The following is a 70,585-nucleotide window of genomic DNA, read 5'->3' on the forward strand; positions in this document are numbered from 1 at the left end:
ATGGTTTGATTGTATAGAGCACCCTGTGAATGGAGCTTGCAGTCTGGAAGTTGCTGTGGTGGGAGGGGGACCGTGAAGGCCGGGGACATTACTGTACAGCCCTATGGACCTTATAGACATTCCACACTTCAGCTACCTTTAGTTTATTAAACATTTCTTTAATAATAAATGAAACTTAGCTTACTGTAACTTATTTTTAATATTTATTTTTTGGTTGTAACTGGTCACAATATCTTTATTTTATTTATTTATTTTTATGTGGTGCTGAGGATCGAACCCAGGGCCTTTCACATGCTAGGTGAGCACTCTACTGCTGAGCCACAATCCCAGCCTCAGCTGACTGTAACTTTTAAAAATAACTTTTTAGTTTAAAAATTTTTTGAGCCCTTTATACTAATACTTCGCTTCAAACAGAAAACATTGTACAGACTTACATGTATTTTCTTTCTTTTCATCCTATTCTATACCATTTTTAAAATAAAATTTTTTTAAACTTTTACAACTTTGTTGTTGCTGTTGTTAAAAACCAAGACACAATCACACACATTAGCCCAGGCCTTCACAGGGTCAGGGTCACCGAGGCCACCCTCCTCCGCCTCTGCATCTTGCCCCATTGGAAGGTCTTTCAGGACAATAACCTACATGGAGCTGTCATCCTTTGCCTATGGATGATAATGCTTTCTTCTGGAATACTGAAGGACCTGCCTGAGGAAGGGGTTAGTGGACACAGTGGTACGTATTTGTGAATCTAAACATATTGGTCACTTTGGGGCATTCATCAGACAGTAAAGTTAGAATTAATTTTTAAAAAATAAGTAGAAGAAAGGGCTGAGGAGGTCACTCAGTGGTAGGGCTGAGGAGGTCACTCAGTGTTAGAGAACTGGACTGGTAGGTGCAAGGCCCCGAATTCAATCCCTGGAATCAAAAAAAAAAAAAAAAAAAAAAAAGAAGAGAGCACTCTAAAATAGCAATAAAAGCGGAGTGCAGTAAATACATAAGGCAGTAACAGTTGTTGGTTCTCATTATCAAGGATTAGGTACTGGACATAATTCCACGTGCTGTAACTTCTATACTCCGGCCTTGCGGCAGGTTTGTTCACGCCAGCATCACCCCACACGCGTGAATCATGCTTGTGCTCGCGACAATATCACTGCAAGAGGAACTTTCCAGCTTCACGATAACCTCACGGGACCACTTTAGTATAGATGGTCCATCTGGGACATGACTCTAGTTAACTCAAATGTATAAATGGCTCGAGGAGGCCCATCACCAGGACCCAGTGGTTTTCTAAATTTTTCACGTGCAAAAGAACACTTAACTGGAATGCTCTTTGTAGAGCATCCTGAAACTTCCCAAACTTCCCCACCCGGAGAAAAGTTCATGCAATTATATTACACGTACGTCTGACTCTGTTATAAAGGAAGAGATTGGGCTAAGCCTTTTTTTTCCCCCCCACTTTCTGTCTGAATTTCGGAAGCTACTTGTTTGTTTGGTCACTTTGGGGCATTCATCAGACAATAAGCAGATCTGCTGAGACTCTCAGCAGACAAATAGTAGGAAGTTCCTTAAACAGGTCTATGTGAGAAAAAGTTCTAACTGGCAAGCATTTGAGTGTCCTTCCTGGAGTGTTTGCATTTCTTTTGGCCTGGAAAGGGCAGCCCTGATAGTGAAACCTGAGTCAGTGTGACATGACCAGAGGGAAGGTCTAGGGGGGCAAGGACGCCTCTCAAGGCCACTCATGTCAGGCCAGGGAGACGGTGCTTTCCTGGATGTGGCAGAGATCTTGCCAAGGGTGGGCCTCTGTGCCCAAGGGTTCTTTAAGCTTCATCCTGAGATAAGACAGAGATAAGAGCCCCTGGGGCTCCCCTTGACGGAAACTGACCTTGAATCAGTTCTGCAGAGATGATTGCAGAAGGAACGTGACCCAGCGGCACTCCCCTCACTCGTGATCCTCTGGGTGGTGCAGCAGTGTTTCCAGGTGTGTGCAGGTTACCTTGACGACCAGCAGGTTGGAGTGCTCCTACCCTGCTGCTTGCAGAGAAACCCTCTCCTCTTCCTGGTGTCCTTTGCTCTGGGGCTTAGCTTCTCGGTCAGGACTTTGCGAGCATGGGGCTCCGGGAAGCTCTGTGCCCTCCCCACCCCCCATTCTTTCTCTTAAGATTTAGAAGCGCATCTCTCGGTGGGCGAGAAAGACAATGGAAGATCTCTGACTTGAAAGTACCTGCTACTTCCTAACTAAGTGGCCATGCCTTAACCTCCCAAGCCTGAGTTTCCTCATCTGAAAGTGAGAATAAAGACAGGATCCTGGGGGGGGGGGGGTTGTGGGAAGATTCAATGAAAGAGTGTGTGAATGTCTTTTTAGCACAGTGATGAATGCTCCCATGACAGGAGCTTGGGTCACTGTTCACTCCCTGAACATTTAGAATGTGCCATCCCTTTAGGGGGCAATCACTTGTCAATACTCAAGGACCCAGCATGCACCTGTCTCATACCACTGGCTCCCTGGAGGCCCGAAGTCTGCCTGTTTCTCAGAAGTGGCTTTCGCCATGTGTAAAGTCCCTCACTGCAGGAAGGAATTCAGGGTGGAAGGGGATGGTTGTTGATCTCTACCAATGACTCACCTTCTCGGGCTTGGAACTTGCCTTTGCAGAATGGACATAATAAAACATTTCCCTTTTCACTGCCCCACCCTTGGCTTCCAATTTATGAGACTGGCGGGGACACCAATGATAGGCTATAAACTGTTCTGGTCTCCCTTGGAGCTAAACATCAGATGGAGGCCGGAATGATGGTTGCTGTTTATAGAATTGAAAGTTTGTTTTCAGAGCAACCCCTCCCGATGCCTGGAACTAAAGACTGCTGTATTCAGACTTGGCAGGTGTAGGGTGAAAACAGCTTGGAGCTCAATCTTGGACAAGAGTCCCAGGATTGATACTTGGGTCTGAATCCATGTGGTAGAATAAATGATCCTCAGACCCTCAGCCACAGGGAACTTTTGTTTGAAACTTTGTTTTAAGAGGAATGCAGGTGCTGGAGTTGAGCTCAGGTTTGAACTCCATCTCCACTGTTGTGAGACCTTGAGCCAGTTTGCTGATCTCTCTGCTCCCCAGTTTCCTTATATGTAAAACAGAAGCACCTGTCTTATGGGACTGTTTTGAGGATGAGATGAGTTTTTAAAAAATGTAAATCATTAGAACAGAGCAACTGACATGGTATGGGTTTGAAAATTGTTAGCTTTTCTATTTGTATCTGTCCATCTATCTGTATCAGCATGATCTTGACTGAACGATGAAGTGTAGCAGAAAGAATCTGGAACCTCTGATTCCAATTCTGTCTTTAATACTCCAAAGTTTTGCAACAGCTGGGCCTTTGCAATACTATTCCTAAGTTTCCAAAGATATCTAAATAAGTGGTAGAAAACCCCAAAACAAAAGGAACAATTGCTATTGATTGAACCAGGGACACTGGCTCAGATTTTGGAAAAGATAGGATCTCAAAGAGGTGAACCCCACATTCAGGGTCACTTTTGTGCAGGAATATTTGATGATATTGAAAGACCAATCTGTACTTTTGGCAGTCTCTCAGACATAGAGATATGGGAGGAATCTAGAGTAGGACTTTAAATCTCGTGATGGTTAAGGATCCTGGTCAACCATTCCCATTTTAAGCTGAGATGTAGAAAAACTGACCCCTAGAAGAAAGGACGGAATGGAAGGAAACCAGCTTTAGCTAGGACAGCAGCTGGTCTTTGAGTTAATGACCTCATGTGTCTGACAAAAGCTAATGAAAATCCTCTTTGGGAAAACATAACATCATCCTAGGCTTCAATAAATATGCCTTAAAATACAATATAGAATAAGCAATGAAAGATAACAAGGCATACAAAAAGACAAGATACCATGAGCAAGAATCGATAGAGACAACTGACAATAAAACCAGACCCATTGATGCCAGTGTTGTTAGAATGATCAGAAATCAATAATGAAACAACTACACTTACCATCTCCAAGGAGATACAAACTAAGATAGGAGATTTTTTTCAGAAATAGGAAAGTGATAAAAAGTGACAGCAGATTTGAAAAGACTCAAATAGAAATTTTAGGACTGAAAAATATAAGAATTAAAACTAAGACCACAGTGGATGGTTTTTAAATTCGATACAACTAAGGAGAGAATTAATAGCAGTGATCAGTAAGACAGGTCAAAAGAAAATCTCTGGAATAAAGCCCAGGGAGTCAAAAAGACGGGAAATTCCGGAGAGGTAAGTGGTGTTTCATGCATACTTGTATGTTTTCTTCATTATTGCTATCTATCATCATCACACATTATGCACATATCTGTTTCCTTGCATATTGATTATCTCCTTGACTAGAAAATAAACTCTGTAAAAGCAGGACTTTGTCAATCCTGCCTACTTTGATATCCTACTGCCCCTACTCACAGAGCCTGGCACAGAATAAATCCTCAATAAACTTTTGTGTAAGAAATAAGCAGTTATATCTACTATTATATCATTATATTGTGTATTATATTATACTCATTATTATATTGTATTTGTTATATAAATGCTATTGGAGAAGATGCATCATTTACTTATTCTCACATTCATTCATTTACATATCAGTTATTCATTCATAGACTCTCAGATACCAGGGCCTGATCTTGGGATAGAGAAATGATAGTTGTTGGTTCAAGAGTAGCCTGTGAAACCTTGGAAGGCTTCCTGTAGGTGATGCTGTTAGAGCTGGAAGGAGTATTTAATTGTGAGTTGGGGATATTCAAAAGGAATATCAGATATTTCCACTTGACTGGTGCCCAAATACTTTGTTCTCACCAGCTTTGTAAACTAGATTGTTCTGCAGGGAAATCAGCCTAGCTACTATTTTATGACTGCAAGCCTCCTGTATAGTATGAACCATCTAAAGAGTAGAGAACAGATTCACAGTGGCACATCATGGGTTTATCCTTTGTCTCATTCAGAGGACAGCAAGGGCAGGTTCTGGATTCCTAGCAAAGTGACAGTAAGTTTCTTTAGCCTATAATTAAAGTGACCCAGAGAATCATGTGATGGCCAGCTCATCTCTAATTCCTAATGTCACAGCAGTACCAATGTCACAGCTATAAGTCTGACTGGAGTGTTCCCAAGGAGCAGTACTCAATGTTTTCCTTAAGAATTGAGTTCCTACTCTCCAATTTTCTTTTTGAGTAAGCCAAACCAGTGAGTAGGGCAGCTATGACAATCCCTGATCCCAGTGAGTAAGCCTAGAGAATGTCACCCGGGCCATAACTAACCTGAATTCCAGTTAGGGTCTGCTGCTGCAGCCTGGAATCTGTGAGTTCAGGTGCTGAGAGAAATGTAGGTAATGGGCTTAGAGCAAAGAACTGGGTGTTTCAAAGGTGGTTCATGTGTTTGGAATGCTTTTCTTATCCTTGTAATAAGTTTGCAATATCTAGAATTTAGAAAAACACAAACATGCAAAAATGCAAACCAAACAAAGAAAAATCCCCATCCCCCACTTCCTCAGAGGTAATCAACTTACCATTTTGATGTGATTTTTTTATTGTGTGTGCATGTGTGTGTGTGTGTGCGTGCGTGTGTGTCTTTTTACAGAAATGAGAGGCTTACCTCGTTGCAAACTTCTTTTCTTGTCCAATAACACATTGTATACATCATTCAGTTTCAGGTTTCATTTGGTCTTTTGTCTTCTATGAGATAATAGATGGTTACTGATTCTTCTATGGTAGGCAGCACCTTAGTTTTTTTCAGAACCTGCCCTTGCTGTCCTCGGAATGAGACATTAAGGATATATCCATTGGGGTCATTTTGACTCCAATTATTTTTTTTCTAACTACCCCCCCCAATCTACATTTGTTTTCTTTTTGTGGTGCTGGGGATTGAACCAAAAATCTACATTTGTATATCTCTTCTATTTATTCTTCTATCTACCTATCTATCTATCTATCTATCTAGATGTTTGCCGCTGGAGTAGTAGTTAGTGGAAACACCAGATTTTCCCTTTCAGGAAGCTTGTGAGTTTAGGATTTTGCATCTGCCAACTTCAGAGGGGACTCTCAGTTGCCTGAGGTCAACTATGATCCAAAAATATTAAATGGAAAATTCCAGAATTTATCAATTCCTAAGTTTCATGTTACGTGCCATTCTGAGTAGTGTGCTGAAATCTTGTGCCAGCTTGTTCCACTCTGCCAGGGTCCATGCCTGGCTTACTCATTCTGTGTGACACTAGCACACTAGCCACCCCTTAGTCACCTTGCAACCGTCTCCGTCATCAGATCAGCTGCCTCAGTGTCCCAGTGCTTGTGCCAAGTAACCCTAATTTTACTTAATAATGTCCCCAAGTACAAGAGTGGTAATGCAAAGAGGGCACCAGGGCATGAGAGATGTTGGAACAGGTTTTCTGTGGCACTAAGTGGCAGTCTGCAGGACGTACAGGAAATCCAGCTTCTCTAGGGCTTGTGCTGTCCACCATTCCAGTCCCCTCTGGGGACTGTGGAATGTGTCTTCTGCAGAGAAGGGGAGCCACTGGTTCCACCTGTCTGGGATGGGCTCTGGCCCCTCTGCACGCCTCCCCTGCTCCTCTGCTCTCCCCTGAAGGTCTGGATGGGGCATCCCAGCACCCTAATCTGGCTCTTGGAGGTGACATGATACAAAATGTCTGTCCCAGACACAGTGCCTTCCTGTTGTGCTGTCTGCCTGAGCTCCCAACAGACCAGTCTGGGCTCTTCTGGAACAGTGGTTTCAGCCTTTTGATACCTGCGTTTGCCATTCCATTCACCACCTGTTTATGGTGCCCCTTGAGCGCTGCAGGTAACTAAGATCCAGGGAGTCTTCACAACGGAGGAGGCCTGTCCTGGACAGAGGGGGAGAGCAAACGTGCGTATTTCATAGCAAAAGGTGGCCAATGAATGAATGAAAACTACATGTAACAACACGGGTAAGACAATAAAAGTCACAGAAGATACCTCCACTTTGGTCTCATTTACGTAAAGCTAAAAATGTTAAACAATTCTGTACTTTGTTTAGGGACACAAATTTATGCATGATAAACACCACATTTATGAGCACAGTTAACTCAAGGTGGTAGGGAGTGGGGTCTGGCTGAGAAGAGGGGTTTAGGGTGTTTCAATGTAATATGATACTCTATTTCTCAAGATGGGGTGTCAGCATTACTCTCTACCTGTATTTCTTTTCTTTTCTTTCTTTCTTTTGGTACTGGGAATGAAACCCAGGGGCATGTTACCACTGAGCTACATCCCCAGTCCTTTTTATTTTTTTATTTTGAGACAGGGTCTTGCTAAGTTGCACAGGCTAGCCTTGAACTTGTGTATTAGGTATTATCTGTATTGAATATTATCCTGCCTTGGGCTGGGGATGTGGCTCAAGCCGTAGTGCGCTGGCCTGGCATGCATGAGGCCTGGGTTCCATCTTTAGCACCACGTACAAATAAAAAGATGTGTCCACCGAAAACTAAAAAAAAATAAATAAATAAATATTAAAATTCTCTCTCTCTCTCTCTCTCTCTCTCTCTTAAAAAAATATTATCCTGCCTCAGCCTCCCAAGTTGCTGGGATTTACAGGCTTGCCACCCCCACCCCAACTGTATTTGTAATTGCTAATATTTCATTTTAAGAGTAGCCTTTAAAGATACATCAACACATAGTAACTGCTTTAGTTTTGTATTTTAAAAATGATTTTATGTTTGTCACGGAAAAAAGGTGGGGGGGAATATGAGGTTAAATCACACGAAATTGCAATTTTCGTCCGTTAAAAAAGCACAAATATCAACAATTTCATATGTTTTAACCTAAGATAATAAAATAGCAACAACCATGCTCTCCCAAAGTGGGGGTATGGGAGATTTTGTTTTCTTTTTTTTTTTTTAAATTCTTTAATGTCGTTTTCGATTTTCTATCATGGACACTTTTGGTTGTTCACATCAGAAAAATTGTGCACTGGGAGGAAAGCGAGCAAGCTGGGCTCTGGTTGGGGCTGGGTGGGCGCGGGGGGCTGTGCGCTGGTCAGTTCCTGCTCTAGTTAGCCTGCTCCCGTGACCCGCTGACCCGATCTAACCTCTCCTGTCCGCAGGCTCGCGGTCTACACTATAGCGGAGTTGAACTACGATCATTTCCAATCCCCTTTCCTGCTCTCTGAGTTTCGGATTCCTCTAGACTCGCAGGAAAGTCAGGTGGACCCTCGGATCACAAAACCCGTCTTTCTGCTGCCCCCTAGTGTCCGCTGCGGAGCAGCGCTGCAGGTCCCCCTCCCCCGCCAGGGTCGCTCCTCGGTGCCGCAGGGCGGGGCGGGCAGTGCTGATGCGGCAGTTGCAGGTAATTCATTTACGCACCGTGACTGTTACAACCGCCGCCGTGGACAATTAACATCTCTGGCACGGAGCCGCCAAACAAAGGAATTGCTATGGAGCTGTAAAGATAAGCCCTGCAGCTCAGGGTCAGCAAGTCCACGGGAAGAACGTGAGCCGTGGCAGCGTCCCTCCCCCGCCCCCACCATCTTTACTCATTAAGATCCCCAGAGATGAAGTGGAGAAATCAAGCGAGGATCCCCTACAAATAAAAAAAAAGATGTCTTCTATTCTTCTCCAGAGCCCTGTAAAATCTGTAAAATGTTCCATTTCTGTAGGCTTCTAGCAATTCTGTAGTTGCTAGAAAAAGTGATGATGAAGGATATTAAACTCTTCATTTTACACATATAAATAATTTAGTATATGGAATATATTTCAACTTTATAGCCGTTTAAAGGAACCGATGCGATGGAACAAAAAGAGAAGAAGGAGGTGGGAGGGAGACATTTGCGTTTATGGTGCCAGGCACATCCTGGGTCCTGATAGCAATATCTCAAACAACTCAGAGAAGAAGTGGAGACTGTTCTCTTTTTCCAGATGAGGAAATTGGAGCTTGAAATGATTAGGGGACATACAGCTGGTAAAGTGGCAGAAGTGTGAACTGGGCTCAGTGCCATCTGACCCTTGCAAAATGCTTTTCCTTTTGGTCCTAAGTAGGTCAGGCAAGAGGAGCGCTGGAAATCCAAAGAGGACCCAGTCCAAGAGGGAAAGTGGGACAGATAGGCGCAGAGGGACCAACACCACAAGAGCAGGAACCACCAACAGAGAAAGAGGCAAGGAGCCGTGAAGCTTAGCCGTGGGTAAGGTGCAACCCTCACCCCCCAAACACTACCACCATCACCATCATCACCAGCAGCATCACCATAACCATCATCACCGTAACCATCACCATGACCTCCAAAACAGAAACAGAGAGGGGAGGGGAGAAAGAGAGGAGGTGGAGGGACTTGCTGAATAACACTCTTCTTCCCTGTGGCCTATTGGGGACTATCACGAAGATAAGCACTCTTGCTGCATGCTCACATTAGGTAGAAACAATTAGAGACCACCTTGGTATGGAAGACTCCCGGAGATAGGGATTCAGGGGGGAGGGGGGAGGGGGAGAGAGAGAGAGAGAGAGATTGACAGATACTGAGTCTTAAAGGAAATGTCCATGAGCCTTTGAGATGCAGAAAGCACAGTTGTAAATCTTGAGCAGCCGGCCCTTGGCTTATGACCTCCTAAAATGAGCGAAATCCCCAAGTGCAGGGAAAACAGCACAAACCCTTGCTGCTGCATCCTGGCTCCACCTCCGGGTCCCACCCCTACTTAGAGCCCTTCTATTACATTGTACCCCCAGCCCAAGTCAGGGCTTCCCACTCTTGAGATAGCCTGCAGTCTCCATAGAATGTGCGCCTACTTCCTAAATAAACCCTTTTCTGACTTGGGCTGAAATCCTTTCTGTCATGTATGCCAAGAAATCTGGGGGTCCTGAATTGAATTACTTCTCTCCTCTGGGAACTCCTTGGACCTTTCTCTGGAGCCGTCTCTTCTCCTGTGACATCCCCTCCCTGAACTTGTCCTGAGAGACTGCCAGACAACCACCTGCATGCACAGAGCCAGGGCCGCTCGTGGGGTGGGTCCAGGTGGAGGCCGAAGCACCCTTCGTCTTAACTAATGATTAATGTCTACATATGTTCTCTGTGTTCGTCAGAGGGAGATATCCTTCACCTAAATTCTAGAAATACATAACCTGTGACCATTTGGACATGGCTGAGTTGATATTTAACTTGGCACGGAGAGCCCTGTCTGCACGGGAAGAACAAATTAACAATTAAATTGAGACTGATGGAAGCGTGATATGGCAAGAGAGGAGAGAACAAGGTGCCAAGACTTAAAGACGTGCCCTCTGCCAGGGAAAGCAATACGTTTATTAGGTCTGCTGATAAAATCGGTCTGTAGAAGAACCCCGTAGGGCTTCAATTGGAAGGAAAGAATAGATTTTACTGGCATAGGAGAAACACTATTATGAATTCTTATTAGACACTTGACACATGAACACATTGCCCTCTTGGAAAAAAAAATACATATGAAAAAGATTAGGTCACTTTTGCTCTTTCCTCTTTTCACCCTGTGTCCATTTGGTATGTATCTTTCTAGACCAGTTTCCACATCTTTAAGTATGCATGAACACTATAGCAATCAGAACTCTTCTGTGCGTGGTGTTTTTTGGTGGAGTTGTGTTTTACAAAATCGAAAACAACAGCCACAAAAGCAACAGGAAAGATCACTCTGCCATGCTTTTTCATTCAGCCTCATGTTTGGGGAGCTATCCCTGTGAGTTCAGTGAGACCTGCCTCATTTCCCTCCTGCCCCATTCTTTTAATCTGCTGCATAAAATTAATGGCTGTTCCATAATTCTAGAAGCCTTTTTCCTATTGGCAAATATTTAGGTTGTTTCTAATTATTTGCTTTAACATACCATTTTGTCTTAACCCCCCCTTGGACGCTCCTCCCAGTGTAAATGTACATGATTTGCTTTAGGGTAGGTCATACGATGTGGTCCAGGAGTGCCACTTTCTCCATGGTTTTGCATTCCGTGGCTCCAGTTATCTGCAGTTGACTGTGATCCAAATATATTATATGGAAAATTACAGAAAGGAACAATCCACAAGTTTAAATTGCCTGCCATTCTGAGTAGCATGATGAATTTCATGCTGTCTTGCTCCCTTCTACCTTCATTCCTTCATTCAGTGTTTCCGCACTGTATACACTACCCACCTGTTTGTCACTTAGGAGCCATTGGTTGTCAGCCTGATTGTCAATGTTTCATAGTGCTTGGGGTCCAATAACCCTTATTTTGCTTCATAATGGCCCCAAAGCCCAAGAGTATTGATACTACCAGTTTTATTACAGCATATTGATATAATTATTCTATTTCATTATTAGTTGTTGTTCATTTCTTACTGGGTTTAATTTTTAAATGAAACTTCATCATAGGTGTGTCTGTATAGAAAACACATAGTCTACATAGGGTTTGGTATTAGACAATGTTAGACAACCACTGGAGGTCTTGACATGTATTTCCTGTGGGGGAAGGGGACTACCGTGTTTCTATTTCTAGGGTAGATAATGAGATGTGGGTCCTGGGCATATAAAACATTAGTAGGTACAGCCCAGTTGCTCTCCAAAGTGGCTAGATTCATTCAGCTCCTAACAGCAGCGTGAGGAATCTCATTTCCCCACACCCTTGATGGTGTGTTCTGAAAGTCCTGAGCTAGATCGCTTCACTAAAATTCTATTAGTCACACTTTTTACTCAATGAGGTCTGATGATTCTTTTAATGGACTCCGAAGGCGGGCAGAGCATCCATTTCATTCACAAGCCCTCCTTCCCCTTGGCCTTTAAATGCATTTTCTGAGTGGCGTGGATTTGCGCTTACAGAGAGTCACTGTCTAGCCCAGGCCTCGTTCTCTGCGTGGGTTGAAAGGCTAAGGACTTAGGCAGGAAAAGACTCTTGCAAGAAGGGCTAGTGTTTGTGACCTGCATTTCCACATGTTCAGCGGTGACAGACCCTTTCCCCCTGGTTTCTGAAGTCTGGAATATCAGTCTTTGCCCCTGAGCCTGCGAGTTTTGCACCATCAAAAGAATGATTTAAAGAACTTTGCTAAGTTGGGGCTTGGGTGCTCAGGGCTTTATATTTTTTTATTCAATATTTGCAAATCTCCCTCCCTCCTATTTTCATGCAGTTATTTCATAGACTAGGAACCTGAGCTTCAAAGGGTAAATAACTTGCCTAAGGAGAGACTACATCCAGGCTCATAGGATTTGAAGTCCTATGATCTATTTTAAGGCAGAGAAATTAAATACAAAATTCAACAATAATGATATGAGACAACAGAGAGGGTAGAAAGACTGTTTCAGCAACAAATAACGTGAAGCATAAGAAAGTTAGCAATGAAATAAAATTCATGTGTTGTACAGGGTGGTTTGTCTTTTATGAGAAGTTGCATGTGGAGTATGACTGAGTAGATCAGAGGGCACTTTGGAGCCAGATGACCTGGCTGCACATCCTGGCTCTGCTATTCATGAGCTGTGTGCTTTGGGGCAAGTTACTTAACCTCTCTGTGCCTCAGTGCTCTCATCTACAACATGGAGATAAAAATAGTATATATTAACATACTGTAATGATTAAATAAGAGAGTATATGTCAAGCAACTAGAATGTGCCTGGCACATCCCAAACACCATAAAAGTTTGTCATTATCACATGTGGTGTTTACTGTCCTCATTCCCATTTTGCCAATGAGGAAAAGGAAGCTCGTGGAATCGAGCAACTAGCCCCAGACCATGGAGTCAGTCAGTGTCAGAATGTGGCCAAACCCAGGCCTCTGCCATTCTGTTTGGGGTTTTCCACACATAATGCCCCTCTCTTTGCTTTTCTCAATATAAACAGAGGGGTCCGGGCCAGCTTTGGGACATCTGTGCAGGACAGGGCGCGGCCAGGCGTCCTGTGAGAAAGGGAGGAGTCATAGAGGAGGAAATTCAGCAACGTGGAACACACAGGACAGTCACAACAATGGACTCGCAGGTGACATGTTTTTCCCGTTGACTTCTTCCATCCTAGCCCCAGATGCCACGGTGATGTCCCCTCCCTCTGGGCAGCGACCTGGCATGCCCCTGCAGCCCGTCTTGCCATAGCCAAAGTCATATCTCTAATCATGAACTGGATGGGCCAGGGCCCTGATAAAGCCCCCGGTGGCTCCCCATGACCCAAGGACTTGGGCTAAACCCCTTCGATGGCCTGTGACACCCTGGGATCGAGCCTCTCTTGGTCTGGTTTGTGTTGCCATAACAAGATAGTTGAGGCTTTGTAAGAACAGAGGTTTGTTTGGCTCGGGTTCTGGTGGCTGCAAGGTCCAAACAGCATGGTTGCCAGTGCTCTGTCACAGGCCCCGGGCTGTGTCACCACAGGGTGGAAAGGCAGAAAAGGGATTCAGTGCAGAAGCACGAAGGCCTGGGGCCTCTCTAACCACTGGCTCTGGAAAGACAGCTCCAACCCTTCTCAAGGGAGCAGCCCTGGTGACCTGTCACACGGATCAGGCCTCATCTCTGCAGCGCTACACCGCCACCCCGGAGACCAGGATGCCAGCACACGCATGTGGGGGGGGGGCGGGGGACGCGCCACATCCAAACCACAGCAAGACCCTTCCTTCTGTCACTGGAAGAGGGTCCTGAGGAGGTCCTGGTGGTGGAAGAAGGAAGCTGGGCTCAGGACAAGTGGGGTCCTTGGTGACATGATAGAGAGGAATTTGATTGTGTTCCAGAGTCACAGGTTTATTTAAGAAAGAAGATACACATGCACGGAGAACGTGGCTGTCTTCAGAGAGAGACACCTTTGGGGGCAAAGCAAGGGATACATTCAAGGGAGGACCCTGGGCCATCTTGAGAGTGGGAGACATGTTTGGGGGTCCTGGCTTCTCTTCTAAAGGAAACTTGGGGAGGGGTGGGCACGGGAGGGCAGGTAGGGATGACATAAACCGGTCCTTCTCAGGATCCTTCGGGAATCGTGGATTCTCTATGATCTGACTGATGGGTGATAGCGCTCAAAAGTGCCCTACATTATAGATTTCTCTCATACCTCTTAATCTATTTATCGGTGTGTTAATAACAATGCACAGGGTAATTTTCCTAAGTGGGTGAATTTATGGTAACTTTAAGATCTACGGATTTTCCAGAAATTTGGGAGCGACAGTCTCAGGAGAGAGACTGGATTAAAATGACATTCCCTTGTTCTTCCCTACGTGTCTCCTCTCTACTTATTTATTTTTTTTAAAATTTCTCCTATGCTACCTCACTTCCATTTCCTGCCTCATGGCTCCAACCCTACTTCCCTTCTGTTCCTTGAAATCCAGCATGGTGGTGGAGACCATCTTCTTTGCTCTGAACTTCCGTAATCTGGCCAAGACCTACTCATCCTTCACGCTTCAGTTTAGAAATTAACTGTCCTGGGAAGCCGGCTCTGCATCTTTCACTTTTTTCTCCTCAACATCTTGAACCTCCCTCTTGATCACATCTGCCATGTGGTATTTGTGATTGCCACACTGGACTGTGGGCTCCCTGAAGGCCATGACCGTGTCTAATTCCATGCCACCCCTGGCACCTGGCACGGGAAATGAGAGTTAATTTACATAGATAATTGGAAACAGAGATGCTAGTCCTAACCCAGGAAGTGGAGACTGTTGCCAAAGGTTATCTTAAAGGAGATGAGAAAATAAGATAAAAGGCAGAACCACAAGGAACCGTCCCAGGGATGGCAAGAGATTGGTTACAGAGTCCAAAGGAGAAGACAGTGGCATTATTGTGGGTAGGTAGAGGACTAAGAAACAGGGGCTGGGATGAAGAAGAAGAGGGAGGGACTTTGGAGCCAGGGCAAAGCCCCGCCTCTTAGTTCTGTGATCTCGCAATTATTTAAGATTCAGACCCTTGTAATTTGTGAATAAACAAACAAGAATGAGCCATCTGGAAGTGCCTATTGCAACTGTAGGCTGTTTTTTGTTTTTCTCTCTTTCTGGGGATAGAACACCAGGGCTTGGTGCACGTTAGGCAGGCGTCTGTCACTGAGCTACATCTCCAGCCGTCCCTTGTTTTCACTTTCCCTCTTTTCCTAACTTTTGCCGCTGCTCTCATCTCCCCTTATTCTACAAACATTGTCTTGTCCTGGATCTTTTAGGGCTCTGCTTAGGCCTGCTCCTCACTGAGTACCACCCACCACTAGGGGGCGGAGTAGAAAAAACCAAGGTGAGTGCCTCTCTAGCCCTCCAAGGGTCTCTCTATGGCGCCTGCCTGCCGAGCCCCAGAGAAGGGGGCGGGGATTCCCTCACGTGACCGGGGTGCCCGGCGCCCGCGCAGGCGTCGTGGGCTCGTCGCCGTCGCCGGGCTCGGTCGCCCGTGCCCCTTCTCTTAGGCGGCCGCCCGGCGGTCCTGCGGCTTTCCCACGCGCCGCTGCGGGCCGCGGGCCGCGGGCCGGGGTCATGTCCCGAAAGCAGGTGGCGAGAAGCCGGCCCGGCAGCGGCAGCCGGAAAGCCGAGGCCGAGCGCAAGCGGGACGAGCGAGCTGCGCGCCGGGCCCTGGCCAAGGAGCGGCGGAACCGGCCGGAGCCCGGCGGCGGCGGCGGCTGCGAGGAGGAGTTCGTCAGCTTCGCCAACCAGCTGCAGGCCCTGGGGCTGAAGCTGCGGGAGGTGCCGGGGGACGGGTGAGGCGGGCCGGGAGCGCGGGAGGCGGCGCCGGGGACGCGCCGGGCCGGGTCTGGCCGCCGTCGCCGCTCCCGTCCTTCCCTTCCTTCGGGCGTCCCGGGCGCCTCCCGCGAGCCAGCACCGGCGCGAGGGCGCGGGTCCGGTGGCAGCGAGGCGGCTCAGGCTCCCTCCCCGGGGCGCACGTGGCGACCCCAGGCTCCCAGGCGTGGCCCACGCTGCGAGGGAACTAGAAAGAGGGCCCCGCGCGAGAGCCCTGGAGCTGCCTCATGGCGGACTGGGGGCCGGGAAGGCCTTTCCGACAGGTGACGTCTAAGCCGAGACCTGAAGGAACGAGGTGGAGCGGTCACAATGAGAGGAGACAGACAGGAAGAGGCGTCAGCCCCTTGGTGTAGTGCTTTGCCTCCTGTGGCCTTTGCTGCTGGCGGTGGCCCCCGTCGGCACTTGGAACCTAATGTTCACCCAGCTGAAGGCAGATTCTGTATCTTAGTCCATGGGCCTCAGTTTCTCCTGTTAGCAGACGTGCTTACCCGAGCTTGCATGGGCTTGGACAGGAATCCAGGTTCAGGACTTTAAGGAACACAGGATAAAATTCTGGCCCGAGGGAGAGAATGGAGGAAGGGAGGGAAATAGGCATCTAGGAGCCTGGATGGAAGGGGGAAGATGATGATAGAGTGGGAGGAGAACAGCATCCCCATTGCAGGGGTAGAGAAAAGGAGGCCTGTTTGCTGAGGGTGTCACTGCAAGAGACAAAAACGGGGATAGCCTGGCTCCATTTTTTTCATCCCTTCAAATGAGCTGTCATTTTGGGCAGAGGGAAGAACAGGGTGAAGCTAGAGACCACGCAGAGTCTCCTTAGCTAGAAATTGTGAAAAAAAAAGGTGTTTTCATGATCTCATATTACATTGCAGCTTGTTGGTCAAATGCTGATAATAAAACTGTCCTTAATTTACCTTTCCCACCTTTCCTTCACTGCTTTGGGCAAATTGGATTTCTCTCTGTTCACAAAGAGTTGGCCACACCCTCTGGCCTTGGTGTTTTTGCTTAAGTCACAATTACAGCTTGATCACATTTATTCATCACACCTAGCACAGTGTCTGACACAGAAGGGATTCAGTACCTGTTTGCTGAGAGAATGAGAAAAGTTTAGAGGTTACACTAAAAGTTCATAGGGTACCCTAATAGACCCTGCATAAGCACACTGCTGTATAAACCAAAAGGCCAGTTGGATATGTTGGAATTGGTGTGGGGCCATTGCTTGCAAATGATTGGATTGTTTGTTATAGTGGGTATGGTATTCTCTACCTCAGGGTGCTGGAAACAAGTGCTTAACAAAGTTGCTCATGAATAGGAATCAGTACAGGGAGCTAGAAATCTTGAGGGGGCTTTCATATGGTTTTGGGGAAACTTTGAGGATACTACCTCTTCTGTGTCTCCCCCAGAGAGAGCATACATCCCCACTTACTCCAATGAGCATTGAGTAAGATACTGGTGACAGATTGATGACATGTATGATGATACATCAGTAGTTCATACCTAGTAAGGAGAAGCATACGGCACTGGGTCTTAGGACCTCTTTGTAGTCTTAAAAATTACAGGGGAACCCAAGAGCTGTTGTTTATTTGAGTTATAGCTGTCAGTATTTTCTATATTGGGAAGTAAAACAAATTCTTGAAACATAGGAATATACAATCACACATTCCACTAGTTATTCAGCATTCCATACCTAATGTGGGAGTGATCAACTCATATACTTGGTAGCCTCTGGAAAACTCCACTGTACACTTGTGAGACAGTGAAAATGAGGAAGGTAATTGATAACATGTTATGTTTTTTTAACTCACAGATATCTTGAAAGGGTCTCAGAAGACTTTCTCACTTCCCAGTCTCTTGGGCCACACTTTGAGAATAGGTGATACGATATAATTACAGTATACATATTTATGATTTTCCCAGTAGAGGCGTACGGTGGCCTGAATTCAGGACACTTGACCATTGAACCACATCCCCACCCCTATTTTGTATTTTTTTTAGAGACAGGGTCTCACTGAGTTGCTTAGTGCCTTGCTTTTGCTGAGGCTGGCTTTGAATTCAAAATCCTCCTGTCAGCCTCCTGAGTGACAGGATTACAGGCGTGCACCACCACGCTGGCCCTTGATATATTCTTAATAACAGTGACTGACAGTAGTGGTATTTTTGAGAAGGAAATGGCTAACACTACTTGAAGTGGTCAGGAAGGTCTTTTCGGTTTATTCAACAGATGTTCATAGGCTACACTACTAAAAGCCTCTCAAGAAGTCATCCTCTGACCTAATTGAATCATGAAGGACCCATAGGAATATCCCAGGAGAACATTCCAGGTTGAGTAGTATCTGCAAAGGCCCAGGAGCACATTGTTTTTGAGACATCTATAAGTTGTGTAGCACAGCAGGAGTATAGAATAAAAAGTTGGAAGTTAGGGCAGTGCGGGCACAGAGGCTAGCTTAACCAGAATGCTCAGGTCTTCCCTGTTCTTTGGTCATTATTGGTTAAAATGAGATTTATTCTTGTGTGGGCTCCATGAAGCTAAACCCCTCCGGTTCACCAGTTCTTCACTGGGGTAGCAGAGCTGAACTGGTTCAGCCCTCTTTGGGTTGTGGTCTGTTGATATGGTGATGTCAGTCTTTGTTGCAGTGGATAGTGTAGGGTTCTGTGTGTGTGATGGATGGAAAGTGTCAGATTTTTTTAAAAAAATGTACCCTTAGGATAAAATAAAACAAAGTTTGCTGCTCTAAGAAAATAGTTGAGGGTCTTCCCTTTTTTCTCCATTCTGGTCTGATCTCAGTGTGAGTAGCCTGAGGTGCTACATCTTACTGTAGGTGGGTTCCTTGTTGGCAGCTTGGTACTTGTGGTGTTCTGTAATTGGTTGTTTTGGGAATTCAGTGCAAGACCTTACTTGTATCCCTAAAGCACAATGGTTCTCAAGCAGGGATGATTTTACCTCCCAGGGGATATTTGGCAGTGTCTGGAGACATTTTTGGTTGCCATAACTGGTGGGGTGGGAGGTAGTGGTGTGCTAGAGGCCATAGATGTTCCCAGGTGTCCTATAATGCAAAGGACAGTCCTCACGACAAAGGACTCCCTAAATGTCCCTAGTGTGGAGACTGAGAAGCTCAGCTGTGGTGTGATTATGGGTGTGTGGACTCCGGAAGCAGCTGGATCTCCTAGAGGTCATTTGGGCACTGCTGCTGTCTTCTCAGCTTCTCAGGTGCTCTTGCTGGGTTCCCTGAGGGAGTCCAGGCCCTGTAGTGTTTGTCATGTTTCCTGTGTCACTGCTTTGTAACCCTGTCAGGAAAGCAAGTGGTTTTATTCTATCCTGACTTTTTTTTTTTTTTAATGTATTTATTTTTATGTGGTGCTAGGGATCAAACCCAGGGCCTCACATGTGCTAGGCGAGTGCTCTACCACTGAGCCCGAGCCCCAGCCCCAGCCCTCCTGACTTATTTTTACTGGGCTCAAAGAAAGTTTGGTAAATGAAAAGTAGATTAAATAAATTTAACAATCACTCCTATCTAGGAATGATGATGGGTAACTTTTTAGTGATGACCTTCAGGAGAGAGTGCAGACTGAAAGCAGAGTTGCCTGGGTTTGAGTCCTCGGTCTACCACCTACTAGTTTTGTGACCTTGGGCAATTTACCCTTGAGGGATAATAGTAGTAGCTATCTTTTAGAATTTGAGGACTAAGTACATTTAGTACAGGTCGAGTATTCACAACTGCCCTTGGCACATTATAAGAGTTATTTAGGTGGTGGCTTCAGTGTTTTTTCTTTGAGTACCTTTCTGCATGTGTTTCTATGTGTAGTGTTCAGATGATGGTGTTAGTGCTCATGCAATATGAACAGTTTTATACCTGCTGTCTGGGCTTATAAGGAGGACATTTGCCCATGTTAATAAAAGTTCTTAGTAAGCATGTTACTCTGTATAGAATATTGTGAATTTTGATGTATTAAACGTAAGTAATTGGGTGAGAGGGGCGGGGAAGGTGAAGAACTGAGGAATGAAGAAAGCATGCTGTGTGCATGTAGGAATATATTGCCATCTATTCCAATTTTATATATAACTATGATGCACCAATTGAAAAATAAATAGAAGGAAGATCAATAGAGCATAGGAAGGGGACCAGTGGGAGGGGAGGGGAGGGAGAAAGGAAGTACTGGGAACTGGGAATTGTAATGGAGAAAATGTATGTTGTATGCATTTAGGAATATGGCACAATTAACCCTACTATTATGTATAACTGTAATGCACTAATACATTAAAAACATATATATATATATATATATATATAATTTCATGTTAAGTAATACCTCTTAAACTAGATTCAGGGATAGACTAGTGGTGACAGATGCTAAAGGTTTAAGAAAAGCTTGAGAGAAAAGCTTGAAATGGAAAACATTTTATCCATTCGTCTCCTTTTTCCCAGTGGCTGAGAAAAGACTGCCATTGTTAGATTTTAGCAGTAGGCACCTCAGTCTAGTAGCTAGAACTGTATATCCCAATCTTTTTTAGAATCTTGTCCTAGATGGATATGTAACTTCTCGATTTCTAATTCATAGAATCACCCTTATTTAAATTCTATCTCCTCCTCTCCCCACCAAAAATATAAATATATTCCTTAAACGTTGAAGAGATTTCTGCCTTTTAACTTTCTATTGAAAACTTACTTTTCTGAGTTGAAAAACAAAGCCTTTCTCTCCTACACATGTAGGTCGGAAATTCTCTGAAAGTGGTGAGTTTGTGTTTTGGAACTAGAGTACCAGCGCCTTGTTTTGCTGGAAGAGCTCCTAGTTAGGCTGCCGCTGGGTAGCTGGCTGTAGAGTGTCTGTTTCATTCCTTTCAGGACACCAGCTGTGTTTGTCTTGTTTCAGTCTTTATGTTTCTGGGCTTCTGTGTTTGTGATACGTCTGGAATTTTAGGAGTCTTTGAAGGATTTGAACATATAGATAACTCTTAGAATTTCTTATGAGCATTTTGATTTTAGGAAAAAATGTGTTTTAAGTTTTCATTTGGCAGGAGTGACAGTGGCATGTTGCTCCCTGAGAGGTGAGGAGGCAAGGGGGGAAGTGTCTCCATAGTATAGCTGCTTGTCGTCCAAGTGCTTCCTTCTTGTAGCTTTCTCTACTTCTTAAAAGCGCTCCTATAGGGTACTGTGTTCAGTTAGTATTGGGGGTCTTAACAAATTGCTCTCTTTTGGGTACTTTTTATTAAATGAATGATGCCCTAGAGGGTAGCTGTAGTGAAACTTTGTTCAGAAAAGGCAGTAGATACGATCTTATTTGGAAGAGGGTCTGGGATTCCTAGCCCTTTGGCCTGGAATGGCCTATGAGGTCTTCACCCTGTATTCAGGTAGTCAGGGTATCCCCAGCTTCACTCATTAAAGCATCTGAGGCCCAGAGAAATTTAATGACTTCCCCAAGCCGGTCAGCTGCCAAGTGGGGACTAACATTCTTGTTTGTTGCTGCTTGAGGAGGTAATGTGTTTGAATCTGTGTCCTGGGGCTCTGTCCCTGGCATTTGGGAAGAATCCTGGCCTGTTAGATTGGAGGCTTTGCCTTATCTGTGTGTGAAAGGTTTCCAGGGGGTGCTGGGGGAGTAGCTCAGTGGTAGAGCACTTGTCTTGCACACGTGAGGCACTGGGTTCCATCCTCAGCACCGCATAAAAAAAATAAATAAAGGTATTGTGTCCATCTACAACTTAAAAAAATATTAAAAAAATAATGTCCTTAGAGAATAAAAATTAAAAAAAAAAAAAGATTTCCAGGGGTGGCCTGGCCTGAAGCAGCATTTGTTTTAAATGAACTAAGTTTATTTTTGAAAGGTCTTGACCATCATTTTTGTTTTGACAGCAATTGCCTATTCAGAGCCCTTGGTGATCAGTTGGAGGGACACTCACGAAATCATCTCAAGCACCGACAGGAGACTGTGGACTATATGATAAAGCAGCGGGAAGATTTTGAACCCTTTGTGGAAGATGACATTCCTTTCGAGAAGCATGGTAGGTTCATTGTGGGACTGGATCCTTCAGGAGTCAGGGATGCTTTGGGTAATTGAGTGCATTCGCATCCCCCACCCTCCCCACCAAGAGGTTTGGCTACTATCAATTTTGGCATTTGTTTATTCATCAACTACTTATTTGCATGCTGTGTAACAGACAGTGTGCTGGGTAATTGGAGATCCATAGATTTAGATGTATGTGCCCTTAATAAAAATGGTGGAATTGAGGCTAAAAGTGTAGTCAGTGTTAGAGTGCTTGCCTAGCATGCATGAAGCCCTGGGTTTGATCCCCAGCACCACCAAAGAAGGAACAAACAAAAGTACTATTAAATTCTTGATTTTTTTTTTTTTTTTTGTCAGTGGAATGGGAAGAACTGGCTAGACAACAGTGTGTATGCTGGTTCCTTTTTAAAAGGTGAACACACACAGCAGAGGAAGTCTGGGAAGACATTGATATTGTATGGTTGTTATTTCTTGGCTGTGCTTATTTTTCAGAACTCATTCTCTTTACATTTCTATAAAAACAACAAAACACCTATCTCTAGGCCTTTTTGTAAAGATTAGATTAGATAACAAGATTAACATAAGTGCTTAGTAAATTAGTTGCCTGGAGATGACAGGATTATCTTCTACATTTTTTTGGTTATTAAAGATTCTCATTACTTTTGTAATCAGAAAAATTAATAAAGTCATGTTAATTTCTCACACTCAAACACAACCTATTTTCTTTGAGGCAGATCAGTTAATGACTTTAATTAATTTCTTTTGGGTTCAGATCTATTTAAGAAATTAAAATGAACCTTTAGACTTTAATTTCAACAAATATTTACTGAGGCTCTGCTGTGCCAAGTGCTGATACCTTTATGTTTTATGCATAGCATTTTCATCCCAGGGCTCACATCTGTCTCTTATCAGGAAAGAGAATCACTCCTGTGTGTTGATCATGGATCCCAGAGGCCATACAGAATGGGTAGGAGGGAGGCCCAGAGGGGAAGCGAGGTAGGCTCTCCACATTGACTGGATGAGGGAAGAGGAGGGTCTATGAATAAGGAGTAGAAGGACCCAGTCTAAGACCCAGCTTGTGTATAATTGACAGGACTCACTGGAAATGAAGAGGGGAGAAGGAGGAGACAAAGGTGATTCTGAAGTTTCTGCTTTAGTACAGCTTGGTGGCTGTGCTGTTAGCAAGAAATAGGGCAGTAGGAAGAGGACATTTGGGTAGAAGCTATCAGTGACCTTAACCGTTCCTCACTGGGAAAGAATCCATTTATTAGAACCAGATATATAGTATGAAACTACCAGTGGGTGGTTTATGCCGATCTCTAAATTCTGACGGCCCCTCTGGGATGATTTTTTGTCTAGCTGATAGATACAGTTTATCAGAGAATCAGCAGTTTACAAGTTAAATATATGTATATGGGGCACATTTTGTGGTTTTGTGCTGTATAAAAAGTTGTGTCATTTTTCCTATTAAAATATCATTTTGTATGAAAAAAGTTTTTAGTTTGTGATGTGAAATTTCCCTTTGAATATCTTCAGGAAGGTCATGTGGTGGATATGGAGGTATGGTCTAGGGGCCACTGTGGATAACAGAGATGCTTCTGAAGTTTAGAGGTTGTCTTGCAGGAGCCTGGAATAAAGGACAGACCCCTCTTTGGGCAAGGGCATATTCTTCATTACACGTCCCTTTTCTGAAGCACTTAGGCATCAGTAGTGCGTGTCTTCTGGTTGTTTGCTCCCACTAGGTGTGAACTCTTTGAGAGCAAAGGTGGAGTAGCCAAGAGTGGCTTAGTGTCATGCTGCCTTTATGAAATCCAGCTTGCCCTGTATAGACCCTGTGACCTTGAACAGTTACTAACTATTCTATGCCTCAGTTTCCTCATCTCTTGAGTGGCATGCATAATAGTAATACTTCTTCCAGAGGCTTAAGGACTGAAATTGGTAATCTGTGAGAAACAATTAGAGCAGTGCTTGACACCTGCTTAATAAACATTCCTTAGTGTAAGCTGTTGTGATCACTGTGTTGATGTTGTGTTTACTGGAAGTACTCAGTTTATGTTCATTGAAGGAATAAATGAATGGATACTTTTTACTGAATGGTTAGTGCTCCTTAGTCTGCATGTTGTTCACCCAGCTGAATTCATAGACTATGATGAAGCTGGTGGTCTATGCAGATGTGGGCTCTTGTTTCTTATTCTTTGGAACCGAATAAATATCAAAGCTTGTTTGCATTTGGATATCTTCTTTATAAAGATTGCCTTTTTCTTTCTTATTTCCATGTAGTGGCCAGTTTGGCAAAGCCTGGTACTTTTGCTGGCAATGATGCAATTGTAGCCTTTGCAAGAAATCATCAGTTGAATGTGGTGATTCATCAACTAAATGCCCCCCTGTGGCAGGTAGGTCACATGTTCAAGAATATATCTACATAATTAGCTTTGGGGATATTCTAACAGATGGGGCTTGACTTGTGACATTGAATAAGCAGAAAAACTTGGACAATTAGCCTAATCAAAGACAAAGAGTTTTGTGGTAATTGGAATTGACCCCTGTGCTGTGGACAAATAGAGTACAATTCAGAAATCTTTTAAAATGCTATAAACGTTATTTGGCAGTCAGTTAATTGGGTAACTTGGGGACAGAGAACTTAATGTGGAAATACTTAAAAATATCCAAGTGAGAATTTAAAGGATTAGTGCTTACAGATTCTGGTTTTGAAATTGCCCACTCCCATATTTGTATCTGCTTTGAAGGTAGAGGGAAACAAGATAATATTCATCATAATAGCCATTGCTAGCAATGTATTTTGTTCAGCAGAACTTACCAGGGTCTAGGATGTCAGGTCGATTTCTGTTCTGCTCAGCTGTACACAGCGGTTTCAGTGGTTCTTCTACAACAGTTTTAGAACACATGCCAAGTGTGTGCTGTGGTAGGGCAGACATGTTGTTACGCCACTAGTGTTTCTTTCCTCCACCCCTGTTGTGAAGTGGTGTTCACCTTTATTTACCTTTTCTATCTTAAATTAACCTCATCTCCCAAATAGTCCATCAAACCAAACATTCTTGAGTATGGAAGATCAAAGTTTGGGCTCCCGTCCTCTTCTTATTCTTATCAGATTCAGAGTGCTTCTTGTCACTTTGTAGCTCAGGTCCTGAAGACTGTTCCTGTGATTTCTGTGTTTCTCTCTTTCCTACTACTTTCTTATTTCTAACTTTTTCTTATTTTTTTGATGCTGGGGATCGAACCCAGGGCTTTGTGCATGCAAGGCAAGCACTCTACCAACTGAGGTATATCCCCAACCCCTAACTTTTTTTTAATTAGAAAATTAAAACATGTTAATTGTAGGAAACTTTGAGAGTTCAAAAAAGTCCATAAAGATAAATAAAACTCACCCAGAGTCACACTGCCTAGAGATGATCGCTGTTAACATTTTAATATAAATGACTTTGATGACTTCTGCTAAATAGTATTAAGTGTAATGACAAAATTTGGAAAAGCAGTAACCAGTGTCACACACCTAGAAGCTGTAAACAAACATTCCTATGTAATTGGAAGGTATATAGCAGGGTGTTTTTATAACCCATTTAAAATACATCTGCATGCAATACAAATTTGTGTGTGTATGTATGTATATACATATACATATATATGTACATATACACACACAGGCCTACATTTCCCTGTTGATTATTATCATAAGAAAGGTTACAGCACCCTTTTCTTCATATGGCATCTGTGTATATTCCCTTGTAAATTGCTTAATCATAGCCTGTACTGCTTAAGGGGAAAAAAGGTCAGGTTTATAGAGAGATGATTTACATGTAGCAAAACCTGCCCTTTCCAGGTAACAATTCTGTGTTCTGACAAGTCGTTCAGCCTCCTCCATCGACTTGTGAAATAGTTCCGCTGCCACAAGGTGCCACTTGCTCTTTCCAGTCACTGACACCTGCACCCAGTGCCCAGCCTCTTGTAACCACCATGTGATTTGTCTGAATTTCACAGTTTTGTTTTTCCAGAATGCCATATAAATGGAAGTATTCAGCCTTTTGTGTACAGCACAGCATCCTCTAACAAAATTCTGCTATAGCTCCCAGGGTTAGCATGGAATTTCACCTTATAAGGATCTAATGAGCAGCAGTGGGACAGTAGCTGTATGTTCTTTGGGGCCATGTTGCTAGAGGTACTGACTCCAGGTGGAGTGATCACCTTTTCAGTGGGGCGCTTTCTTTCTAAGGATGATGTGTGAGCCAAGGACATTGGTTACTGCTTTTCCAGATTTTATCATTACACTTAATACTGTTTAGCAGAAGTCATCAAAGTCATTTGGAGCCTAAGTTTGAAGGAAAATACTTGGTGCCAACTCAGTAACCATAACCTATTTTTTCCTGCATTGATAACTTTTTTTTTAAGTTTCTTGATTACCTAGATAGCATAGAAGATAATTCAATATAGTTAGATTTTTAAAAAATATTTATATTTAGGTTATAGGTGGACACAATACCTTTATTTTATTTTTATGTGGTGCTGAGGATCTAATCCAATGCCTTGTGCATGCTGGACAGGCGCTCTCCCTCTGAGCCACAACTCCAGCCTACTGTATAATTAGATTTTTTTTCACACTTATTTCTGTAGTGTTCTCTTTCATGAATTGCTGAACAATGAAAGTATACATTTAAAAAAATAGATTAGTGTTATTTCCATTGGATTTTCTCCATGTCCCTTCTCTCCAGTCAAGCTTCTTATGAAACTTTTAAGAATTGAAATCGTTAGTTGCTCCTGTCTGGGCAAGACCTCTTGCATTAATGATGAGTCAGCTCACACTCACAGCATGGAGATACTGACACCTGTATGCTTTTCTGCTTAGAAATGGAGTTTGTGCTGTGGATGTGTGGCATGGAGGGTGAAAGTCCTTTGTAATCCATCCATGAAAACTATGGTTCAAACTTGGTGACTACACAAGTGGTGGGTTTTTTTTTTTTTACATTTGTAGTATGTGTATATTGTTATGTATCTAAGGGCTGTAGAGAGTTGCGTCATTCAAAAATTCTAATGAAGTGTTCCCTTTCCTAGTACTTTTCCTGGGAGACAAATGAGCTGTTACCATTTTCTGTGTATATAGTAGACCCTCTGCCCTTTGAGACCCAGGTCTTCCACTGGAGAAAACCTCCACAGTCCCAGCATCTGGACCTGTGTGGTTCCTCTTTGTTCCATGATTTTTTTTTTTTTTTTTTCCTGTTTTTGGACCACAGATGCTGTTATAATTTGGTAGTATCTGAACTACTTGTGACTTGGAGTAACAAAAAGAAGAAGGTATTGATGTTTGGAGTTTTAACAAAAAGAGTTCCTTGGACAGGTACTCTGTCCTAAGGGATAGAGTCAGGGTTACTTTAGAGTTTCTGTGGAAATAGTTTTTATTTTGGAATCTGCCCAAACCAGACTCAGTGCTTCTCTGTTGTATGCCTTTAGGGAGCCCTATTCTTCTTGTGTAGTACTGGGGTGCCATTTGTTCAGAGTACCTTATGAATGCCGCTTCCAGGGTTGTGCAGTGTGGTACATTACTTTACTAAATATTATTTTGTTTTTAAATTGGTGTAAGCAGAAGATTTCAAGTTTGTTGCTGATAATATGTCTGTGGGTGATGGAAAATGCAGGTTTTCTTTTAAGGACAGGTGAAGCTAATGAAGTGTGTTAGGTTCCATTTATATGGCTCCCTCTCAAAGTTCTAGCAGTTTTAAAATTGGAATTTTGCATTCTGTTTCTCAAAGATGCCTCTCAAATTGTTTGAGCTTTAAGCTCAACAAATCTAGATCAACCCCCATCTTCTCTGTTGGAAGGGTCTGTGCATTTGAGGGGTTCTGAGGTCCTAAAGCCCCTGAAACTTCAGCTTATCTATAACCTGCCCTTGGTATTTGAAGGTGTTTTCTTATGGATTTATTCCCACATCATTACATATTAACTAAGCACATCAAAGCATATAAGAGTGGGAGGAGGATAATTCAGAAATCAGTAATGACATATTCCGTCACATTTCCAGTTAGCATCTGGTAGGTCTTCAGAGTGAACGGTCCAGACCCTCTCTTTCATCGCTCCTTGTTTTGTCTGCAGATTCGGGGTACAGACAAAAGCAGTGTGCGGGAGTTGCACATTGCCTATCGGTACGGAGAACACTATGACAGCGTTCGGAGGATCAATGACAACTCGGAGGCACCAGCACATCTCCAGACTGATGTGAGTGAGCCCCATTTCCTTTGTATTCTCAACCCTACAGGAAGCAGGTCCAGAGCCACCTGCCCTGGAGCTGAAACCAGGGATTTTTTTTTTTTTTTTTTAGTGGAAAGTTGGTGCTAAGGATCTTTGGTTCTTAGAATGTTTCTTCCTTTTTAGGTTGGGTTAGGGAGAGAGATAAAACTGCTTGTTAGCCTTTTGTTTCCCCATCAGCTGATAGTTATGATTCATGTATATATGAAATCTATGAAATTAAAAAAACACTTTTGTATTTTAAAAATTGATCCATGACTGTTTACTGAAAATTGGAAAGTATAGAAAAGGTAAGGAAAAAACAGACACAAATCAGCCACCGGCTGCGAATTTTGTTACTGTTCTGGTAGATTTCCTTTTGGTCATTTAATGTATCACAGATGGCTTGAGATTTATTATTTATATAACTTTGGTTCCTGCTTTTTTCAATTAACACATTATCACAGAAGCCTTTTCTCATATTGTTACTTACATTCTGAAGCCATCATTTTTAAAACAATTTTGTTTCTTGAGTTGTTTATATTTGTCCATGGGTCAGAATTCAAAATATAATAGGATATATATTGAAAGTTCTTCTGTCACCCTTCTGCTTTACCCATCCTGTTCCCTTCCCTAGAGGCAACTTGTGGGATCAGAAAGTCTCCTATTCTGAGCTGTTCTGTTTTGTGTTTCTATTGTAAGGAAAAGGTCTTTTTTTCTCTTCATATTTCCTCGCTGGTTATCATTTATAATAACAAAATGCTAATTATATACCCAAATAGTCTGTAGAACCATTTTAAACCATTTTAAACCACCAAAATGGTACAGAAGCACTTCCTCAGTCTAGTTCCAAAACATTTATCACCCCCAAAGAAAACCTCGTACGCATGAAGTAGTCATTCTCTGTTTCCCCTTTCATCCAGCCAACCGCCTGCCTGCCTTGTCTCAAAACTATTCTGGACATTTAGTACAAATGGAATCCGTCCATCTTTGGCCTTCCTGTCTGACTTTTTTTTGTCTAGCATAATGCTTTCTGGATTCATCTGTGTTGTAGCATTTGTCAATATTTTTTAAAATGGCCTTATAAATATTCCATTATATAGATGTATCACATTTTGTTTATCCATTCATCCGAAGATGGACATTTGATTGCCCATCAACAAAGCCCGTCTTTTTCACCTTCTGGCTACTGAAAATAGTACTACTATGAATATTTGTGAATATATTTGTTTGAGTACCTGCTTTCAATCTTTTGGGATATACTGGAGTGGAATTACTGGGTTATATGGTGAATTCTGAATTTAACTTTTGAGGAAAAAAGTTGCCAAACTGTTTTCCACAGTGGGTGGTACTGTTTTATATAATCACCAGCAATATATGAAGGCTCTACTTTTTCCACATTCGAATTTTTATTATCTTTCTTCTTCCTTTCTTTTCTTTTTCTTTATTTATTTTTATGTGGTGCTGAGGATCGAACCCAGAGCCTCACACGTGCTAGGCGAGTGCTCTACTGCTGAGCCACAACCCCAGCCCCTCTTTTCTTTTTCTTAATGGAAAGTAGTCACCCTAGTTTCTGGTGGTTTTGATTTGCAGTTTCATAATGACTAATGATGTTGGATATTTTTTCATATGCTTTTTGGTAGTTTGAATCTTTGGAAAAATATCTGCTCAAGTCCTTTGCTTATTTTTAATTGGGCTGTCTTTTTGTAAAAATTCTTTATATATTCTTATGTATTCTAGAGACTTAGATTCTCATCTAATACATGATTTGCCAGAATTAGAATTCTTTTTGTTTGTACTAGGATATTCTGTTGATGTTTGTCTTTTGTTAATTCTCTTATTTTTTTCCTAGGTACAGAATTATCTACAAAGAGTGATTTCTTTTTCCTCATTTTATACTTTTGTTTGTCTTGGCTAATTGCATTGGCTCTTATTGCTAAAATGTTAAATAATAAATGGTGGTAGTGAAATCCTGATTGTGTTCCTCAATTTAATGGGAATGAAGATAGCATTCTATGGATTTCTAGTGGTTAATTGTACTTATACCTTTACCTTGCTTCTGGTTATTCACCACTCTAAGTAATGTTGTTATGAGTACTTTTATGTAAATCCTGTATTTGACATTTCCTTTGGCTAAATTACAAAGTTGTGAAACTACTGGTTCCAAGACTCTTGATACTCAGTGTTAGACTGTTAATGTATAATTTTATAATAGGTTATTTTGTAATAACATTCTAAGGAAGATACTGTCCATTGCTGGACTCCACTTCAACTTTTACATGCAAAAAATAGAAATACCTTTGTCCATTTCCATTCCTGTGTTAATGGGAAGCAGAAGGAGAAGTTGCTGGAGTCCTCACAGGGATGATTATAGCTTTTCTGATTTAGGATCTGGTCACAAAGGCCTCTTGAACTCTAAGTGAATTACTCTTTGTTGCTTTAGAATTCCAGTTGTCAGGTTCCCTGAATGTCATGGTATACACTGGAAGTGAGGAGTCATGCTCTGCTGTGTACCCCAGAGCTCACCGATGATCAGAGAGGACCTGGGAACCAGATGAGGGTTGTGTGTATATTTCTTCAAGACTAGCATGGGTCTGTGTAGAGGACTGTGTCCCGAGGTTCAGTTCACAGCTCTGGAAATGAGTAGAGGCAAATATGCTGTTGTGGTCAGCAGAAGTGGCCAAACGTCAGCATCTAGAAACTGTAGAAGTTCTGACTTTGTCTCTGCTGAGTGGTTCTTGTCTCTTGGGCCTTTCTTTTGTTCACTATGGTGGCCTGGAATCTCGGTGTGTGGATAGAATTTAGTATACTTATTGTTCTCTTAAAGTTGTTTCCAGAGTTTTCTCCCCTATGTTTGAATGTTTTGAGATTAGAGTATCTTTCTGTGTTGGAGATTCTGAACGAGATTTGCAAGAGTTTATGCTTTGTGCTTTCTTTAGTTTCAGATGCTTCATGAAGATGAGTCAAATAAAAGAGAAAAGACCAAGACAAAGGGAGTTGACTTTGAGGACGACCTGAGAGATGAAGTAGAAGATGCCGTCCAGAAAGTTTGCAATGCAACTGGATGTTCAGTTAGTATTCCTGTCATGCAGTAGGGCTTTCTAAACAGTGTGCCTAGTGTATCTGCTGGTCTTGTGGCATCACTCGAGCATGCCAGCATGAGGGCTAGACAGTCCAGGAGATTGGTGGTCTGACCTAATGAGAGCTGTTTATTCATTTCCCTCTTGTTTGCCAGACTTGACCTAGTACTTACTCAGAATCTTTTTTGGGGGTATTGGGGATTGAATTCAGGGCCACTCGACCACTGAGCCACACCCTTAGCCCTATTTTGTATTTTACTTAGAGACAGGGTCTCACTGAGTTGCTTAGCGCCTCACCATTGCGGAGGCTGGCTTTGAATTTGTGATCCTCCTGCCTTAGCCTCCTGAGCTGCTGGGATTACAGGTGTGTGCAACTGTACCCGGCACTACTCAAAATCTTAATGAGTGGGTTTAATTTTTTCTGACTGGTGTTTGCACTATTAAAAGTGCAGTTTTATAAAGGGAATTCATTTGTAATAATAAAATGCATTGTCAAGTGACCAACCTTATTTGGGAATTGTAAATGGAAAATTCTTGAAACCTTTTGTCCATTCTCACTGTTACATCTTTGTGTTTATCAAATTATTGAAGTAGAGCTAGGTAGAAAAGTAGATCCAGTCTTGAAGCATTTCTTTGTTTCTTGGCTAGGATTTTGACTTAATAGTCCAGAACCTGGAAGCTGAAAATTATAATATTGAATCTGCAATAATTGCCATGCTTCAGATGAACCAGGGAAAAAGAAACAGTAAGTCCACAAATGATATTTATAAGCCTTCAAAGTGATTGTATTGGTGATTTTCCAAATACTCATTTTTAATCAATTCACAGGTGGTACTTGTCCTGTCATTTATTCATTCAGCAGGTATTTACTGAGTGCCTTCTGTATGCGGGCATTTTTTACTGGGTCCTGACCCTGCATCAGGAAAAGTTTAGAGGTAGAGAGAGGGTGGTAGAGAGGCAGGTAGATTGGCTAATAGTACATAGTGGGGTGCAGTGCAGGATGCTGGGAGAATGCACAGGAAATCAGCCTAACCCAGTCTTGAGGGCGGCAGAGTGTCCTTCTGAAAATAAGATCTTATCAAACTGAAATGGTAACTGAAGAAGAGAGAAATATTTTTGCAATGGAAATATTAAGAGAACTAACATTTTTTAACTGTGATAATTCAAAATTGTTTTAAAAATTTGAACTGGGTTTAATCTTGTGACTCAGAGGAAAGAAGATGTAAAATCTTAATAATTTCTTGGGTTATTAAAATGGTATCAATAAATACTCTTTTTTTTTAAGAGAGAATTTTTTTAATATTTATTTTTTAGTTTTCGGTGGACACACAACATCTTTATTTTATTTTTATGTGCTGCTGAGGATCGAACCCAGCGCCCCATGCATGCCAGGCAAGCATGCTACTGCTTGAGCCACATCCCCAGCCCCAATAAATACTCTTTTGATAGTTATCAATGCCAGGTACTTCCTGTGCCTGGCATTATAGTTCTTCATGTGTCTGAGTATTTAAGTATCCACTTGATATGTTTGCTGTGCTTCTTCAGAAGCTGTGAGTAACTTGATCTTTGTAGTTGAAAGCCTCATTCAGTGTGATGTGTTCTTGACATCTGGAGAGTGAGGTTGGGAGATGCATTTGAAGTGGTATTTAATTTAATTGATTTTCAGTTTTAATAGCCACATGTGGCTGGTGACTGCTGTATTGGACAACCCAGCTTTAGATCCTGTTTTGTTTTTTTTTTTCCCTCCTTCTGAATTTTGAGTACAAATGAATGATTTCTCCCTAAAAATTCATGTTAAACATTTTATCCAAGGAAACAAAGCACTGTGCTGTGGGAAGCTAACCATAAGCCTTAGGACTAGCATGTTATTTTTAAATCTGTCTAATTTACCCATCATTTTGTCCCCATTTTTCCCACTCTGTTGACTTGGTATTAGAGTTTTGTTTCAAAGAAATTTGCTTCCTAAATAACAATTATCTGGGGACTCGGGTGATGTTGGAGTCCTTTACCATAGCATTTGCATTATGTAACTCTGTAAGGTTCTCAGTTTAATTAATACCTTTTTTTTGGAAGATGCAGAGGAGAGCCTTGAGCCTGGTGACCAAGCGCCGAAGCAGTGTGGCCCTTTATGGGAGGAGGGTGGCAGTGGTGCCAGAATCTTTGGAAATCAGGGTTTAAATGAAGATAGGACTGAAAACAACAAAGCCCGGACCAGCCCTAGTGAAGAAAACAAAGCAAACAAAAACCAGCTCCCAAAGGTATGAGGGAGGTAGTCAGAAGGGCAGATGGTGGGCTGCTGAAAATCTGTAGCAGTGGTGGGAACTTGCATTTCATTTTAGTATGTATTTTTCTCTTAATTTATAAAACAGTTATTGTGGAAATCTGGGGGATACATAAAGATATGTCTAGAAGCAGAATGAGGCCTTGTCTTGTTTGGTGTGTGCTGTGACGATTAGGACATATGTGCTGAGCTGTCCTGTGCAAATGGGTAGTTGCCTTTGCCCATGCAGCGTCATTGCACACGTGGGCTCCCTCCACCTTATTCCGTACTTTTCACATCTGCAGTGAACAGTGTTGTGTGTTTGTGTTGCATACTATTTTCTTGCATAGAGTTAGGAGATGAGTTAGCAGGTTTAAGGGCATGTATATTGGAATCTTTTGAAGGCTTTTGGTAAATTGTCAGGTGCTTCCCAGAAAGGGTGTACATCTCCCTCCCCACCCCTACAAGTAGATGTGACAGTGTTCATTATGCTGAAATTGGGATTCATTTTAAAAACTTACCATGAAGTTCTGAGCTCTAAATGCCACCTAATGTGAAAAGGCAGAGGCAGAGTGGCCATAAGCTTCTGAGGATTTCATTACAGTGATCTGGGTCTTAAATTATGGAGAAAGGTGTCGTCTGGCCCCTTGATTATTGTCTGTTGCTGGATAGGGGTAATGTCTCTTTAGGTCATCTGGAATTGGTTTATGAGGAGGAAGGAGTTGATTTTGTTTGCTAGTTCAGTGAGGGGATGTACATTTTAACATAATGGAAAATGAGCTGCTCTGGCATGCGGGTGGTGTCCTCTCTCCTTGCTGAAGTAGTCAGAGCCTTGGACATTTGTGAGCCCAGCATCTCTTGCAGCAGGTGGCAGCTTGAGTCAGCTGTGCGTCAGTGGCCTTCTCTTTCAGGTCACAAACAAACAACGCAGGGAACAGCAACGGCTGGAGAAGAAGAAGCGACAGGAGGAGAGGCATCGTCACAAAGCCCTGCAGAACAGGAGTGGCCACAGGGACAACAACAGGAGTGAAGCAGATGTGAACACACAGGTCACTTTGGTGAAGACCTTCGCTGCTCTGAACATCTGACTCTGCCTCTTAGGAGCTGTAGGAAGCAGAAGGACCATGGAGCGCCGCACACAGGCCTTCCAAGGAGGCAACCAACAAAGCCTGTTTGGTCACACGCTGAATTAGTTTCCTTCAAGCTGCCTCTTTTGTTCAAAGTTCTGTCAGTGCTGTGTTTTGTTTTATAAAGGTGCAGTGAAGCCATTCATATTCTGTAATACACACTTAAAATACTGAGTTTTAAGAGTGGATAGTTAGGTCAGGAAAAACCTTTGTGGCTTTATTTGCCCTGAAAAAAAGAGTTCAGTGACCCTGGGATCTTCCTTTATTACTTAGGGTAAGTTTTGCTGTGATTGTTCATGAAGTAGTTTAACTGTTAGAAATTCAGAATAACAGATTTCCTTAGTTTCTCTTTCATTTTCAAACAGATATCAACATGTAGAGTGGTTTATAAATGATCTCCAACTCAGGAACATATTTAGATTGAATTTTTTCCCTATCTGATTTACTCAACAATTCAGAAAGTGTTTTCCCAGAGTAATGTGATACAAGGAAGTGGCCTACAGAGTCAGGGGGTGGGGGGACTGCACAGCTCACCTCTCCTTCCTGACTGACGTCATTGCAGATGGCAGGTGCTATGGGCCCATTTGTGGTCAGCCATAGTGTGGGTACCTGCTTGGTGGAGAGTGAGGCCTAAGCTTTCCTGGGAGATCAGTCGTGTTGTTGAGTCTTGGTGTTTGTTTTTTTAACAGTTGGGAAGATGGTGTGTTACTGCTGTGAGAGAGTTCTGCAGTTCAGATCATCCATAGTCATAGAGCAGATGCCATAGTTGTAGAACAATCAGGAAACTCCTAGGTTTCTGTCTAGGAAGAATCTAAAGAATGATTTGCTTCTATAGCAGAAGTTTGGATGAATATCTAAGGTTTTTTTTATGTTCACTGTTTGAACAACTATTTTTTCCCTAGTATTATAGACTTAGAAAGATGCCTTTAGAGAAAAAAATGATAACTTGACCTTATAGGTTGCAAAATTTTCTTAGTATTGTGGCAATGAAATTCCATAAAATATGGCGTTTATTTTTTGTTACTTAAGCCCAGTGTGGGATTTGAATGGGGCAGCATTAGTTGTGCCTGTAGGGTAAACCAGCAAGGTGGAGTGCTTCTCTGGGCTCAGACCTTCAAGTGACTCACAGTTCTGAAACATTCCATCAGGGGACAGATCCCATTCCCAGAACTGGGCTAGGTGGATGAGAACTCTAAAATGGTCATGTGTGAGGCGGGTGGGAGTCTTTGCCTTCTGGGAGCCTAGTACATGGGCAAATAATATATGCTGAGTCAAAAAGTCAATTCTTTGTTGTCGGCTGCAACCCTCAGATCTCAAAATTATGAGAACCTAGAGGCAGAGTGGAAACCGTAAGTAGTTTTAAAGTGTGAGAACTGTCACTATCAGAGTGGACCCTGGCCCTGTGGAATTGTCCCTGTCAGTAGGCTTTTTGCTTTCTTAGTTTCATTGATGCCTTTTAATTTTTGTTTGTTTGATTTGGGGACTTTTTGTAGTTGGAATATCTACAATATCATCGGAAGTCTCTTGGAGTTGCTCCCAGGACATTGTGGTTTGGGCTTCTTCCTGGGTTCAGTACATTGCAATATTGTGCAGATTTAAAGACTATACAGCACCTTTTCTTTGCTCATCACAGTCCTGAGTTTAAGACTCCCGAGTACTGGCACTCAGTTCCAACTAGGAAGGCTCTCTGTTGCCTTTTCTTAGGGGGTGGGATCTGGTGTTTGAGGACAAATTGTTCTCTTGGCTTTCACCTCTGGGCAGATTCCTGGCTGGCTGAGCTTTTCTGAAAGAACATTCTTTCCTATCTGCTCTGTACTGTGTGAGTGCAGAGACCAGATCCTCTCAAAAGGATCAGCTTTATCAGAAGCTCAGAATTAAAGTAGAAAAATACCTGTGGGTGACCGTTGTTGTGATTAGTTGGATTGCTTCATTGACTTGGTTAATGAAGGTGGCCTTGGGCCCTACAGAGTTTTAGAGGCTGCTGAATGTTTTATTAAAGAATATTAGGAATATTTGTTTATAAATTACCTAATTCTGATAATAGGCTTCAGCAGTTCTGGAGCACAATAGCAGTGGTTTTAAAAACTAATCAAATGACTTTAGTAATTTTCTTTTGTTACCATTGTACAGCTTTTCAGTTATAATTGGTCTGTGCTTAGTGTGTTAATTATTGGAAATGGGGGTATGGCACCCAGCTTCAAAGGTATCTTCTAGCTGAAGGTTGGAATTTAGACCACTGCCTTGGTCTCCTTGGAGTGAGAAGTGGATAGAATCCTCAGGCTTAGTTGCCTTGTTGGGCACTCGATCGTTACTTCATTGGCAGCCAGAGTGGAGGCCATACGTTCAGTCTTGAGGTGATGATTGTCAGCAATCCAACTAATGACAGCAACTGTGCTGGTCAACCCAGCACAGTTATGGAACTCAGTACTGGGGACTGAATCTGTCTCAACCTCTGGGGTGCAACTCAGCTGGTAAAGATTATACTACACAAGGTTAGGTCTCAGTAGCCTGTGGAGGGCCAGGAGAAGAGGGTAGAGCAGCATTTCATAGCTGCTTTCTGGCCTTATAGACTGTATATAAAGGTTTTATGGATTTTTTTTAAAACATCAAAATAAGAAAAAAAAATTTATTACAACAGCTTTTAACTAGGGAGTTAGATGTATTAAAACAACATAGACCACAGCTTATAAATAATATAATTGTTACTGGGAGACATTAGAAAGATAGAATGTATATGTATATTTAATTTTTCAATAATAAGAATATACACCTTCAGGAGTAAAGCATGGTTGAGGAATTGTGGCAGAAAGAAGAATCTTAAATGTTAGTTGAAGTCATTTATAGTTTGTTTGTTTGTTTTTTAAATAAGCTCTGAAGACATTTCCAATTTCATTTTGATGGAGAGGACTGTGCAATGTGTGTCTCCCTTAATGGGCAGTTGGAGCTGGGCTCAGAGTGAACCTTCATGTAGGTCATAGACAGTGCCCTGCTCTGCTTCCCTGGGGAGCTTGACAATGTGACCTATGATGGCGGGCTGGGGAGGAGGGCCATGTAAAGGTGGGGAGAGAGAGAGAGTTGCTCACATGTCATGTGGTCATTTCAGATGGACTTTGGTAGTGGATCACACTTGTAGTGAGTCCCTGTAGTCAATGTGCAGTTTCTTGCATTGTGAGAAACTCTTTAGAGTGTGCCCGGGTTTTACTGGGTCAACATGGAACACCCTTGAGTTTACCTCTGTGAAATGTTCAACCCAAATATTCAGTTGATGGGAGGAAACTTGAATCCCTAGTCAGAACTGACTAAAAGTCACCCTGACTGGAGAGAAGGCTCTTTGTGGCAGGAAGAGAGTGGAGCTTCTTGATTGAGTGTGTCACCTCCGTGCCCTCCCTGACTCCCATGTCACGTAGACACATAGCTCTTCACCTCTTTACCTCAAGTCTGTATCGCACCTGTAGATGCAGGGTCAGATGCAGCATTCCTGCCATTGTCATTACTCACGGTTTTGCTCATCTCCGCTTGCACGTCAGGTGTGCTGAAACAGCTTTCTGGCATTTGTTCAGAGCTGACTTAATAATGGCACTTTTTACAAAGATGTGTTTCCCTAACTGTGAAGCAGATTTTGTTTTCCCACTGACATCCTTGAATTGAAGATCTAGATGCATGCACTTAAGTTTTAATAAATCTGCCACTACATGTTAGAAAAAGTCAAACTGATCATTTCTCACAAGTGGAGATGATACTAAACCTCTGTGGCCCGGTGTGTGGACAGTGTGTGACTTGCTGTCCACGGAGGCTGGACCACAGGAAAGAGCTGTGCCTTGTGGATGGCCTGACCCTCTTCTGTCCCAGGTAAAACATGCTCTCAAAACCTCAGGCTCTTAATGATTTCTTCCAAGTGATTTTTTCTAGAATCTCTGTTTAACCCTCCTCATTATGACTACTTTGTAGCTCAAGTGAAGTGTTGAATATCTTCTCAGAGTTACCCAGGGAGGGGCTGGTGCCAATGTGCAGCATGATTTCCATGAGCACACCTGTGATCCACAGTGCTTCTGCTCGCTGTGCCGGTTGTCACAGAAGGTCCTGATCACTGGAGGAAACCCTTGGGGTCTGGCTCTGATCCTTTGCATGTTATCTAGCAGGTCCTTGTTGCCAGCCGTCCATGACAATCATTGGCGCGTAGTCACAGACCTTTGTTCGTGGTTTGATTCCCTGGCAAGTCTTTCGACTGAAACTTGAGCTGTACTGGTGTCTTTCCATTCTTGGGGCTTGTTTTCCATGGTGGCTACCATTCCAGCATCTTTCACTAGCACTAAGCTCAGAGAAAGGGGGAAGAGAGCCAGGAGCTAGACTCAGCACCCACGTGTTCCCCTTCCTGGTGTCAGAGTGCTGGTGTGCGTCAGACCCCTAGGACTGAGGGCAAGGAGTCTGTGGGGATGGGCCTTCTCTTTTTCCTAATTGCACTATACTTGTTCTAGCTTCGGTCTGGAGATACTTAAGACCTCCATGGGGTCATAATCCATAGACTTAGCAAGTCTGCCTTATCTCTGGAGCTTGGGGATGAGAAATGTGACCACTATCGATGTCCATAGTTCATTTCCCCTAGGCCTTTTCTTTTCACAGATTGTGTTCATCTGAACCATTTTATTTTTTATTTACCAAAGTACTGTACTTGGCTATTTGCAGTGTTTTCAAAACCAAATGTTTCCTTTTTTGTTTTTAATCTTTACTACTTGGTGCAATAGAAGCTGCAAAGATGTGCCACTTATCTATGAAATGGAGTTTTGTATACCAATAAATTCTAGTTTAAAAACAAAGTTTTAGCTCTTTCTTTTCTTTGCTAAAAACCTTCCTATAGAAGGACTTGGTTACTCAGATTTAGTTCAATTTAGTCACCCATCTAAACATTCAGGAATCCATGCAACATTGATGACCCTCTGCTATATATAGCTAATATTTCTGGGTAGTGACACAGACATGGGCCCGTCCTCAAAAAGCTTCCAGTCCAGGGGGCAAAAGGAACATGTGACTGTGACCGGAGAGAACACATGCCCTAATGGAAGGCTGAGAAGGTGATTGTGAACACAGCCATCAGGACATCAAGGAAGGCTCTTATAGGAGGTGGCATTGGGACCAGGAGTGAAAGGGGAGAGAGGATGCAGAATAGAGCATTTTGTACCTAAGGACCATCATAAGCAAAACCCTGGAGTGGGAACGTCCATGTAGTTAAGATAGTTTATTAAGGGTACAAATTTTGGAGGAAGACTGGGGACTTACTTGTTCACATGCTTCCCATGTCCCTTTTTGCTACTGGAAGATTAATACCATGCTTGCTGAGTGAGTTCTAAAGACCAGGTGTGCTTAGTTCAGCCTGGTTGCTTTCTTGGTGTATGGAATAGGTCTTGTGTGCTTTCTGACCTGGGGACGTTACAGGTAGCTGTGAGGTCTCTCCAGCCAGTTTTATCTGTCTGTGGGCTGTCAGCTCAAGGACACTGAAGATTAATATTTTAAAACATAAGGCCCATTTAAGATAAATGAGCACTCAGATGGTAGTGAACCAACAGACTGTTTGCATGAATCATATAGCATTAGTGTGTGGCATCAGTTCCCTAAAATAGTTCCGGTTGTCATGAGCCCATGGATTCAACTGAACAGATACTTATTTAGCATCTGTGGTGCGATGATGCTGCAGGGGAGGCAAAAGGACAGGTGATTGGGCATGGATGGAGTGTTAGTAACGCACCAGGCACTCTGAATACATTGTCTCATAGGAAGCTTAAAACCACCCCACAGGGCTGATACTCTTTCTGTATTTTACACATGAAAGAGTAAATAAATGGACCAAGATCACAGGTGGTAGCAGAAGCAGGATTTGGACCCAGGACTGCCTACTGCCACCACACAAGAACCCAAATAATGGGTAAGCAGCACTAGTAAAGGTCCCAAAACATGAGCTGGCCTTCAGAGGAGACTGAATTCTGCTCCAGCTGGGAAAGGTGGAATTTGAGGTGCATTCATGGACAGGGGAAGCTTTTTAGGTTGAGGGAAGTATTGCATGAAGGAATGAAGGCAGAAAAGCAGTGGATAATGGAGAGCTACTGATGGTATGGCTGGGAGGAGTTGACTGGATGTACATCAAGCCACTGGTGGACGGGAGAGAGACTGGATGAAGGAGGGAGGCCCTTTGGTCCTGATTCTCTACTCTTAGCTTTAATTAGTGTAGAATATTTGCTCTCTGCCTGCCAGTTAACCCATCTAATTTTTCTCTATCCCTAACACTCAACCTAATGCCAGAAATGTAGTTTATACAAAGCTTATTGAAAGAAAGGATGATCTTTAATAGTATTCAGTTCTCCAGCTACAACATTGCAAAGAACCTCAGAGAAGCAGACACATGTCCGTGGAATCATAATCAGACTCTTCAGTTAGCTCGGGAATTCCATTGTGATTTCTAATCACTTATTCAGCAAGTGATTTAATTGGGCACTTCATGCCTAGCTTTTGTTAGGGGGGTAAGTAGGAACAAAAGCAAAAACAATCCAAACCCTGTCTTCAAAATGGAAGAGAGATGCTATGAAACATTGAGGTCAGTGCCCTGTCACCAGCCTTGGTGTAGTCCTTTGCCTTACTCTTTATCCACGCATTCATCTGAAGAATTAATACACATAAAGCGCTGAGAACAGTGCCCTGTAAACTCTAGGTGCTTAATAAAATGTTATCCCTGTGAAGCCAGAATTAGACAGACAGTATAGATAGATAAATCGAGTCTGGTCAGATCAAGGAGGCCACTTTGAGTGAGTCCTGGAAGTTGGAAACTGTCCCGCCCCCGAGGGATTGAAAGGCCTTCAGAGCCCTTCCTTCACCCTATCAAGATAACCCTCCCCTGCTCCAACCAGTTGCTAAGGCAACCTGCCCCAGGAATTGCCTCTCCTTACAGGGAGCTGTAAAGTTGTTAATTAATATGTCCTGGGCTGCTCCAGCCTGCCCTTCCCTGTTCAGTCCACCTGTTTCCCACCACTGGGCCACCCCACCAACCTTTCCTAGGCCTAGTCACAGGGAGGAGAAAGATAAGGGCAAGAGAGCAGGAGAACAAAGGAAGCCTAAGATGCATAAAAGGGCAGAAGACCTCACTTCTCCGGATACCAGGAACCAGCTAGGGCCCCCTTCTCACTCCTGGGAGAAGTCTATGTTACCCCTTTTTAAGTAAACCCTGCCTTATATGCTTGCTTCGGCGTGCTTCTCTAATGTTCAAACTTCAACGAGAGGGAGCAGGTCACCGATAACCAGCGGTATCACTTGTTATTTTAACATTCATTCATAGGACCAAATGCTTATTTATGTGCTAGGCATATAAATATGCGGTCACACATACTCATTTATTTAAACCTCACCACAACCATCTGTCAGGGGAATGTCATTGTTCCATTTTACAAATACAGAGTAAATCTGTGACCAGGCTTCTAAGATTTTCACCTGCGCACCTGGAGGTCTTGTTAACCTATTGAAGGATTCAGCAGGGCTGGAGTAAGGGCTGTTTTTCTAACAAGACCCCCTGCTGCTGCTGCTGCTGCTGCTGTCCACACACCTCCCTGAGCAGTCAGTGCGCCAACACACCCCCTGCTGCTAAGAGGATGAACATAGATGTGTACCTGGAGCCTCTGACTTCAGTACAGAGCTCTCATTTTCCTTTTTCAGTCATTTTCACAAGTCTGCAACTAGAAACCAAGTGCATTATAGATCCACACATGTGCAGATGGAATCCAAACCTTCTCCTCGATTCATTCATTGAACGTTTATTGAGCTCTGGAAAAACAAAGGATACGACCTGGCCATGAATGACCAAGGGGCTCACCACCTGGGGTCACAGCAGGTTGTACTGGGATCTGTCTTTAGTTGCAGTTCTCACATTTTTGGACAGTTACAATGGGAAGATTACCAGGTCCTCATCCCATTATGCTCAGAAGTCACCTTTCTACTCTACCCAAGTCAGCTCCTTTTCCCCGACTTTCTTACTTCTGCAGACACACCAATACCCTAAGATGGTGGGAAGTCCTTCTCTGATGATTCCTTAGCATATTCATTTCTGACAATGCAAGTTTAGGAATTTCACCAGCCTGAGGAACTGCCCAGGGGGTGAAGGGAAATCCGTGTGAACCGAATTTGGGTTTCTTCCTAGTAATCTGAACAAGTTGGACACCAGGGGGCGCCTTAGGATCATGTTACCTGACAAATCGGACTCAGGCTCACAAAAGCCAATCTTGTATCAAGACACCATCTTTGGATGGTTCCAACTTTGGGTCAATTACAACAGCAAAGCTCACATACTGGTCCCCATGCTATTTTTTTTCTAGCTCAGAGCTTTGTTGTCTAAAAGTCTAGGAGGATGCATCCCTTTGATTTCTTGTGCTCCTCAAAGTCCCCATGGGTGTACACACACCATGCGAAGGAGGAAAGGGAGTGAAGTTTATCCAGCACGGGCCACAGCTTTGCACCATGCAGCACATGCTTGGTCTCCTTCAATAGGCTCATCCTGGTCCTGTAGGATTCCATCCGTGTCTGGCAGCTGGTGGAGACAGCAGATCTGCCTTCCAGAGTTAAATCTACTGAGGCTTGTGGCTTTCAGAACCGGCTGTTTCTCTGGTGGAAATCCTTTGGTTGACCTGCCATGTTGTACCCTCTCCTCTTCCTGCTCTCTCAGGAGCATCACAGGCTGCATATGCTCACAGTTGGCCTGCCCTAGATATGCGATCTTTCCAAGGTAACAACTACAGGGTCTGGTCAACATGGCCATGTCACAACACTGGCAGCTGATGCCAACTTGTTGAAAAAAATTAAGGGAGAAGAGCAAGGATACTCTGGTACAGTGTCCCTTCTCTGACCCTCAGGTGTCAAAAAAGAGGGTTAGATAAGATGGATCTGGAGCTACTTTTCCATCTAAATCAGTCTTTGTCAGTGGGGGCGTTTTGAGGCCTGATGACAGTGGGGACAATATTTTTAGGTTGGTAGTTTTTATCCTTCTTACATTAAGCCATATGGCCAGAAATATTCCTTTTGGAGATTGCCATTATTGTCTCAGAGAAGATTGTAGAACTTTAGAAGAAGAGAATAATGGAATCTTACTGCTGTGGAAAATTAAAAGGACTTAATATTGGCATTACAGATGGGACCCCAAGTCAGATTCATTCCTACCGTATTCCAGTGCTTAGCACCAGGGTGGTGCATGGCAGGTGCTCAAAATATGAAAGAATGAACAAACAAATAAATGAGAGAACGGGATTGTAGACTAATCAAAACCTAGCATGACAAAATCTGCAAATCAGAGAATCCTAGAATTAAAGAGAGCATATTCACTTATTCAGAAGAGAGAATGGGTGGGGTTACTGAGTCTTGTGGGTGCTGCAGAGGCCCATGGCTCCTGAGGCTCTTCCTGGGGGAAGTGTGGAAACTCTGGGGAAGGGGCGGAATTTTCCAGAGGAAGGGCCTTGGTTTCTAAACTTCTTCAGGACTGGGATTATAGCAGCCTGAGGCGGGGCTGCAGCCAAGCAGAGTTTAGCAGGGCGGGGTGGGTCCCGTGCACAGCTTGTTGGGGTAATGGGCATATTTGCGGTTGTAGGTGCTCACATAGCGGCGGAAGCAGAGGGCAGCCCTCCTGTCGCACTCGCAGGTCTGCCTCTGGCAGGTGGTCTTGCCGGCTGGATGAAATAGGTAAGTCAGGCACTAAGGTTGGAGGCGCGGGATTCCCGCTCTCGGACACGGTTGGGATGGCTCCTGGCTGCTCTTGGGTTCCTGTTCTCAGCCTCATCCTCAGCCCCATTCTGATGGGAGCCTGCACTCAAGGGGGCTGTTCCAGAATGGGGGAGTCAAGAGCAGAGCGTGGGAGACCCTGTGAAGGCCAGAAGTTGGCCCTCACTGTCCCTCCTTGCTCCCCCAGGCCCACTCTCATGGCCCTTGGCCCCCTCCTGCCTGGTTTTCACCTGCCCCCGCCCAGGGATTTCTGGTCAACTCCTTCCTCCTGTGATGGTGCACTGAGGAGCGGGGAAGCTACGGGAGGTAGTGTCAATTCTAGATGGCCGTTCATGCCCACGAGGGGCCTGTGTCCAGGCTGGAAGCCTTACTTGGGGCCCCCTGCCTGCTCCCCCTGGAGAGGACAGAACCTATTTTTCTTTTCACACCAGCCTAGGAATCAGACCTCCCAGACCACTGTCCCTGAGGCCGGCTGGCATCAGTTCTGCAGGCACCCGAGCTGCAGAAGGCTCCTGTTCTCTGCACCGACTCCTTTTTGTCCCCACAAATACGTCTCTCTCCACAAGGGTCCTGGTGCCTCCTCCCCCTCACCCAAAGATGAGCCTTTATTTCCCGTCAGGATTCTGCCCACGCCTGCATCTTGACAGCCACCCTGTTGGGTGCAGAGCAGGCTGAACTGTGTTGTCTGCAGGGCAGGCTGAACAGATGTTGGCTGCAAGACAGCCCACGCACTCAAACCCCCCCTCCATCTGGTCCTTTATCACCTGTTTGCCTCAAGGCTGAACACTTAACCCCCACCTTGGGCCAACAAGGCAGCTTGCAGACCCAGAGGCCCCATTAGATTTGGGCTATAAAAACTCCTCCTGCCAGGCACCCCCCTCTTGCTCTCTCTATTGCTCTCTTTGTCTTTCTTGCACGCGCTCTCTGTCTCTCTCTTGCTCTTGCTCTCTCCCTCTTCATCTCTCCTCTTTTCTCTCTCTCTCTTTCCTTCTTTCTTTTTTCTTTGTTGCACTGCTGCAATAAAGCTCTCTTGGTCACTCGGAATGTTGTGGTCACTTTTCTTTCACACCCTCTTTTGGGGGGTTCCTTCCAGGAGCTGGGCTGAGCTAGGGAGGGGGGTATGATTACCTCCTTATTAGATGAGGATGCAGAGTTTTCCAGGGGCTGTGTCACCTGCCTAAAGTCACATGGTGGGCAGAAGGTGAAGCCCTGAGAAGAACCCAGAGCCCAGCCCTCCCCGCCCCCTCCCCTCTTCTCACAGTGGACTATCCCAGCCTTGCATGAAGCTCAGGGGTGGGGCGCTCACCACCTTTACCTTACACAGCTGCTCTCCTGAGTGGACCGCGGAAGGAACACTCTGAGCTACCTCTGCCTTGGAGGTGCTGGCCTGGCTCTGTCCCTCCCCTCTGGTAGGCCTTTGATACCTGCACAGTCCTCTCGCAGGAGAGGACTCCAGATCCATCTCTGCACCACATCCATGGGGCCCTGCCCTCCCTCCAGGCTATCCTGGCTTTACAGCAGGAAGGCCGGCTTCTGATCCGCCTGCCCCCCTACACTCTGTCTCAGTTGAGGCTGCTTCCCCAGCTGGAGACCAGAGGAGGGATGGACCGTCCAGGGCATTGGATGTGACAAAGTGGAGAGAACCGGCCCAGCCTGATAACCCTAGTAAGGGGAATCAGCCTTTGGGAATGGGGTCTGCTGTCCCAAATCAAAACTCCAGCTGCCTCCATCCTGGTGACCTGAGATGGGTGTGTGAGTCCAGCTCATTTGGGTGCGGCTCAGCTGGGCCCCTCCTGCACCCTCCCCAGAGGCTGGAGCTGGGAGGAGTCTCTGGGTGGGGAGGAAGTTCCTGGGGCTGAGGCAGGGACTGGGGCTGCACCAATGGACCTTGGCTTCTCTAGCCCAGATGCCTGGTGAGCACGGAGACAGAGGGACAGGTCTCTGCACACTACTGGCAATGGGAAACCCCATTCCTCCAGTCCAGGATCTGCCCCTGACAAGGCCGAAGGTCACATCAGGAGGGGGATCCAGTCTCAAGCTGCCCCTCCCCATAACATGTGGATGGCTCCGGGTCTGTCCACTCACCACAGAAGATGTCTTGCTGGCCGATAGAGAAAAGGTACTTTTCCAGTTTGGGTTCACAGCCCAGCTTCTCCAGACGCCCATAGCAACAGTCATGGGCGTGGCAGCACCTGTGGGGTCATGGTCAACTGGAGGGGCCTGTGAGCCAGGCCAGACTGGACAGGGAAGGCTGGGGCACAGCCCAAAGGAGCTCGGAGGAGAGGGTCAGTTGCTGGTCTCTCAGTGCCCCCAGATCCTTCCCCCTCCCAGGGTGCTCCTCCCAGAGGGTTCCCCTTGCTGGCCACCTCCTCACCAGTCTGTCTGGTCCACTGGCCAGTGGGACCCACCGATGCCACAGTAGCAGCCGTAGTCATTGTACTGCAGAGCTGACTTCCCTGTCATCCTCTCGATCATCACCCCAAACTGGACCAGGTTCCCGCTGGCCATGGCCACTGTGGAGGAGGAGGGAGCCTGTCACCCAGGGCCCACCCCTCATGTCACTCAAATCTGATTCCAGACAGCTCAACATTTGTCTAGTGAAGCTTCTCTCCCCAAAGCACCCCGTCACCAATAACAACAATGATACTAAGTAGGGACCCCTCCAGTGGCATCCTTTGCGTCGTAATCCTATCGACCCCACTCCTTCACGTCAGCCACACACCCCCACTCTCCTCCACCACCCCAGGAATATCCCTCACTCACCCTTCTGGGGACCCCCATTGGCTTTTCACCTCTCTCCCAAAGACCTTCATTGTCCCCCCAGCTGTTAGCTCCGGTATCCTCCGAGAGCGTTCTGTCCCCTGAGGTCTCACAGACACCACCGGACATGATTCCTAACTCCCTCAAGGGACCCCCCTGAATTCCTCCAGATCCTCCCCATGCAGCCATGGCGCGGTGCCCACCGAGGCAGGTTGGAGCCAAAAATGGAGCCAGTACAGGGAGGAGCCCGAGGTGCTGCTGGGGTCCCTGCCAACCCCTGTCCGTGCTCCCACCCCTCCTCGGGCTGCACTCTCCCCCCTACTCCCCCATCTCCTCCAGCCACTGCTGGCTGGGGCAGAACTGGCTTATCCCCTGGTGGCAGGAAGAGGGGGTCCCCAGTCGTTGGTACCCATGGTGCCCTCTGGAGAACCAAGCTCAGGGGCATCCAGCAGGCTCCCGGTTGCCAGATAGGGGGGCCGGGAAGGAGGACTGTCACAGGTCACGAGTTCACTTACCCAGGAGGCAAAGGAAGGCCAGAAGATGGGGAGGGTTCATCTTGGGGGTCTCGGAAGAGGTGAGCAGGGGGCAGAGGAGCCTGAGAGTGGAAGGGAGTGAGCAGGGGCGCTCTGAATTCAGGGCACCTCCCAGTCAGTTAAATACCCAGTTCTGTCCACTCCCCGTCATTAACCCCTGAGTGCCCAGTGATGCAACGAGCCTTCAGGTCTGAGACTCTGGCCAAGTCCCCAGAGGAGGGGCCAGCTGGGCCCACAGCCCAGGAAGCAGGGGATGTAGTGGCTCTCCCCCTCATGTCCTCCGTCACCTCCCCTTTCCTAGCCACTGTCCTGGTGCCCCTGGTACCCAGGGCCTGGGGCTGGGCTTTTCTTTCTTGACATCTTTCCCTCGTCCTGTTTTATCGATTCGGTGACTGAGACCCAGAGAGGGGGAGAAACTCGAGCTCTCACAGCAGGAGTGCCACGTGCCGGGTCTGGGTGAATGGAGGCAAGACGCCCTCCCCAGGCCTTCCCCGCTCCCGACCTGCGTGCGACTGGGATAACTTGACCATCCACTTCCATCAACGTTCAGGGCCGGGAGCTGCTGGCCCTGGCCTGGGAGTCCTGGTTCTGCCACTTATTACGTGGCCGGGGCAGAGGCTTTACCTTGCTTGGATCCTCAGTTTTCCTGTGTAGATGACGGGGTAGAAGGCATCCCACCCTGGCCTCCTTTGTGGGAGGACAGGAAACTCCAATGTGACTAGGCAGTGGCCCTCATGGAACCTTGGGCACCCTGCTGAGCCCCTCACAAGCAAGATCAGCTGAGCCCGCATCCTGTGTACTTCTACTGACCACTCCCATCTTACAGAGGAGGGAACCGAGGCTCAGGCCTAAGTACCTGGTGAGTCAGAATTTGGGTCCAGGCAGCCCAAAGGACTCACCCAGAGCCAACGCATCCTCCAGGTGAAGGGGATACAGAGCTTAACTAACACCCATACCAGTTTTGAGATCCTTCAACAAAATGTTTCAGTTTCTTAAAAAAATCAGAAGAATGAGTACAACTCAGCCTGGATTATATTTATCTTCATATTAACATGATTGTTAAATTTTAACTTTTTTTTTTTTTTTTTTTTTGGTCCTGGGGATTGAATTCAGGGGCACTTTGCTACTGAGCCATATCCCCAGCCCTTTTTCATTTTTGTTTGGAGACAGAGCCTTGCTAAGTTGCTGAGGCTGGCCTTGAACTTGGGATCCTCCTGCAGCCCACAGAGTGGCTTGGATGATAGGCATGGGCCACCATGCCCAGCTGTAAAATTTAACATTTTAGTATGTTTTTATCTGGAGGAAAGGGTTCACAGAGGCAGAAGTGGCCAGGATTTGTGACGAAGGTCATGCTGGGACTCTGGGCTGAACCACCTGGATCCAGGCTGCAGGTGCACATGTGGGGCCCGGGGTCAGCCTCCTTTCTGGGAGAGAAGACAGAGGAACTGGGCAAGGCTGGAGCTCCCAGGAAGGAATCAGATAAACTCACTGGCTGGGGATGGAGATCTGGGGAGGTTTGGCAATTAGGAGCAGAGGGCTGAGTGGCAGAGATCCTGGGCTGTGATTTGGGATTAAAGGTTGTTAACAGAGGAGTAAGGCGCAGTAAACAGGCTGCAGCCCTGCCTCCTGCCCTGCCCATTCACTTCCTGCTAATAGCTCCCCTGTGCCTCTCCACACCTCGGCCTGCTCTCTTGCCCCTCTCTAGGGAAGACTGAGGGCCAGTGAGCCAGAGAGGTGAGTCCACCTGCCCAGAAGCGCCCAGCAGCCGTGAGTCACGGTCTGCTGACAAGGGGGCTCCCTTTTGCTCACCGTTTCCTTTTGATTTTAACAAGGGCCCCTAGCAGCCCCTGGCTCCTGGCCTGGGTCACAAGGGACCAAACAGTGAGTCACTGAGGAGCTGCCTCAAAAGCTAACCGAAAATTAGCTTTGATTCCCCGGGAGGTTTGGCCCACAGCTGTTCCGTGGCAGCAGGAGGGGTGTTCCCAGGAAGAGCCAGGTTTCTGAGACAATTGCTTTCATGACCCACTTCCAGTCCTGGCCTGCCCAGGACAGGGCCCCTGCAAGCCCCTGCTGGTCTATACCTGGGGCAGAAGACGGGGGAGTGGAGGGCCAGAGGCTGGTGGCGACAACCCGGCTGTCTTCCGGGCAGACAGACATTGTCCCAGCTGAGGTTCGAGGTGGCAGTGTTGGTGGGACCTGGTTTTGGGAAGGGTCTTGGTATGGCTTTCACACCACCAGCACCATGTGGCAGGGAGTGTCAGCAAGACCAGGGCCTGAGCGGCAGCTCCTCCGCTCTGGGGCTGTGTGAACGTGGCCAGTCCCATCCCCTCCCTGAACCCAGCTTCATCCTCCGTAGAACAGAGACAAGTGACTGACCTTGCAGGGGTGTGAGCCAGACCGAAAGGAAGGGAAACGTGGAAAGCCCTCTGCAGGGCCTTGCCCAGGGGAGAAGCCCATAAATACAGGCCCCTCCTTCCCTCCCTGCTTACCCGGCCACAGGAGGCAGTGCCTGTCCCGGGAGCTCAAAGCATTTATCCCCATTGGGGACTAGCAGGCAGCCTGGCCAGGGCTCCTGGCATTTTGATAGGATCATTGTCCCCACTTGACAGATGAGGAGAGAGGGGTGACAGGTGACGAGGACTGAGGGGTGATGCTGAGGAGTGAGGAGTGAGGGATTAGGGATGAGGGTGGGTGTTGGGGTGGTTGGCATGGAGACCAGGTGGAGGTGGGTGGAGGATCGTCCCTTCTTCTCATAGCCTCTGTTTCTTCCCTCAGAACTTTAGGGATCCTATAGACCTCTTTGAACAAAGTGGGGGATCACCTTATTCCTGGAAGGACTGATTGCTCATCCAGTCAGTAAACTATGTGCTGGAGAGCGAAACCAGGCCTGGTTCTCTATTGGCTGGAGTCTTTGAAGATTCTGGAGGTCCGGGAGCTTTCAGGCATGGCTGGATCATGGCTCTGGCTCTGTTTCCTTTGCAGTTCTTCCTCTCCTGCTCCTTCTCAGGGGACTTCTTGTGTGGTTTCAAGGTGTCTGCATGTGCCACAAGGGCCTCCTGCTTCCTCATTCCCGTGGGGGGAAGTAGAAGAGGCAAATCTTCCCACGGTCATTCCCTCAAAGCCCTCAACTTTGTTTTATAGGAACAACATGGACCAATCTTTGTTGCAAAGAGGGTACGATGGATTGGCTTGTCCTTTGAGGCTCACCCTTGGTTCCAGGGAAGGGGAATATGTCACCCAACTGCCCAGTTGGCTGTGCCATAAGGGAAGGGAGACTCCCCAAGCAAAACTCTGGATTCTGTTAGGAGGGCAAATAGGTGCTGCAGAAGCCATTGGAGTGTGTCCCTCTCCCCCGTGTGCCAGAACCCAGCGCATTTCTGGAACCACCTTCAGCATATCCAGAAGTGCCTTTTAAATCAGAGGTAGGATGAGGAGAAAGGCCCGGTCTTTTGAGGTCGGGGACGAAAAACAAATCTAAACTAATTCGATAAAATCGCGAAGCTAGAACTACCCCCAAGAGAAACATCCGGAAGACCTTCAATAGATTCAGGCGACTCTGGAGATATTCTCTCTAAGCCCCGGAATCTTCATCCAGGGATATGAATTTTGCTGTTCCAAGTTGTTGGAGGACATGCAATTGACATCCAGGAAGTCACCATACCAAGAATGCCCCAGGATGTCCCCTACCAGCCAGAACACAAACAAAACCATTGAAGGAACTGGACTCCCTTACACAGAGAGAAACGACAACCACGGGAGGAAAACCAGCAAGGTAAGATGTAAGAACAAACAGAACTGAAGCAAGGAGCTCAGGGGCTCTCAGAAATCTGCACAAAGGAGCTGCCAGAAGTCAGAGGGAGCGGCGTGAGCAGCAGCAAACACCTTGAGTTGCCTGGAGATGCCCAAAATAGGTGCGAATTAATGGTTCCCACATCCTTGCTCAGAGAGAAAAGACTCCAACAGGTTCAGCTTAGCAGACATTTATGTTTCCAACACTGTGTCGATGGACAGATGGAAGGGCTCCCTGCTGATCCCGGTGGGCACAGACAGGTTAATGCGTGCGCGTCTGTAGCAGGGGTGTGGCGTAGAGCATTTGGGGAGTCACAGAGGAGGGGACAATTAATTCTGCTTGGACAGCCTTCAAAGAGAGCTGTGGAGCAGCAAGCAGGGCTGTCCCCAGAGCTGGGACCCTGAAGGGTAAGTAGGGTTCAGCTGATGGTCAGGAGGGACATAGAACAGGAGCTGTGGGCGCTGAGGCCCAGTCCTATGAATACCTTTCCTTTCCTCTGCAGGGCATCCCCTGTCCCCTTGATATCATCACTTAGTGTCTATGATCAGAGCTGCCCATCACAATGAGGCACATGACCCCGCCAGCCAATCAGTCTTCCTCCTGGGACTCTTTTCCTCAGAATTTGCACTAGCTTAAGAAGAGCAGAGCCCTTTGGTCTTTGGGTCCTAAAGAGATTATTCATGAGGTCTGATGACTGAGACTTTCCAGGTCCTAATCTTCCCAAGGCCTGGTGGATTAACTCCTCCTTCTATTTCATGAGTGGTCCAGCTTTCTTTCACCATTTTTTTTTTTTTGGCTTTAGCCAGAATAAATTGCAAACGAAGAACGTTAATCGAAATGGCAGTTGGTGCCAGGATGAGGATTATAGACGATAGATCCCGAGGGAAAGAGGGAATCTGGGATAGGATTTCGGGGCAGAGATTTGGCATACCCTCCACCCATCCACAGCTGATCCACAGCTGCCTGCTCACCAAGGGCAGAGCTTGGGGCCTTAGTGGTTGCTGCCATTCAAGAGGGAGGCCCCTGGATGAGATGGTGCTTTGACAGTATCAGGTCAATTAAAGAGGGAAGAACTTAACATCTCCAGCAGTGTTCGCCATATGATATTTAAGATTTGTTTATTTCTTTTTGTTCTTTCCTAATGGAATGTAAATTCCTTGAGGGAAGGGAGCTTTCAGGCATGGTTGGATCATGGCTTGCACAGGGTGGGCCTGGTTGATGAACCAGTGCACACATGCGTTAACAGCAAGCTCTAGCTTAGAATTTCTAGACTAAAACCCACAAAGGTCATTGCAGAAAGGATGGAAGGAACTTGATTTTCATTCTCAAAAATCCGGGGAAGAATTGTGGAAATCAATGCTGAGGCTTTCTCCTCTAAGAATAAAACTTGAGGTCAGCTTGGATTTATTAGCGTTGAGATAAGATGTTTCTTCTAGATCTGGTTTAACAAGAGATAGACTTTAACAATCATGAAAAAGCTATGGAAGTGGAAACAAAAAGAAAACACTAAGAATTTAACTCAGCGAGAAGCAACTGTGGTGTCCTAAACATGAGAAAAATGTACCAACCACCTTCCTGTAAATAAGGAGGGGGGTGTTGTGACTGATTGCACAAAAAGCAAAGTCAATCTAACTATCTGCTGCTTACTTATAAAAGCACATATAAAAAGCTATTCATGGCAAGGTATTGCATGTCGAGTAAAAGATCTTTTGAACTTTCACTGAAAGACCCTAGCCCAGTTAGCCCAGTTACCTAAGGCCAAGATATGAAACCAAGATATCAGGCAGGCCATAAACAGGTTCAGGCGCCAGGCATGCTTTCCGGACAACCGGTTGAAGAACAGAGCACCCGCATCCTGAGGCATGAATGAATAAACCGGAACAGATAAGCAGGAACAGAAAGAATAGAATGCAGACCTGTGGTTTTTGGAATGCAGACCTGTACCCCCTAGGTGGCCTATATGCTAGATTTAAACAAACCAATAAGAAACCTGTTGCTTCCCGCGCGCGAAACCTGTCCCAAACCCTATAAAAATCTCTGTATCCCCAAGCCCGGTGTGCCAGTTCACCAAAGCTCCGGCTGAGGTTCTGCTGGGCACCCGCAGGCGCCTGTGTCCCAATAAACCACCTCGTGCTTTTGCAGCCAGTGTTTCGTGTGATTCTCCTTGGACAGGGAAACGGGGGTCTTTCATTAACGGGGTTGTCTTTCATCACAACTGTGGGAAATTGAGGGCTTGCTACCATGATTTAAAAAGCCACAGGAATAAAGCATTAAAGAGCTAGTGTTACTCTATAATGGTAAAAGATACAGAGCAGAAAGCAATGACCTGTGGCTGGGGACTAACTGCTCATTTTCCAGATATTATTAAACCCATTAATGAAGTACAAATGGATGACTGCCAAGGAAGCAGAGGATACTCATGTCGAAGAAATAGAAAGCATGACCCTTACATACATTCACAGAAGAGAAAAGGAAAATGGCTGAATATTTCTGACCAAAAAACTTACAAGCGGCTCCTCTGTCTTTACCGGAGACTGTCTTCAAGGATTGCAAGGATAAAGGAACTCTGCTAAACAGTCTGTTTTGCATTGTAGACAAGGATGGTTATTCTTGTGGGGAGTGTGTACCCTGTCTCTGGCGTTTCCATCCAACATGTCAAACGCCCGTGGGTTAACACTCCTGGTCTCCCTCCACCCATTCCCTCATTCCTCCCTGCGTGATTCTTACCTGATTGACAAGTTTGGGAGAAGCAACTGGGCATGTCCAGTTCGGCTCCTCTTTCTTCTTCCTCATGAATCGCTGCCTGTCTATGGAGGGCAAGGGCTTTGGTCTGCTTAGGGGTGGGTGGCCAGCTTAGCTGTAAAGGCTCTGCCCCCTGGGTGCTCAGCCTTGCCGGTGAGTATGTAGGCTAGTCATCTAATCCTGGTAAATGGAACTAGGAAGTTATTGTTCTCATAATCATAAACCTCCTATTCTGATTTAGCCTTAGTCAAAACGTTCAAAGTCAGAAATCATTTGATCACTAGCCGACTGACTCATTTGTGTACGGACAGGGAAACAAGGTATTATTTAAGGATCTTGCCTCCAAGATCATTAATCCCAGAGCTGATGAGATGGCTAGGAACTTAAAAGAAGGAAGGAAGGAAGGAAAGAAGGAAGGAAGGGAGGAAGGGAGGGAGGAGGAGGAGGAGGAGGAGGAGGAGGAGGAGGAGGAGGAGGAGGAGGAGGAGAACTAGGAAGCAAAGTATAAATGGCATTTGAGGCAAGCTGCTGTGACAATCTCAGCAGAAACAGGCAGGTACATAGGAGAGGACGTAGCAATATGTGAGTACCGGGGCTAGGGTTAGGGCTTACAAGGGGCTGGGCTTAGCACTTGGGCAGGGGGTAACCAGGGTCTTTAGCTGAGGCTTCAGACAGCATGCACAGGTGAGGCGGGGACTCATTATGGGGAGAAAGAAAGACTCCCTCTATGCAAGTCCCATCGCCCCCTGGGGACAGAACGATGATCTGCTCCCTTTCCTGTGCTGCTTTGGCCCGGTCTCCTAGTCAGGACTCTAGCTTCTGCTCCAGCCTGTGTGCGCACACGGGGCTGGGCTTCTCAACTTTAATGAGGATTTTGGCTCCTTTGGTCTGCGTGGGGGACTAAGACCCCAGCAACTGCCTCCTGCATCAGGATCTGCATTTTAGTAAGCTTCCCTGGGTGACTTTGAGGCCTGTTTTACTTTGGGAAGTGCCGCTCCGCTCCGGAGTGCCGAGGGTTTAGCTCTGGGCACTGAAGGTCTGAGTAGTTGTGCTGGGGAGAGGGACGCCGTCCTTCCCTGTGTGTGTGCACATAGTGAGTCTGAGAAAGAAACCGGCAACAGAGCGATTCACAGGACAAAAGGTGTACAATTCATCATGTGCCGGGGGGACATCGCCATCACGGTGAGAGGCTTTCTAACCCCTCATCACAGGGGAGAGAAGTGGGGGTGGTAAGGCACTTTAGAGGAAGAGTAAATGCTTTGGTTGGGGCGGGGAGATGAAGGGCCCGAGGAAAGGGGAACTTCAGAGAAGTCACAGCACCTGCTGGTTTCCAAGCGCCTTTAAAAATAACTGGCATGCCAAGGAGCCATGTTGTGGGGTGATGTCCCTGGCACCCCTTCAGTTGGTAAACATGTTCCATTCCATTTACACTGTTCTGAGGGACCTCAGAGACAAGGCACTAAACCACAGCACAATGTTGTCAACCAGGGGTGACTCTGGCCCTGGGGGGACCTTTGGAAATACCTGGAGATATCAACAGGGAGGGTGCCACTGGCCTCTGGTGGGCGCAGGCCAGGGATATCGCGAACACCCCACAATGCCCGCAGCAAAGTGATCCAGCCGAGAGGTGGCTCGTGTGGGGTTGAGAAACCCGAGGATTGGCCTCGAAGATGGCTGGCTTGTCCAGATATGCTCAGTCCCACCCCAGCTCTCAAGCTGGCCTGGATGTCCCAGTTCCAGAAGTCAGGCCATAGCCAAGTGTTTGACTCCCCCCGCCCCCCGAAGGATGGTAGATTTTACAAGAGAGAAAAAATTTTTTAAAATTATGGGCACTCTTACTATAAATATAGCATGCCACTAATCCTCTGTCTCCAGGATCCAGATTGCACAGGACATTTTAAAAGGAGCCAGAATTATTTGAGAAGTGTGACTTGGTGCATTTTTAATTATATCTTTAAGAATCCGAGCAGGAGCAGCAGCAGAAGAAAAACAAAACAAAGGAAGACAGGAAAAGAGATTGCCTTAGGAGAGTGGTTCTCAATATGCAGCCCCTCCCCCAGCAGCTCGGGCAGCCACTGGGAACCTGGTGGGAACCTGGTGGGAACCTGGTGGGAACCTGGTGGGAACCCGGATCCCCGGGCCCCACCCCAGACCTGCCGAATCAGGTTTGGGTCCTGGAATTAATTTTGCTAAGACCCCCCCAGGTAATGCTGAGGCTCACTCAGGCGGGAGGAGAGCTGCTTAGGAGAAAGGTGGAGATGCCAGGGTCAGACCAGAAACATGGGACAGCGAGGTCTCAAAGGCCAGGCTTCTAGAATATTCTAGCTGAAGCTGAGCCAAGGAGAAATCGGTGTGTGTGTGGGGGGTAGGAATATAAAATGTGGACCATAATCCACTTGGGTTTTAGTTTGCAAGATGACATACCCCTATTTTCTAATCTATTTCCATGCTGGCACTCTCTCTCAGTGGAAGGAAGGTTTTTCACAAAACAAGGTCATGAATGCTACCTGTCAGACAATTGTAGGATGACGTTTGTTTTAAGATGCATCCAGATTGCAGAGATGCTAAAATGAGGGGAAAATATGCATTATAGAATAAAAGAATTAATTTTCAGTCTATACTTTCCTCTTGACAACCTGGATAAAAGGAGAGGGTTCATATTCAAATGAGGGGCACTTTGTTGTTGGAATTTGCTATTTGAGTCTCCTTCTCATGTCATTTGGACTCACTGCAGAATCATCAACAGAATGGACTGGACAATAAAGATGAAATGATGGGAAATTGGAAATAGAACGTGGGATGAATTCTCAGTTTAGGGGTTAAAATGATGTATCTGGATCATGTTCAGCCATGACTGTAGAATTTCCAAATAATGGTAACTTACACAAGATAGAAGTTATTTGTCCCTCACCCAAAAGAAGTTTGGAAGTCAACAGTCTTGAATGTAAAGGTGAGACTACAGTCACCAAGGGCACAATGTCTCCTATCTTGCTGCTCTGCCATTCCTCGTGTAGTACCTCATGGATCATTAATGATTGCTGGAGTGCCAGCCAGGGCGTTCACATTCTATTTCAGAAGATGTTATGGTTTGGATGTGAGATGTCCTCCAAAAGCTCACGTGTGTGACGATGCAAGAAGGTTCGGAGGAGAAATGATTGGGTTGTGAGAATCTTAATCCAATCCATTAATTAGTCCTCCTGATGAGATTAACTGGGTGGTAACTGAGGTGGCGGGGTGTGGCTAGGGGAGGTGGAATTGGTGCGTGGCTTGGGAGTATATGGCCAGTGGAGTCTCTCTCTGCCTTCTGATCACCATGTGAGCTGCTTCCCTCTGCCACCCTCCCCCACCATGGTGTCCTGCCCCACCTTGAGCCCTGTGGAGTAGAGCCGGCCTTCTACGGGCTAAGACCTCTGAAACTGTGAGCCCCTAAGTAGACCTTTCCTCCTTCACAGTTGTCCTGGTCGGGTCCTTTAGTCCCAGCAGTGAGAAAGCTGACTAAAATAGGAGCTGGGCCCTGGTGCAGGCCGGAGGGAACTGGGGTCAAGTAGAGGCGCGGGCTGCGGTGGAGCTGGAGGAGGACCGGCGGAGAGTAGGTCCAAGGGGAGGAGAGAGTTTGAGGAAGGATGTGGCGGTGCCTCTCCTTCTGATTAGGGCCACCAAGCTCTCTTTTGGCTCAATTTGCTCTTTTGTTCTGCCGACACAGTCTCTTAAAAGAGTCATCCTTTTTTTTTTTTCAATTTTAAAAATGTAACAGAATTTTTGAAAATGGCCTTTTCCATTCATCTCAGCCCGAGGCTGCTTCTCTTGCAGCAACTGCACCTCGAGCCACAGAGGAGCTCAACTCTCATGGTCAACGCAGCGAGCAGCGCTCTGGAACCTTCCTTTGCTGTTGCAGCTGTCCCCACCCTGCCCCACCTACTCGGGCTGCATCCACAGGTCCTCTTGCCCTCTGGCTTCCCGAGGGGCTGGGCACAGGCAGGACTTGCAGGAGGGAGGAGAGCGAGGCCAGGGCATTTACTCCTGGCCCTTCCCCGGGGAGGGGTGTCACACTGGTGGCAGTTCTGTGTCCCCTTCTTCACCACTCACTCTGGGTCCCAGCAGCCACTTCTTCACCTTGGCTTTGCTGGCATGGCCATGGTGACAGCGGCCTCCTTGTTACCTATTCTTGGGACTTTCCCTGCACCTGCCCAACAGCTTTGCCCCAAGTCTCTTCACTACATTCTCGAATTCACCAATTTGAAGGGACACCTCTGTTCCATCAAGACTTTGACTGACCCACACACTCCAGTCCATCATTCTCACTCCCAGAATGTCACCACAGTGTCCCTTCCTCAGGTCACCAAGGGCCACCACATTAGCCCAAGGGCTAGTTCTCATCCTTCTCTTAGGGAGCCCCCCTCCCCCACCTGTCCCCCACACCCCAGTGCTTAATGTGCTGCCCCTTCTGCCCCCTCTGCCAGAGCCTTTATTTTCTGTCCTTCTCTGGGACAGCCAGCTCTCCCAGGTGCCCTCCTCCTCCCCAGCCTCTTTCTGCAGCTCTTTGGACCTTTGCCGCTCTTCATAGCTCCTCTCTTGTGATGTCCTTGGCTCTCCTGGCTTTAAACACCATCTGTGGCTGATGACTCCAAAATGCGTCTGCAGTCCAGTCGACGTGTCTAAGGAGCCTCTCACTCCGCACCACGGAGCCCCCTCCACAGCTCCCCAGGGGCGCTCTGCTCCCTCCCTCTCCCCTTCCTGTGGCAATCCCTCCTTCCATGCCTTAAACCCTGGGATCCATCCTTGATCCTTCTCTTTCTTTCACGCCCACATCCTGTCAGTTAGCAGGTCCTGTGGATCTTGTCAAAAGACAAAATTACAACATCTTAAAGCTCTTAATTGGCTTTATCTGTGACTCTAGAGTCAGGTGACATCTCATCCCCTAGGATGCGGTGCATTGCAGTGAGCCAGCCAGAGAGAGTCGATTGGTGGACAGAAGAGGGCTAGAGAAAGTGGACGCAAGAATAAAAACCAGAGCGGTCATTTCAGAGTTGCTCTCCTGGCAAGGCAGGGGACAGGGAGACAGGCACAGAAAGATAACTGATTGGGGAACGTCAGACTACTCCAAGTGACTTATTTGGGGTAAGGATTAAAGCAGAGGGAGCTTTAGGTTGACTGAAACTGGCCTGTTTGGGAAATTTACCTTTCTCTCCTGATTTCCTGGAAGATCAGATGGCTGGGTTTCAGTTTGGGGATGGGGAACGTTGGCCCGGGTGACTCCATTTTGGATGTCAGCCTTCTCTGTTGGGCCAGTGTCGCTGCTCTGCAAAACAACGGCCCATCTGTATTTTAACTTAAAACTCTCCTTTCAAATCATGTCCAGAAACTGACCGCTTTCCTCTGCCTCCCCAGCTGCCACCTTGTTGGGGCCGCCACCGTCCCTTACCTGATCGCTGCAGTGGACTCCTTTCTCCAAGCTCTGCCTGTGCTTCTAGGCTCTTCTCAACGACTCACTCACCATGTTGAATGTGAGTCGTATCGTCTCACTTTGCTCAGATGTTCAAGGGGACCCCAACTCACTCTGGAAGACGCAAAGGCTCGTGCTGGTGGGTCAGGCCCCGTGCGGGCCAACGCCGCTTTCCTCTGGGGCAGCTCTCTGACTCCCCCTGCTCCATCTGCCTGGTTTCTTGGCTGGTCCTTGAATGTGGGAGTGACAGCCTTGCTTTGGGAACTTGGCCTGCATGCTGCCCCTGCCCGGGAAGCTCTTCTCCCAGCTCTGTCCCTCAGTTCTGTGCTCAAATGTCACTGTCTCCATAAGGCCCACCCTGGCCACCTTAATCACATGACATGCCCTCCCCCTCTTAACCTGACTCACATCTCCTCCTCCTCCTCCTCCATTATCTCCTCCTGCTCTCCTTCCTCTTTCTCTTTCCATACCATTTATCATCTTCTCTCAAACTCTCTGATGTCCTTATTCATTGTGTTTTTTTTTGTTTCTATGTTTTCTCCTCCCCACAGCCCCACTGCTCTAGGGCAGGGACCTTGGCCAGACAGCTGTCTTATCAAGTGGGGCAGTTCTGGAACACAATTGGTGCTCAATATGTGTTTATTGAAAGAGAGAACCTCATAGGTCTAATTCTGTGCCCTAAAATTAGAGGCTTGTCCTTCTGGGCTAGTATGCCGGGGTCAGAGCAAAAATGGACCATCTTCTTGGCCTCAAATCATCAATTAGATTTAAAAGAGTAGAGATAATACAGATCTGATCCACAACCCCCCAAACCAGGAATAACTAAAAAAAGAAGAAAGCAAATCCCTCTGTGCTGTAGTTTGGACTTGAATATTCCCCACAGGTCCATTGGTAAAGCTTGGTCCCCGGGTGGCACATTTAGGAGGTAGTAGAACCTTTAGGAGGCGGAGCCTAAAGGGAGGCCTTCGGGTCATTGGGGGTGTTTGGAAAGGGACTTTAGGATTCCTGGGATCTTCCTCTTCCCTCCCTTTTCTTCTTGGCCATGAAGTGAGTGGCTTGGCTTTGCCCTATGCTCCCTGCCATGATGTGCTTCCTTGCTGCAGGCCCAAAGCAACAGAGCCAAGCAAACATGGACTAAAACGTCCAAAACTGAATCAAAATAAACCTTTTCTTTTTGTAAGTTGATTATCTCAGGCATTTTGTGACAGTAGCAGAAAGCTAACCAACACAGATAAAATCTCCCAAGAACTAGGAAAGATAGTTCCTCTAAATGCCCCATATAAATGAAGACATTTTAAATGTTGTAGAGTATTGAAAATATAACAAAAAAACCCCCACAACATTCCACAAAATCATGAGTTATGGACTACGCTACTCCACTGAACACCAAGCCTGCTCTGGCTTTGTCCCTTCTTCCATGGTCACTGTAATTCTCATTCTGGGCTTGCTCATGGGCTCTAATTAAGGTCTTAGGGTGGGGCTTGCTAACTCTCAGTACTACTGAACAGGAGCCTTAGGTCCCCCAATTATGTCACTGAGTTCCCATCTGCAGGAGTCTCCTCCCCCAACAACAGTGTCCATTCTCCACCCTCCTCCTTGTCACTGAGTGAGGGGCAGGCAGGTAGGGTCCTCCGTGGTCTGGCTCTCCGTATGCTGCTTATCTGGCCCTGGTTTTTGTCTTGGGACCAGGTGAATTTTCTCCAGCTCTTTGAGTGGAGGATGACCGAACCTGACCATGTGACAGAGAGAGGCAGCCCTTGGGGTAGGACCCCAGTGAGATTTGCCACTTTCAACTTTGGAGATGTTCAGATTCAAGGTCCAGTTGAGCTTGGCATAGTGGCAAGGCCATTGGCCAGCTCACCACTGGTGGCCCATCCAGGAGACTCCCCAGGTGTCAAAGCCACCTTCCTAAACACGTATTATTCCGAGTGGCGGAGACCAGGCACTGAGCGGTTAGGTGTGGGCCCGGTGCTCAGCTGTGCCAAGGAGGCACTGACCTTTGAGCTGGCACTTGTCCCCTTACATTCCTTCTGCACTCCTGCTTGACTCATTTGAATACAGACCTGGCTCCAAATGCTGAGTCCCCACCATGTCCTCCTACCTCACGCCTCCTGCTTGCTTACACTCTTCGGATTCTTAATAACCCTGGAATTCTCTTTTCCACCCAAATCGGTTGCCGGAACATTGGGGTTGCTGGGAATCTTGACCTTCTCAGGCTCTTCAGAGTAGAGCAGGGGCCTTGCTGGTCCTGTGGGGTCTCAACTTGCCTCCCCAGCAAGCTCCCCTGCCCTACCCTCTGGGCCTCTGGACTGGGAAGCCAGAAACCTGGCTTCTGCGTCCTGGGCAGCCTCTCCCTGCCAGGTGAGCTGCAGCTCCAGCTGCCAATCAAGCACGGCTCCCTCCTGCTCCTTCCCGGTTCTCCAGGCCCTACAACCCACCTTTGTATGCTGTCTCTGTCTTCTTCTCCTATCCTGCACTGACACATTTTTGCCAACTTGATGTCTTTATCCTATCACATTTATTATCGTGAGCTCCGGAGGTCAGAAGTCCTGAATCAGTTTTCCTGGTGCCAGTCAAGGTGCAGGCAGGGCCACGCCCCCTCTGGAGGCTCCAGGGGAGAATCACTTCCTGGCCTTTCTGGTTCACAGAGCTGCATTCCTCGGTCTGCAAAGTCAGTGTCAGGGCACCTTCTGCTTCATGGTCACGTGGCTGTTATCCTCTGTGGAAAAACCTCCCTTTGCCTCCATCTTATGATGATGCACACTTTGGGGTTCCATGCAGGGCCCACTCGGGCAATCTCCCCATTACAAGTTCTTAATTACTCCTGCACAGTTCCTTCTGCCACATGAGGTCATCTTCATAGGTTTCAGGGATCAGGGACATCGTGGGGACATCCAGGCTATCACAACCTCTGTCACGGTAACCTCTCCCCAAAGGGCTAACCCTGGAAGAGGCCAGTTTTTCTAGCTCTGACACCTGCCCCACATCTTCCCCAAGTCCCAAGCTGTCCCAGTGGGGTGTGTGGCTGTCCTCTCCCTGTGACAGTCTGTGAACCCAGGGACACTGAGTGATTGAGGTCCTCCCGCTGGTTATGCCTGGTCCTGCTCATGGACTCGCCGTCCTTCCTGTGGCCTCCCTGTGGCCATCCCACGTGTCCTGCTGTGGGGGCGGGCACCACTCTTCACGGCCCCTCCTGCCCTGGAACCCCATGCCAGGACCTTCCTGAGTCAGCCCGGGGGGGGGGGGTGGTGGTGCGTCTGTGCTTCCTCGTCAGTTCACACCAGATAGCGGAGGCCCTGCTCCTGGTGAGGGGTCCACCCTGAAACCTCCGGCCTCCCCTGCAGGCCCCACAGTCCGCCCTCAGCTCTTCCTGCCTACGGAGAAGGCATCTGGCTCACTGAGGGTCATGTGGGACCCTCCCCCAGCCTTTGCCTCCTCCCACTCACAGGGGCAGAGAGCTCCTGGCTCATTCCTAGGGTGATCTGATGGGCTACAGTTCTCAGCTCTCGTGGATGCGGGCGCCGAAGCCTTCCTTGCTGCCCCTGTGGTGAAGGCCAGGGCCACGCACGAGCCTCTCCCCCTGAGGTGAGGAGACTCACTCCTGGCGCCATCTCGGGAAGGCAGGAGTGGGCATTTATAGGATCAGTCAATCTCCCTCGTGCGACTGCTGCGGTCCTCTTGGCATCACGGATGTCTGCTGTGCCAAATATTTTCTCCCCATAAAAACTGGGAGGAGGAGGAAAGTGAGGGGGAAGCCATCCTCTGCCCACCACTGCCCTCGGTCCAGCTGCTCACTGGTGCCCCAGGGGAGGCGTGGTGTGGTGCACAGTTCTCACACAAAGCCTGGGAGGTGTGGTTGTGCTTCTCTTTGGACAAGAAAATTGGGCTCAGAGAAGTCAAGTAACATGCTCTGGATGGCACAGCTAGCCAGAAGCAGAGCTAGGACTCAGAACCCTTTTCCTCTTTACCACACGGCGTGGTTTTGGGAAGTGAGGGCATGTGGGGTGGGAAGTCACCCAGGCACAATCCTACAGGATAAAACTCCCTTTTTCTGGGGGAGGCTGGAGAAAGGTGCTCACAGAGGGCGGCAGTTCCGAGAGTTCCCAAATGGCCTGGTCATTTTGAAGGAATCCACCGACCTGTGTGAATTCGGAGTTTTTCAATCTCAGTGACAGAAGGCCAACGCCAGTGGCCTTAGGCCATGATGAAAGGGCCTGCAGAGGCTGCCGCAAGCAGCGGAGCCCCGTCTGCCCCCCTCTAGCACTGCCTTCTGCTGCTCTGTTCCCAGTCTCTGAGAGGTGGAAGGTGGCCGCTGCAGAGGGTGCAGGGCTGCGGCCTGTCCACGCAAGTCCACAAGAGAGCGCGCTTCTTCCGCAGCCTTTGCAACAGAAGTTGAGGTTTGATGGGTGTCGGCCCTTTCTGGCTCCCGTGTCCCCCCTGAGCCAGTCGCTGGAGCCAGAGGAACGGATGGCCCCTGCTCAGGCTTGGACCTTGGGGTGTGGAGGTGCTGAAGCAGGTGTGGAGGGGGCTGGTTCTCTGGGGGAATCTGGGGTGCTCCCACCCAGAGCAGGAGCAGATGCGGGGAGCTGATCCATGCAGGCCCTCTCTCGTGATCAGGCAGACAGGCTGCCAGGCAGAGGGAGCACTGAGCTAGAAGGATCAGCGAGCAGGGGCGAGCAACCATGGAGGTGCACCTCAGCACCCCGCCCCCGTCTGGAGGAACAGAGGCTCAAAGAAGGCAAGTGCCTTCCTCGGGCTCTGGATTTGCCTTATAGCAGAATTCAGGTAAGAGCTCCGTGCACGGTGGCACACACAGGAGACCGAGGCAGAGGGACAGCTTGAGATCAGGCCTTTGAGGCCAGCCTGGGTGACAAAGTGAGACCCTGTCTCTTTATCAACAGCCAAAAACATAAGGACTCAAGGGTCCTCCCAATCAGCTCCCGAGGGATTGACCGCCAGCCCAGCACACCTACCGCCTCTCCTCTAGAGCCGTGGCTTTGGGGTGCCAGTTCTCCGGTGGCTCCTGGTTACCGCCCTCCTTATCTTTGAGTGACAGGACTGGGCAGACCCCCAGATGTCCCACAGGAGGGCAGCATGGATGGGTCTCTCTGTATGAGGGGGCTCCCTGTGCTTCCGGGACCCGAGGCAGGGACACAGCTGACAGCTGGGTCCCCCGGATGGGGGTCTCGCTTGTCAGCTGGTTCTCCAGAGGGTGGTCTGAGGTCGGAAGCAGGCAGCAGTGCTTTAGTTCTGCGCTTCCTGGGGCTCAGTCTAAGTGTAGGCGTCTGTCCTTGTCCCTGCGGTTGGTCACCTGTGGCCATTCTCCCACTCTAGGGAGGCAGGTTGGGGGTCTCAGTGTCCCTCCTACCCCTTGGCTGCCACAGGGAGGGCCCAACTTGGCAAGCAGAGCGAGGTGATGGTTTGGGGACAGGAAGAGAGGGAGTCTCACCACTACTCCTTTGGCTGGGCCACCTGCAGCCCGTCCAGCCAGGTTCCTCCTGGTGGGAAGATCAAGTCAAGAAAGGACTGGATCCAGGGAGTCAGAAGCCACCCCAGCCTCAGAGGGGTCCGTGGGGCTGTCTGGTGCCACAGATGTGAGCGAGGGGGCCAGAGGGCTAGGGCCTCCGGAGCCTGTGAGTGTCTGTGAGGCTACACACACAGTGCAAGGGAGGCCGAGTGTGAGGTTGTGGGCGTGGGCATGTGCGTGTGCTGTGGAGAGGGCCCGTGACTCTGGGAGGTTTCTTGCTTCTCTCTCTCTGTGTTTGTGAACTGTGTGGCAGGGGCTCCCTGTGGGAGCCCGGGTACCAGGGTGTGTGAATATGTGCCTGTATCTATGGGGCTGGGCCCTGGAGCTGGGGGCCCTGCACGCCTCCTCACCCCTGCGCCTGTCACTTGCTGTGCCCTCCTGTGCAAACACCACCTTCAGAGGCTCTTCCCCCAGGGCTGGCCTGGGCACAAACACTCTGCTGCTGCTGGCCGTGCTTACGACCTGTGGTCAGAGCTGACCCGTGACCTCTGACCCTGGGAGGCTAAGCTGGGGAAGGAGGGCGGTAAGGGAGGACCTGGTCCCTGCCAGACAGATGAGCAGATGCTGGATGACAAACCATCAGGGCTGAGGCCAAAGTGGAGGCCACATCACAGACCCAGGAGGTCCCAGATAGAGGTCTGGCCCATCCTTGGGGTACTGGGGAGTCTGGAGGGACTCATGCAGGGATGACCTGGGAGGAGGTGGGGAGGTGTCTGAGGAGCTGGTGTAAAATGCAGGGAGAGTGAAGGTGAGGTGCATGAGCTGGGGGCAGGTGGTGGGACAGGCAGGAGGGGCCTGAGGGCAGGGAGGCAGGACAGTCATCACTGTGGTGAGCATGTCTGCAACTTGGGATGGTGGCACCTCCCCCCATGAATATCACCTCCCTAGGGAGACTGCCATCACTACCCTTCTCACCTGTGCCCCTCTCCCCAGGTTTCCCTCCTGGCAGGTACCACGGTCTTGAGCCCCTGATTTACTCGGGTGTTTCCTTGTAGATTAACTTGCAGAAGGACCAACAGTGCAGGCCCGCAGGCTTCTGGGTAGGGGCAGCTCTTGGGAGCTCCTGTTTCACCCTCCTCCTCTTGCTTCCCCTTAGAGATCAGGTGTCCTTTTTGGATCCTCGGGAAGCAGGTGTAATAGGAAGGACAAGAGATGCATGGGGTGGGTGGGGCATTGCTGAAGGAAAACAGGGAAGGAGAGGGAGAGAGAGGAGCCAGGACAGTGGGAGACAGGCGGGAGGAGCCTCCACTGCAGGTGGCTCTAGGAAAGCCTCGGCCAACATGGTGGGGGGTCCCCGCTGGCAAGTCCACAGGAGGAGCCCTGTGCAGGAAGGAGTGGCCGGGCTGTGGTCCCTGTCAGGCTCCTCAGGACACCCCTGCAGAATGTGGCCTTGTCATGGATATTGTGCAAGATCCAAAGGCGTGGGTGCTGGGGTTTAGGACACCGAGCCATTGTTGCTAGCGACTCTAAATGGTCACGAAGCTATAAATGGTGGAGCATAGAAGGCGGAGCAATGGGGACTCCCACACGTGCTGGTGGGAATGCAAAATGGGACAGACGCTTTCCAAAGAGGTTTGACTTGCCTTTATGCAACGAAACAAAACTTAGCCTGGAAATAAACAATTTCATGACCACACATTTATCCAAGAGACACAGAAACTTCACTGCACACAGACACTTAAATAGGAACGTTCATAGTAGATGTTGTCAAAATGTCCCAGAAGTGAAAGAGCCCTCATGTCCATTACCAGGACAACGGATAGCCACGCTGGAGAACATGCACTTGGCCAATAAGCTCAGAAACCACGAAAAACAAGTCATGGCTTTCCAGGGTGATGGGAATGAATCTCATCACTATTACACGGTGTGGGAGAGGCCGGGGCATGAAGGTAGGATTCCACTTATAGGAAGTTCTCAAACAGGCTGACTAATAGAAGGTGAAAATAATCAGTGTTATGGACCTACTGTGTCCCCTTAAAATTTGTGTGTTGATGTTCTAACACCCAGGACCTCAAATAGGACTGTGTTTGGAGATAGGGTCTTCAAAAAGGTGATTAAGTTAAAATGGCGTCATTAGCAGATGTCCTAATGCAATCTGATTTGTGTTCTTACATGAAGAGGAGATGAGACACAGACACACAGAGACCATGACAAGACACAGGGTGAAGATGGCGTCTGCAGGCCAAGAGGGGGACCGGCTGACACCTCGATGACAGATTTCGAGCCTCTGTAATGGCAAGACAATTAATTTTTGTTGTTTAAGCTGCCGGTTTTGTTAAGGCAGCCTTAGGAAACCAATGCATCAGAGAGGGAGACTGGGAAACAATGAGAGGGAAGTAATTAACTTTGTGTTAATTATTTACCCTTTCCCAACCTCTCTTTTCTTATTTAATGCAAAGGAGTTGATGACAGCTCCTTCCTCAGGGAAAATTGAAAAATGTTAAATGTAATAATGCATGTGAACCCCTTAGGACATTTTTAATAACAAGCAACAGAAAACCTAACTCAAACTGGGATACACAATAAAATAGATATATCACATGTGTAAGGGAACTGGCTGAAGGCTCTCAGGTATGGTTTGATCCAGAGGTACATGTTTTTTCCTCCTCTTCCTTGAAGCCAAGCATTAAGACCAGATCTCATGCCTGACTTCCTATCTAATTTCTCTTGACCTTTTTTGTCCACAATAGTCAGGTGAAATGTGTTTTCTTTCATTACCGTAGTTCGGTGATCAGCAAGAGGACCTGGGGGCAGCAATCCACCGTAGCCTGTCCTTTGTGTACTATGTCGGGAATTGCACATGGACAAACTAATCCGTGACAAGAATTGCCTGAGAAATGATGATCTAGGTTCTTAAGCTCTGCAGAACTGGAAAACATCTTGTGACGAGGCAATTAAGATCAGAAGGGCATCACTTGGTCACAAACCTCCCCCTGTGGATGGGACCTGTCTGTGTTCACTCATTTCCTATGTAAATTCCTCCTAGATCAGCCTCCTGGCAAGATCATCCTTTAGGGTGACAGTCTGCCATCTTCTGATCAGCTAACTCATCGTAATGGAGTTCTTTCTCTACCATCTTGCCTCTCCACTAATTGGCTTCTATCCTGGGGTGAGCAGAGAGAGCCTTTGCAACCCCTCCCTCTCCTTCCCCTCCTCCTCTCTCTCCCCCTCCTCTCATTGTTTCCCAGTCCCCCTCTCTGATGTATCCCCCTCTCCTCCCCCTCCTCCTCCTCCACCCCTCCCTCCTCCTCCCCCTCCTCCCTTTTCTATTATTATTGATTCCCAGAGCCTGCAGCTAGCCATGCATCCCTTTCTGTATTTCATTCTAGACACCTAGGGTCATTTTTGTGGTGGTTTGCCCTTGCTCATCTGCCTGAGATGGGGTCACAGCAAGCCTCCTCGATGTCCTCATTTCCTGTACTCTTCCCCCTGTTCACTGCACCTTCTTTTGCTTCCTTCTGTTTCTTTTCTGCACCACAGTTTCCTCCTTTCGAGTCTCCAGTACGTCCAGCTTGGATCTGCCTCTGACCTTAGGTATTCCCTCTGCCTTGACCCATTTTCTCTTGGACCATCTTATAGGGCTGACTCTTTGCCCGTGTAGGGAAGTTCACATTTCCCCCTGAATGTTTGATAATCGAGTCCACTGAAACACACGGACCATAGACAGATCAGCAGGAGAAAAGGTCTGCAGTTTTTTAAAAATTTATTTCGTTAGTGTCCACCTGTGCTTGGGAGCCATACAAAATACAAAAACTCAGATGATGGCTTCTCTACACTCTTCAGGAGGGAGAGGGAAGTGGGGAGTTAATGGACTTCAGGGAGGGGACCAAAGGCAATTGCATGGGCTTCTAATCAGGAAACTTGGGAAAGAGAGAGAGACAGAGAGAAAGAGAGAGAGAGAGAGAGAGAGAGAGAGAGAGAGAGAGAGAGAGAGAGAGAGAGAGAGCGCTCTAACCTGTGCTTGGAAAGAGAAGTAGGAGAAGGCTAGAGAAGCCTTGATTCTAAGTCAGCTTCTAAAGTCTGGCCCACCATGGTCTCAGTTCTGTGTCCGGGAGGTGAGGCCACTGGGGGGATGTCCACTGGCTTTGCAGGACATTCAGCTATGAGACCTGTGCTCCTGGGAAGGGTGATTCGACTCCCAGGAGGTGATGGAGCAGGGCAAGCTCCAGCATTGCTGGAAGGAGCAGGGCAATGGCTGGAGACTTGGAGGTGCCACTCTGTGGGAGTCTGGACCAGGACAGAGGACATTGTAAACGCTGACAGTCAAATGTCCCTGCAAATCTTGAGAGCTCTTTAGTCACTCTTATCGTGCTGTCTTTGGCTTTGAAGGGCCGTGTTGCCAGCTTCGATGAACTCTCCTTCAGTGATCAGCACGCCCATGCGCAGTCAGCAGGAATCAGACCCCAAGTTAAAGGTGATGAAGGAGATGGGTACAAGAGGCAGGCAGGGAGGCCACACCGCTTTTATCCTGCTTTTAGTTACCCTTTGGGCATCTGCAGGCCCAAGCGAAGAGTCCGTGCTTTTTAGCACAGACAGCCTCCCTGAGTGACCCCGCTAGCCTCTCTCCATTATGCTCTTATAAAGGTCGGTAGGCAGCCGGCTCTCGCTCTCCGTCTCCCCCAAGCTGTGTGCCATGGTCAACGTGGTCTCTTCCCCTCAGGGAACAGGATTCAGCAGTGGCTTTGCCCTTGGAAAGCCTCCTGGGCTAGGTTTGAACTGAATGTGGGAAGCATTGATGGTCTGAATTAATAAAGCCTCATCACCTCCCTGGCCAAATAAGAGAACTGGGTGTCAAGGGAAGGTGTGCTTGTGGGGAGGGGAGGGATGGAGCCGGCTTTCCCTAGAGCCTTGGCCTTTCTCCAGCGTCCATTCTTGTGTTGAAACCAGCAGCAGCACTCCTTGGGCCTACGTACCCAGGACTCCGTCCCTGGGTGGGGACTCCTTAAGCCAGAGGATGTGGCTGAGTCTGTGTTTCCCCTTCTGGATCATGAGCTGAGTGTCTGGCTCAGGAAGATCTTGTCCCAGTGAGCTTGAGCCTCTTCCATGACCTGCATGAGTGCCCACAGCCAGCCTGGAGTGAAGGTGGCTTTGCCATAGGAACAAGAAATAAGCATAGGCTGGGGGCTGGGGGACATCTGAAGTGGGGGGGGGGATGTATTGCAGGGTAGCCAGCATCTTGCCAGGGAACCCTTGCCTGTGCAGAGGGATAAGCCTCCGAAGATCTTAAGTCAGAAATAATTAGTGAGGAACAAAAGACAGAATCAGAATTAAAGTTTTAAAGGATGGAGCACCTGATATGTTAGCCCACACAGGAGCTGGAGCTGGAATTTCAAAAGGTTTATTTGTGGTTTATTTGAGGGGGAGCAGCAAAGGCAGAGATAAGGTTTCAGGGTGGAGTCTTGCTTCTTGATGTCTGGCAGTCAGCAGGTTGATTGGCATCTTGGCAGATCATGCCCATCTCTGAGAGGCTGTGGGGCTGCAGCAGGTCACCCCGTCTCCAGTGCTGCGTGGGACCAGGCAGAGCTGAATCGGGCTCACAATGTGTCTGGGTGGTCTTGGCCAGAGGAAATTTCCACTGGAAGTTCCCAGACACCAGACTCTCTTATTCACTAGGCTGTGATGCCCATGTAGTCCACACACAGCCCACGGATGGCTCTCAGGAATGTCACTGAAGACATTATGTGATATTGGATTTATTATGAATAC

The 70,585-nt window shown here is 46.9% G+C and overlaps 2 protein-coding genes across 5 annotated transcripts; one reads left to right on the plus strand and one right to left on the minus strand.

Annotated features, from left to right (window-relative positions):
- The first annotated feature begins 15,275 nt into the window (after positions 1-15,275).
- Otud3 (OTU deubiquitinase 3) lies at positions 15,276-45,011 on the plus strand. 4 transcript variants are annotated; one of them, XR_003301866.2, is made up of 10 exons: positions 15,276-15,611; positions 21,495-21,643; positions 23,926-24,038; positions 27,745-27,867; positions 30,816-30,947; positions 31,605-31,701; positions 33,030-33,214; positions 34,128-34,617; positions 43,954-44,045; positions 44,516-45,006. XR_003301866.2 is itself a non-coding variant. In XM_026400820.2 (8 exons), exons 1-8 carry the CDS (start codon positions 15,391-15,393, stop codon positions 34,302-34,304), a joined length of 1,197 nt encoding a protein of 398 aa, XP_026256605.1. In that variant the 5' UTR covers positions 15,276-15,390; the 3' UTR covers positions 34,305-39,151. The 4 variants fall into 4 exon arrangements, 2 of the variants coding, with proteins under 2 accessions (XP_026256605.1, XP_077647327.1); XR_013342153.1 differs by lacking the exon at positions 34,128-34,617 and having other exon boundaries at positions 44,516-45,011; XM_026400820.2 differs by lacking the exons at positions 43,954-44,045; positions 44,516-45,006 and having other exon boundaries at positions 34,128-39,151.
- Positions 43,890-47,399, minus strand: Pla2g2e (phospholipase A2 group IIE). Its single transcript, XM_026400821.2, has 4 exons — positions 47,360-47,399; positions 46,459-46,597; positions 46,170-46,276; positions 43,890-44,032 (listed from the first exon to the last, which is right to left on the minus strand). The coding sequence occupies exons 1-4, from the start codon at positions 47,397-47,399 to the stop codon at positions 43,890-43,892; spliced, it is 429 nt and encodes a 142-aa protein (XP_026256606.1).
- Between the last annotated feature and the right edge of the window lie 23,186 nt (positions 47,400-70,585).

Source organism: Urocitellus parryii, chromosome 11 (genome assembly GCF_045843805.1).
Source record: "Urocitellus parryii isolate mUroPar1 chromosome 11, mUroPar1.hap1, whole genome shotgun sequence".
In the NCBI taxonomy this organism is placed as follows: Eukaryota; Metazoa; Chordata; class Mammalia; order Rodentia; family Sciuridae; genus Urocitellus; species Urocitellus parryii.

Coding starts and splice junctions, on each gene's coding strand:
- Otud3 (XM_026400820.2), top strand. CDS start 15,391: ATGTCCCGAAAGCAGGTGGCGAGAAGCCGGCCCGGCAGCGGCAGCCGG. Junction 31,702..33,029: donor GAACCAGGGAAAAAGAAACA/GTAAGTCCACAA, acceptor TTTTTTTGGAAG/ATGCAGAGGAGAGCCTTGAG. Junction 33,215..34,127: donor ACAAAAACCAGCTCCCAAAG/GTATGAGGGAGG, acceptor CTTCTCTTTCAG/GTCACAAACAAACAACGCAG.
- Pla2g2e (XM_026400821.2), bottom strand. CDS start 47,399: ATGAACCCTCCCCATCTTCTGGCCTTCCTTTGCCTCCTGG. Junction 46,598..47,359: donor GGCCTTCCTTTGCCTCCTGG/GTAAGTGAACTC, acceptor CCTCCTCCACAG/TGGCCATGGCCAGCGGGAAC. Junction 46,277..46,458: donor CCAGTGGACCAGACAGACTG/GTGAGGAGGTGG, acceptor ATGACCCCACAG/GTGCTGCCACGCCCATGACT.